The following is a 72,089-nucleotide window of genomic DNA, read 5'->3' as shown; positions in this document are numbered from 1 at the left end:
GAACGAAGGCCTTGATCTGGTGGACCCAAGCCCTTCCCCCGCCCCAGCTCACTGGTGGGGGGGAGGGAGGGCGGGAGAGAAACAGGGCGGGGGAGGGGGTGGAGGCCTGGGACTGCTGAACACCCGGCGCTGGAACACCCCTATCCAGAGTCTTGATGGCAGAAAGTTGGTATACTAAAATGAGAAAATTGAAGAAAGGTGAATGAAGAGAGTATTTGTAAATCTGTGAGCAGAGATAAGGAAAAACACCAAGACTTGGTAAAGCACCCCCCATAAGTGGCAAGAGAAAGGAGCAGTCACCACCCCTAAAATTGAAGAAGCAAGATGAGTTCATGTTATTGGAAACCAGCTGAGAGATGATCACTAGGATCTATCAAACAGGCCGAAGGTAAACTCAGATCCAAGTACTCGCACTGGAATATTTATAGCAACATTATTCGTAACAGTCAAAAAGTAGAAATGAATGAAGGGATGTTCATGGCAGCTTTGTTGATAATATACAGAAGTGTAAACAACCCAAATATCCATTAACTGATAAATGGATGAACAAAAAGTGGTAAATCCATGAAATTGGATATTGTTTAGTCAAAAGAAAGAAGTACTGACACATTCTACAGGGTGGATGAACCCTGAAAACGTTGTGCTAAGATCAGTCACAAAAGCACATGCTACTTAATTCTCTTCATATCAAAGCCAGAATAGGGAGATCTAGAGCCAGAAAGTTCATTGGTGGCTCCTCGCAGCTGGAGCCGGGAGGTAGTGGAGGACTAGGAGAGTGCCAGCTGAAGGTGAAGACGGTTACATCGCTGCAAATACACTGAAATGCTTGCAGTGGTAAACTTTAAACAGGAGAATTGTATGCTATGTAAGTTATGTCTCAATAAAATTGCTAAAAAGTTCAGACGCAAGACAGAAGCCTGTGGGAAGAGAGCACCTTGCTGCCTTCTCTCCTGCCTCTGATGCAAAATCCGAGGCTGTGGTTGAATACTCAGAGGACGTTACCATGAATGAGGAGTTCCAGTTACTACAGAGAAATTTCACAGACAAGCACTGCCAGGGCTTGAAGATACTGAAGAGAACAAAACTCACCTCAATACCATTTTCAGTGACTATATTTCTTTGGTAGGATATTATATTGAAGAAGAGTTGCTTGAGCAACCTCCTGAATTTAATATGGCGGCTTTCACAGTATCAAAGCACCAGGAAGATGAAATGTCTGTATAATATCTGACATGCAGCCCATGTTTATGATGTTCTGGCTTTAAAGAAGTGCCTCTGGACCACAGATTAGAAGAACTTGTCTAGGGACTGGACCTAAGCAGTGGTTTAGTGGTGACTTTCTTGTGTTAATCATCTCCTATGCCAGCTCCCTAGAACTGTGTGGCCCTTGGTCCCAGCTCCAAGCACTGGTATCATTCAGGACATCACTGACCCCACAGACTGGGAGATGCTTTGGCAAATGGTGACAGGAAAGCATCTTTTGGGAAAGACTGACTCTGTTCTGTAACTCATTCATGTTAACTATTGGTGGGTCAAAAATTAAATTACCTGGTGTTCCTGTGACATTTCTCCTGACACATCCTGTTGTTTGCAGTGACCCTCATGCTCTTCCCCAAATAGACACTTGAAAGAGTCAGCTGCCCCTGGACCAAGCCCCTGTCAAGCATTCTACCTGGGGGTTCCCTTTCTCTGCATACATGGTGTACCTGCGCTCTGGAACAGCCTACACCGCTAACCCTCTCTGTCCCAGCAGATGTTACATGAACCCTTTTGTGCACTCACAGCTCTTAACATACATCAAATTCTCAGTCCTTCAGCCTTAATGGAGTTTTGACTGGGAATATTTTTATCTAGGGTGTGACTCAAGCCAGTTACCGGTCTTGAGATTTCTGAAGCTCCTATGATCACAGTTAGTCTGTCAGAATACCTGAGAGAGAGGTCTTTTACCTAAAGGCTATAGGTGAAGATCAATTCCTGGTCTTACATTTACAGCCTTTGTATTACTATGTCTTCACCTGGCCCTGATGTTGTCCCCTGTTTCTAGAAGTCTCTTTCAAGCATTTTAAAACATTTTGAAAAAATTTTTCTATAGCTGAATAGTCAGGCTAACCTAGTAAATACAATCTTGGAATTTCCTTGGTTACCCACTTAAAGACTAAAGGACTAGTGCTGAGTGTTAGTTGTTAGTGCTGTGAAGGCAAAATTGCCCTCCACATCGGCACCAGCAAAGGTTGCTGACACTGGAAGTAGATGAAAAGGTACCCTTTCTGATGGCATGTGATGTGTTCGTGCAGGTCTGCTTAAAATCCTTTCTGTGTAAATCAGATTGTCAGTTTTCTGCTGAGGTAGGGACTCTGCAATTCCTTCTTCCTGTCAAAACCCCTCCTCCAAGCAAGATGGTGTTCTACTGGTCTGCCTCAGCATGAACAGGACACAGCAAACTGCTTTGCTGGACATCTGTCTGCTCTGGTTTAGTACAAGGCTTGATAGAACACACTAAAAGGAAACATGTAAGTCACATCTCCAGAAAGAATAAAAAACATAACAGTTTAATTCCCAATATGCACATTTTATTTTATTTAAGTAAAATTAAGAATGTATACTGACTTTTAAAGGCTATGTGTTTTTCTGTGCCAATGTGTCACTTATTAAATATTTTTGTACTATGAAAAAAAATAGCCACTTCCAGAGCCTGAACTGACAGTTCCCTTAAGAGATAGATGAGGATGTGAAGACCCCTGTGTAGGTTCACCCCCCTATCTAGGGATCTCAGAATTCACTGTTGTTCTTAAAGAGCAGGACAATCTGTTACTCTTCAATGGGCACTTAGATATTTTGAGTGTTTAGATATAGGCCTGGCAGTAAGCAAGAACAGAGAGGAAAACCTAATCTTACAGAGAAGCCTGGGGCCTGTTCAGAAATATCTTTCCAGTCCCTGGATGCCTTGCATATGTATTCACTGTTTTGAGGTCAACCAGTGCAGAGAATAACACTATATTACACTCCTACCACCCCTAACATAAGTGTGTAGGGGAAAGTAGAAGCTCTTTGATTTCTAATTCAAAGTGGATATTTCACAAATTTAGTCTCCACCCATTAAAAGATTTTTCTCCTGCATTTCTGATATGAAACACTCTTTAGATAATAATGTGAAGAAATTATTGACAGTCATTTCCAAGATATTTACTTATTAACAGATGGATGATTGTAGGTGACCTTTGTTGAATATATATAACTAAAACCTTTACCAGAAAATCTACCTCATTTATAACTTCATCACATTTCTAAAACATTAAAATACAAAAATTCAGATGCCAGAATTGTGATTCATTTAATGCTACAGCATTTTTCTAATTTGCAGAAACAAAGAAAATGCCTCTTTTCTAAGCAATAACTCAGAATATGCTGATAAATCCTGCAATCTAGAAAATGTAGCTTTTCAGTAAAAGGTAAAGTTTAAACATTTGTATTGGAGTCTATTACTGATGGTCCCTGACACTAAACAAGCTTCTTCTAGATACTGTTCTTACCAGTAGAAAAATGCGTCCATTCATTATCAAAAAAAAAAAAAAATCTATGGGAAAGAGTGAGATGATGCTGAGGAGGCTTCGTGATTTACTCAATTGCTTAATTTTAATGCCATCATCCTACTGACAATTCTTCTTCAACAAAAGTATTTTATCGCCAATCAGTAAGTTGGGGTCACTGTTAATCCACAGAAGACCAGAGCAGTCATTAGAGGGAAGGCGTCCACAATGAGTCTATGAAAGGGGCAGCTTCTCGTCTTCACTGGGTGCCTTTGCAATAAAATGGAGACTTCTGAAAGTAGTCTAAAGGCAATTCATTAAGGAAGACTTCTCTTGAAACCCACCGGTTTCTTTCTTCTAAAAATGGTGAGCAAGTTTCAGAACAAGCTCATAAATTGTACAGGAAACACATGGGAGATAGTTGGAAGAGTTTGTAACTTTGAGTAGCCACATTATGGTGTACCAGATGAAAAGATGGACAGCAGCTATGGTTTGTCTCTGTTAGCCTAAACCAGTGTTTCCCAGAATGGCTGGGAAGCAGGGAGTATCTTAAAATGTTCTCAAAAAAGTATTAAAACGGAGGGGGCGGAAGATGGCGGCATGAGTAGAGCAGCAGAAATCTCCTCCCAAAACCACATATATCTATGAAAATATAACAAAGACAACCCTTCCTAGAATAAAGACCAGAGGACACAGGACAATATCCAGACCACATCCGCACCTGAGAGAACCCAGCGCCTTGTGAAGGGGGTAAGATAGAAGCCCCGGCCCTGCGGGAGCCGAGCCCCCATCCCCCCAGCTCCCGGCGGGAGAAGAATAGGCAGAGAGGGAGGGAGACGGAGCACAGGACTGCCGAACACCCAGCCCCAGCCATCCGGGCCAGAGTGCAGACACAGTACGTGCCCAGGGGGCCCTGGATGCTAGGGAAACAGGGCAGCAAGAACAGTGAGTGGGCACCGGAGGCTGGGCAGCGGAGGACATAAGAAAAGCACGCGACCATTTTTTTGTTTGTTTGTTTGTTTGTTTTTTGTTTTTTGCTGTTTTGTTTTGGCGAGCACTTTTTGGAAGTCTTAAAGGGATAGGGCCCCCAATACTAGGGAAACAGAGCAGCAAGAACAGTGACCGGGCACCAGTGGCCTGGCGCAGGAGGACACCAGAAAACCGCGCGAACATTTTTTTTTTTTTTTTTTGCTGTTTTGTTTTGGCGAGCCCTTTTTGGAAGTCTTAAAGGGATAGGGCCCCCAATACTAGGGAAACAGGGCAGCAAGACCGGTGAGCAGATGCCTGAGGCTGGCGCCAGAGAATAAAGAAAAACGAGCGGCCACTTTTTTTTTTTTTTAATTTAAATTTTTTTTGTGTGTGTGTGTGTTCGTTGTTTTGTTTTGGCAGGTGCTTTTTGGAAGTCTTAAAGGGGCAGGGTGGGACACTTAATCCAGAGTTAGGGAATCCGGGGATCTCTGAGCACCCTAACCCCTGGGATGCAGGGAGCAGGGAGGCCCCTTACGGAGATAAATAGCCTCCAGGCCGCTCCCCCTCCAATGCGACTCCACCACTTTGGAGCAGAGGCCAGAACCAGGCCACGCCCACAGCAACAGCGGAGATAAACTCCATAGCAGCCCAGCAGGAAGCAGAAGCCCTGTCTGCGCGCAGCTACCGAGCACAAGCCACTAGAGGTCGCTGTTCTCCCAGGCGAGGAGGGCCACAAACCAACAAGAAGGGAAGTTCTTCCAGACGTCACTCGTCCCAGCTCTGCAAACTATTCCTATCACCATGAAAAGGCAAAGCTACAGGCAGACAAAGATCACAGAGACAACACCAGAGAAGGAGACAGACCTAACCAGTCTTCCTGACAAAGAATTCAAAATAAGAATCATAAACATGCTGACAGAGATGCAGAGAAATACGCAAGAGAAATGGGATGAAGTCCGGAGGGAGATCACAGATGCCAGAAAGGAGATCGCAGAAATGAGACAAACTCTGGAAGGGTTTATAAGCAGAATGGATAGGATGCAAGAGGCCATTGATGGAATTGAAACCAGAGAACAGGAACGCATAGAAGCTGACATAGAGAGAGATAAAAGGATCTCCAGGAATGAAACAATGTTAAGAGAACTGTGTGACCAATCCTAAAGGAATAATATCCATATTATAGGGGTTCCAGAAGAAGAAGAGAGAGGAAAAGAGATGGAAAGTATCTTAGAAGAAATAATTGCTGAATACTTCCCCAAACTGGGGGAGGAAATAATCAAACAGACCACGGAAATACACAGAACCCCCAACAGAAAGGATCCAAGAAGGACAACACCAAGACACATAATAATTAAAATGGCAAAGATCAAGGACAAGGAAAGAGTGTTAAAGGCAGATAGAGAGAAAAAGGTCACCTATAAAGGGAAACCCATCAGGCTAACATCAGATTTCTCAACAGAAACCCTACAGGCCAGAAGAGAATGGCATGACATATTTAATACAATGAAACAGAAGGGCCTTGAACCAAGGATACTGTATCCAGCACGACTATCATTCAAATATGATGGTGGGATTAAACAATTCCCAGACAAACAAAAGCTGAGGGAATTTGCTTCCCACAAACCACCTCTACAGAACATCCCACAGGGACTGCTCTAGATGGGAGCACTCCTAGAAAGAGCACAGCACAAAACACCCAACATACGAAGAATCGAGGAGAAGGAATAAGAAGGGAGAGAAGAAAAGAATCTCCAGACAGTGTATATAACAGCTCAATAAGCGAGCTAAGTTAGGCAGTAAAATACTAAAGAAGCTAACCTTGAACCTTTGGTAACCACAAATTTAAAGCCTGCAATGGCAATAAGTACATATCTTTCAATAGTCACCCTAAATGTTAATGGACTGAATGCACCAATCAAAAGACACAGAGTAATAGAATGGATAAAAAAGCAAGATCCATCTATATACTGCTTACAAGAAACTCATCTCAAACCCAAAGACATGTACAGACTAAAAGTCAAGGGATGGAAAAACATATTTCAAGCAAACAACAGCGAGAAGACAGCAGGGGTTGCAGTACTAATATCAGACAAAATAGACTTCAAAACAAAGAAAGTAACAAGAGATAAAGAAGGACACTACATAATGATAAAGGGCACAGTCCAACAAGAGGATATAACCATTCTAATTATATATGCACCCAACACAGGAGCACCAGCATATGTGAAACAAATACTAACAGAACTAAAGGGGGAAATAGACTGTAATGCATTCATTCTAGGAGACTTCAACACACCACTCACCCCAGAGTATAGATCCACTGGGCAGAAAATAAGTAAGGACACGGAAGCACTGAACAACACAGTAGAGCAGATGGACCTAATAGACATCTATAGAACTCTACATCCAAAAGCAACAGGATATACATTCTTCTCAAGTGCACATGGAACATTCTCCAGAATAGATCACATACTAGGCCACAAAAAGAGCCTCAGAAAATTCCAAAAGATTGAAATCCTACCAACCAACTTTTCAGACCATAAAAGGCATAAAACTAGAAATAAACTGTTCAAAGAAAGCAAAGAGGCTCACAAACACATGGAGGCTTAACAACACACTCCTAAATAATCAAGGGATCAATGACCAAATCAAAATGGAGATCCAGCAATATATGGAAACAAATGACAACAACAACACTAAGCCCCAACTTCTGTGGGATACAGCAAAAGCAGTCTTAAGAGGAAAGTATATAGCAATCGAAGCATATTTAAAAAAGGAAGAACAATCCCAAATGAATGGTCCAATGTCACAATTATCGAAATTGGAAAAAGAAGAACAAATGAGGCCTAAGGTCAGCAGAAGGAGGGACATAATAAAGATCAGAGAAGAAATAAATAAAATTGAGAAGAATAAAACAATAGCAAAAATCAATGTAAACAAGAGCTGATTCTTTGAGAAAATAAACAAAATAGATAAGCCTCTAGCCAGACTTATTAAGAAGAAAAGAGAGTCAACACAAATCAACAGTATCAGGAACGAGAAAGGAAAAATCATGAAGGACCCCACAGAAATACAAAGAATTATTAGAGAATACTATGAAAACCTATATGCTAACAAGCTGGGAAACCTAGGAGAAATGGACAACTTCCTAGAAAAATACAACCTTCCAAGATTGACCCAGAAAGAAACAGAAAATCTAAACAGACCAATTACCAGCAACGAAATTGAAGTGGTAATCAAAAAACTACCAAAGAACAAAACCCCCGGGCCAGATGGATTTACCTCGGAATTTTATCAGACATGCAGGGAAGACATAATACCCATTCTCCTTAAAGTTTTCCAAAATAGAGGAGGAGGGGATACTCCCAAACTCATTCTATGAAGCTAACATCACCCTAATACCAAAACCAGGCAAAAACCCCACCAAAAAAGAAAACTGCAGACCAATATCCCTGATGAATATAGATGCAAAAATACTAAACAAAATTTTAGCAAACCGAATTCAAAAATACATCAAAACCATCGTACACCATGACCAAGTGGGATTCATCCCAGGGATGCAAGGATGGCACAACATTCGAAAGTCCATCAATATCATCCACCACATCAACAAAAAGAAAGACAAAAACCACATGATCATCTCCATAGATGCTGAAAAAGCATTTGACAAAGTTCAACATCCATTCATGATAAAAACTCTCAGCAAAATGGGAATAGAGGGCAAGTACCTCAACATAATAAAGGCCATCTATGATAAACCCTCAACCAAAATTATATTGAACAGCGAGAAGCTGAAAGCATTTCCTCTGAGATCAGGAACTAGACAGGGATGCCCACTCTCTCCACTGTTATTTAACGTAGTACTGGAGGTCCTAGCCACAGCAATCAGACAAAACAAAGAAATACAAGGGATCCAGATTGGTAAAGAAGAAGTTAAACTGTCACTATTTGCAGATGACATGATACTGTACATAAAAAACCCTAAAGACTCCAACCCAAAACTACTAGAACTGATATAGGAATACAACAAAGTTGCAGGATACAAAATCAACACACAGAAATCTGTGGCTTTCCTATACACTAACAATGAACCAACAGAAAGAGAAATCAGGAAAACAACTCCATTCACAATTGCATCAAAGAAAATAAAATACCTAGGAATAAACCTAACCAAGGAAGTGAAAGACTTATACTCTGAAAACTACAAGTCACTCTGAAGAGAAATTAAAGGGGACACTAACATATGGAAATTCATCCCATGCTCGTGGCTAGGAAGAATTAATATCATCAAAATGGCCATCCTGCCCAAAGCAATATACAGATTTGATGCAATCCCTATCAAACTACCAGCAACATTCTTCAATGAACTGGAACAAATAGTTCAAAAATTCATATGGAAACACCAAAGACCCCAAATAGCCAAAGCAATCCTGAGAAAGAAGAATAAAGTAGGGGGGATCTCACTCCCCAACTTCAAGCTCTACTATAAAGCCATAGTAATCAGACAATTTGGTACTGGCACAAGAGCAGAGCCACAGACCAATGGAACAGACTAGAGAATCCAGACATTAACCCAGACATATATGGTCAATTAATATTTGATTAAGGAGCCATGGACATACAATGACGAAATGACAGTCTCTTCAACAGATGGTGCTGGCAAAACTGGACAGCTACATGTAGGAGAATGAAACTGGACCATTGTCTAACCCCATATACAAAAGTGAACTCAAAATGAATCAAAGACCTGAATGTAAGTCACGAAACCATTAAACTCTTGGAAGAAAACATAGGCAAAAACCTCTTAGACATAAACATGAGTGACCTCTTCTTGAACATATCTCCCCGGGCAAGGAAAAGAACAGCAAAAATGAATAAGTGGGACTATATGAAGCTGAAAAGCTTCTGTACAGCAAAAGACACCATCAATAGAACAAAAAGGAACCCTACAGTATGGGAGAATATATTTGAAAATGACACATCTGATAAAGGCTTGACATCCAGAATATATAAAGTGTTCACACGCCTCAACAAACAAAAAACAAATAACCCAATTAAAAAATGGGCAGAGGAACTGAACAGACGGTTCTCCATAAAAGAAATACAGATGGCCAACAGACACATGAAAAGATGCTCCACATCGTTAATTATCAGAGAAATGCAAAGTAAAACTACAATGAGGTATCACCTCACACCAGTAAGGATGGCTGCCATCCAAAAGACAGAGAACAACAAATGTTGGCGAGGCTGTGGAGAAAGGGGAACCCTCCTACACTGCTGATGGGAATGTAAGTTAGTTCAACCATTGTGGAAAGCAGTATGGAGGTACATCAAAATGCTCAAAACAGACCTACCATTTGACCCAGGAATTGCACTCCTAGGAATTTACCCTAAGAATGCAGCAATCAAGTATGAGAAAGATCAGTGCACCCCTATGTTTATCGCAGCACTATTTACAATAGCCAAGAATTGGAAGCAACCTAAATGTCCATCGATAGATGAATGGATAAAGAAGAAGTGGTACATATACACAATGGAATACTACTCAGCCAGAAGAAAAGGGCAAATCCAACCATTTGCAGCAACATGGATGGAGCTGGAGGGTATTATGCTCAGTGAAACAAGCCAAGTGGAGAAAGAGAAATACCAAATGATTTCATTTATCTGTGGAATATAAGAACAAAGGAAAAACTGAAGGAACAAAACAGCAGAATCACAGAACTTAAGAATGGACTAACAGGTACCAAAGGGAAAGGGACTGGAGAGGATTGGTGGGTAGGGAGGGATAAGGGTGGGGGAGAAGTAGGGGGGTATTAAGATTAGCATGCATGGGGGTGTAGGAGAAAAGGGAGGGCTGTACAATACAGAGAAGGCAAGTAGGGATTCTACAACATTTTGCTATGCTGATGGACAGTGACTGTAAAGGGGCTTATAGGGGGGACCTGGTATAGGGGAGAGCCTAGTAAACATAATATTCGTCATGTAAGTGTAGATTAGTGATACCAAAAAAAAAAAAAGGGCAGTTCCTGTGTGGTAACCTCCAATGAGTTCTACACAAGAGTATAAAGGGCATATAAAAGTGTAGGCAAAGGGTCTGTTTGTGTTTATACAGAGGATCAAAGCCTAATTGGGCTACCCTGAAAATGAACTAAGATGCGATGTGAAAAAGAACTTCCAGCGTCGGCGGTCTCTGGAGGACTCATGCCGGGGACGATCATCAAAAAACCCCAACAGGGATCCATGCACTGCTGCAGCTGTGGATGCACTTATCCCACTGGTTCCTGGACTTGCCATGGGGGTGAGGAGGGAGATATCTAAGCTGCCCTGTGCATACAGTAAAACAACAAATTTGACTGGATCTATACTGTTGGAACTCAATCAAGAATTAGGAGAAGTGCAAATTGTAGCGCTCCAAAATCTTACAACTACAGACTATTTACTGTTAAAAGAACATAAGGGATGTGAACATTCCCCAGGAATGGGTTGTTTTAATTTGTCTGATTTCTCTCAGACTGTTCAAGTTCAGTTGGACAATATCCACCATATCATAGATAAGTTTTCACAAATGCCCAAGATGCCTAACTGGTTTTCTTGGTTTCACTGGAGATGGCTGGTAATTACAGGTATGCTTTGGTTATGTAACTATACTCCTATTATGTTAATGTGTGTGCGTAATTTAAGTAGTAGCTTAAAACCTATACATGCTGAAGTTACTCTACAAGAAGATATGTCAAAGAAATAATCAATCTTCCTATGTTTTCTTCCGCCTGCTACTTCTATAGCTTTTCTTCTTCCTTCCTAATTACAACCCTTAAATAGAATTCGTGCCTCATATCAAATTTACCGAGTATCATAATTCTTCCAAGTGGTAAAGATACCTCAAGACAAATGCTGGGCATAGAAGCTACAGGGCATAAACATGCAAAGAAATAAAAAGCTAACCGTTTCAAACAATAAGGCTTCTCTCTCACTTACCAACTTTACATTTCCCTGTATGGCCCCGGAAGATGACTGGTTAGCCAGAGACGGGTAAGATTCCTCAAGGGAGGAACAACCTAAGACAGGCACAGTCGCAGGGGGGTCATCAGGTGAGAAAATGGGGATCAACAGAGGTGAGGCTTAGAACCTCACCCCCCCGTTCTGAGAGAAATCTTCTGCATACATGGATGTTTTATTGCCCTTGTCTAGCTTGGATTAACACATAGTCTACAGGCACACACCTGATCATCTACATTTGCTCTCTTACAACACTAAACTATGTTTTCTACCTTTATCTTGTATCTACCTACCACTTCAGCATTTTATTAAAAATAATAATAATAAAGAGAGAAATGTGGTATCCACATATAAATCAAGTATAAAAATCAAATGAGTATTCATATTTGAACTGACTGTTTATAGTTCATAATGCATGAGCAAAACCGAAGGTTTCTGTGATGGCTGCCCTTGTACTGTTCACCATGTAAGAACTTATTCGCTGTGTAAGAATTTGCTCTCCATCTAAGAAGTTGTTTGTTATGCCTCAGAAGATTGGAGACTGACAAAAATTAGGCTTGGGGTGGATTAATGATTGTGCATTGAGCATTGACTCCCCTATACAGAGTTTTATTGTTGTTAACAACCATTTGATCAAGAAATATGAGAGATGCCCTCAAAAAAAAAAAAAAAAACTATTCATTTCCAATAGTAAAATAATAAGTAACCGGGATGTAATGAATATAGTCAAGATATTGTAACAGCTTGCTATGGTGATAGCTGGTACCTAGAATTGTCATGTATATAAATGTTGAATCACTATGTTGTACACCTGAAACTAATGTAATGTAATACCGTGTGTCAACTACCCTTCAATACAAAAATAATTATCAAAAAAAAAAAAAGTATTAAAACATAAAGTTACGTAGTCAAATATGTTTAAGAATGGCCTTCTCACAATCACATTAGCCATACCAAGGCCTCACAGATACCCTTCCTTAAAGGAACCTATTCAGACATCTTTGGACCAATAGTTCCAAACTTACAGAGGCCTGTTGATGTTTTGTTTTTCTCATAATACACATCAATTTGAGGAAAAGTGGCATAAGTCTACACTTTCCTTCTTATTCTCAAGCTTCAACAAATAGACATCTATTGAAATCTGTTAATATTTCTTTTTACTGTACTTACATTTATTATTTATTAATCATTGGACTATATAAGTCTCTAATATAATTAGATTCTACATGGTGTACTTACGGTAGGTGAACGTGTATGTGGTATTCTCCTCTGAGGTTATCTAGAAGCTTCCATCCCTTGGTGTGATAAAGGCCTGCACTTGATCCACTGAGTGATCAGACAGCTGGAGTGGTAGCTGCTCAGGAGCCACGTATCAGAGAACATTCTAGTGAGTGCAGAGGAAAGACTCCGTCCTGTGTATTCAAAGACATTATAGGGATAGAGAGCATGGACTTTGGGAGGATGGTGAATTGCAACTAAATGCTGGTTCCATCTTTCACTCACCAGCTGTTTGATTTCAGGTAAATTATTTACTCTTAAAAGGGCCCTGGTTGCCTCACCTGAGACTGAGAATAATGAAACTACCTCATTTTGCTTTGGGAAGGTTAAAAGGATTAATAAATATGAAGCAACTAATATACGGTAAATTCTTTCCTTCTCATGCATTCTCCCCTCTTGTCCTAAGCATGTAGAACCTTGAGTCCAGTGCACACGCTGGCTTATATCACTTGGGCAATTAGGCCATTGTCCAGTCCAGTAGCAATGGTTATAAAATGTAATGCATGGCTATTCAATAAGATACTGAGCCTTAATTGGGCCTTGTAATATTCAGAGAGGAAAGAATAAAAATCTATTATTGTCTTTGAGTACTGGTTAATCCCTTAGCCTTTAATACAACATTTTATTCAGGTGGTACTTTTAGCTCATTACCCTAAAATCTAATAAAAACTTAATTATTGTTATTATGAAATAAAGCTAATTTATAGCTGAGACAGAGTAGAAGGGAAAATTACTTAAAAAGATCATTTGCTTGAAGAAAAGTACAAAGAAACCATTTCCCAGTGTGGTTAGTAGCAGTTGGGAAAAGAGATTTTATACAATAAATTAGGAAAGCTCTGAAAATTGTTTATATTTGTCAACTTTGGAAATGAGAAATTATATTTTCAGTCATATTATTTTTTAAATTATTAATGTGATCTGTGTTCTGAAGACAGGAAGGCTGTCAGCAGTAAGAAGCAGCCAATCACAGCACTGGTTTCCTTCCAAAGACAGAAAGGACATCAGATTAGCTGTGTGCTTTTTCTCACACTATCTTAAACAATTACAACCATTTATGCTTATATTATTTTCAAACAGGAATAGTTCTAAGAGATAAAAAGGAAACAAGAATGCAGCTGTGTTGTAGGGAAGACACATTTCTGATGGCTTCCCTAACAATTTCTTTATGTAACTTCCACCATTGCTACCTTACAGCAAGTCTCTAAATCAAGCCATAGGATTTTTCTTTTGCTCAACTCTGTCTCTCCATAATGGAGAAACTCAGGCCTCATCGACCAATCTAGAGGCACCTCGAGGATTACCAGACTCCCAACAGAACAGTCCTCTGGCATGAGGCTGTGACAGCCCCAGCTGAAGCCACTGCCACTGGAACTGATAAACCGACTTCTCTCCTGTGGGCTCTTTCAGACTGATGGATTAGAAAATAGAAACACATCATTTTGTGACTCCCTGGAGTGTATAACGAAACTGTTGAAAGTTAGTGATGGGAAGGCCTGCCTGAAATTATAGATGTTTACATGCTTTTTCCCTTTCTCTCCCAAACAATATTAGAAATCCATTTCTAGGTCTGACTGATGCTCAAGTAATGATGGATGATATTGATCTATTTCCCTCTGATGGAAATCTTCTTTTTCTCCAGATATTACCTAAAATTCTTGCCAGTAATTACTATCTCCTCAATAGAAATAATCTTGTCTCCCTCAACAGTTATCAATTTTTTTTGCACTGTACACTATTAATAAGTTTTGGAAATTTTGTCCAGACTTAAATGGAGAGAATCTTTGAATATGTGTTTTGGTTTTGGCTGCTGTCTAAAGACTAGTTATATTTGTACTAACAAGCAATGACATGAGGAATTTAACTCTGGCTCAGGGAATTATCATGCAACACACAATAAAAGGAAGTACATGTTAAAGAATCTAAAATGAATTAGGAGACAGTTATTATGGACTTCCACTATAGCTGCCAAGCCCATGCACTCTTTTATAATAATATCACATATCATTCATTTCTTTATCCTCAGTTTCTAACACAGCATATGATACCTCATGAATTCAATGGCCACTACATTGAATTTAGGTATTAAAACCCCCAGTGCACACACACACACACACACACACACACACACACACACACACACACATATATATATATATATATATATACAAGTGCATATTTATTCAAAATGGTGTTCAATATATAAGTATACCAGTGTTCACAAACTTTAATTAATGTGTGGGCTCCAGGCACACATACACTAAATGAGATGGAAATGGCAAAGTAATTGATCATTCTGTCTTTTATTTTCCACCATTGATAAGAGATATTAATTCAATAAAGATTTCCTTTTTCTCTTAACCCTTACTCTGTTAAAATGCAAAGTAAAAATGAGTAGTAAATGCAAAGTGATGCTTTTAACTCAGTCTCAGGAAAAGCAAAAAGTTCAGTGGGGTCCACAGCACCACATTTAAAGGAAACAGTGATTATTCAACCCAGCCCATCATTCTGCTGTGGAAACCAACACAGTTTTTCAACTTCCCTGAACTTTTGTGTGAGACATGGCTTTAAGATGTTCGTACATGTCAAAACTCTGTGATTCAAGCAAAACAGATCTGCAGACTGAATCCAGCTCACCAAACAAGCACTTTGCTGCCAGGAGAGCCATCTCATGATTGAGTAATGCCAGGGAGCTGAGTAAGTAGGAGTTGAAGGTCTGTGAAAATAGATTACCAGTCCCAACAATGACAGTAGAGATTTATATTCATACAACAATAACAATACACCTTACTTATTTCCACTTGTAGTAGAGATTTATATTCATACAACCAGTCTAAATTAGCAGAAGGAGAAAGAAAATCCTATCCAACCACTCAAGATTTCATTCCCCAGATACAATGGCATGCCATGGGCAGGTGAAGGACAGAGAAAGGGCCACTGAGGCCCTCACTGCCTGCCAAGTCCAACAGCCTCTAATAAGTGAAAGAATCAAGTTGCTGAATTATTTTCTTAAATAAAAGACCATTCTTTCTATAATACCACATTTATTTCTATTTGAACTTCTTTCATAAGTTCAAAATTAAAATAAGTGTGACATTATTATAGATAAATGTAATATAGCATTATTATAGATAAATACAGCAAATGTAAAAAATTTAAAAAGCTATTAGGCACACAGGCTTGGCACATGGTAGGGATCAATATATTATTTGTTGAAAGAATGAATATATTATTTTACCATGCTCAGCAAAACAGTATGCATGTGACTAAGACATCTATAACTAAAATTAACAGAAACATACAATTGGATCTGCTTATATAACTATCTAAAAGCCATGAATTATAGACTTACCACTGCTAGTAAAATTCAATCTAAGTAGTAACATAAACATATCTCAAGTAAAGAAATACTTGGAAATTATAGGTCAAATCGCTTTTAATATTGTTTTGACTAAAGTTAAGTACTTTGCACACAGAATAAATCTTTTATCTCTAGAACTATTTTGCAGAGGCGGCCAGCCCGCCACCGTGGTCCCAGCGCCCCCAGGCAGGCGCGTCGAGGCACCCCAAGGCACCCCGAGGCACCTCCTCCTCCCGCCTTCCCGGGACTCTGGGCTTCCGTCCTCCCTCCCGCATCCCCTGGCCATCCGCACCGCCGCGCCTCCTCCCCACCCTTCCGACCCCTGGCCTCGCCCCCAAAACATGACTTGCGATTTCAAACCTGGAGACCTCATCTTCGCCGAGATGAAAGGTCATCCTCGTTGGCCGGCCTAGTAGATCAAGTTCCCGATGGAGTTGTAAAACCACCCACAAACAAACTACCCATTTTCTTTTTTGGAGCTCATGAAACTGCTTTTATAGGCCCAAAGGATATATTTCCTTACTCAAAAAATAAGTAGAAGTATGGCAAACCAAATAAACGAAAAGGCTTTAATGAAGATTTATGGGAGATAGATAACAATCCAAAAATGAAATTTTCAAGTCAACAGGCATCAACTAAACAATCGAATGCATCATCTGATGCTGAAGTTGAGGAGAAAGAAACAAGTATTTCAAAGGAAGATACCATGAAGAAAAAGTCGGCGATGAGGATGTGAATAAAGCAAGTGACGTAACCACTCCAAAAGGGGCTGGGGTCACTTTACAATCAATAAAGTTTGACTCCAAAAAATAAAAATAAAACTCTTTTGCATTAAGAGTAGAGGTAGAGTGATTATCCTTAATAAAATCTGAAAATCTTTTATATGTTCATTAATTTTGAGTTAATCAGTAATATAAATGATTTCACTGTTAATTTTTATCAAATATTTTCTGAGCATCCATACCTATTAGTTTTTGAACCATTGGTTGAATAGTGGCTAAAATAATTTTCATTTTCATGTTCTTCCTTACTGAGGAGCAGTGCTTAATGTCAGAAACATTTACTAACAGAATGTATTTACACTGAACATGAGCAGAGTAAACAGATCACAATCATCAATTACAATATGCAGAACATGATGTCCTATCCAGATGATTCTCAGTGTGACTAGGAATGATTAATGTCCCTTACTTCTATGAATCAGACAAGACTTACCAAGTGGCCCATTCAATTCACATTCACAGACTTTTCCTAAAATTGAATTGAATGTAGTGTCAATGTTCATAAAGTTATTAGTCCTTAAAATATCAAGAGAATAATTAGAAAAAATAAACAGACCCTGAGTTATACCCTTAGTTTTATAATATTTAGTCTCTAAAAACCTAGGATTCTGTAACACAGTAGTCCCCAAAAAATAGCCTAAATATCTTAGATGACCTCAGGACTGCTCATGGGTGCTGGGAATAAAAGAAACTTTCTTTCATGGTTAAGGAGTAGGCCTTCATGTTCAGTGGAATAAAGCTAGGCAGTTTCTTCTTTGCAATATTGAATTTCTCATAACAGTAACCTGAGAGTATTAGTTCTTCCTGGCCACAAGAGTGATGGAAGAGGAATTTGCTTATCTACATTCCTCTAATTACCTCTTCACTTTAAATAGCAAATATTGAAAATAATTCATGTAAATGAGAAGTAAAACTAAGGCTCACTCAATTATTCATTTTAACTGGATTTTAAGCTCCTCAAATGCATAAAATATTTCTTGTGAGTACTTAGTACAGAGCCCTTTATCTTACAGAATTCAAGAACAGCCTTGGCTAACATCATTCTGTTTTGTTATTAAAATGTGATGTTGAAATCCTGAAACTACATTACAAGAACATTGGAATTGAACATTTAGGTAACTAGATGGAGGATAGCAGAAGCCAAGTTTCTTATGGTTGGAGTAGGAAGTTACAGAAGAGCAAGGGGAGAAGGCTGGAATGATCCACGTGGTACAGGATTAGAGGTGGAGACAACAGTGAACTCATGTTTTAATACATATAATAAGGAGATAGATGATATGATGATAGATGATAGATAAGTAGACAGATAGGTAGATGACAGGTACAGATGGATGGATATAGGATATTTATAGATATGCATATAAAAAGTGGTCAGTATTCACAAATATTTCCAAACCTTTTTATCTGAGAGGAATTAGAAGCAATGATATTCCAGAAACAATGAGCACACCCAGAGACCATACCTTGTTTTCCAATATCATTTTCTATAAAAGGAGCTAGAGTCCTTTGGCAAAAAGGCTTATTCTACAACTTGGGCAGGGAATATAAAATATGAGCTTGGAGCATCTTGTATTGATAGAAGGTAAAAAATGTTAAAACATACACACACACACACACACACACCGATGATAGTACATCAAGCGGAAACAGTAACCAACTATAAATGCTCCTAATTCCAAAGCTGGACCAATAAAGAAGGAGCAAAATAAATAATTTAGTGTGCTATTATAACCCAAAGCATGAAGTATCCATGAGACAATCAGAAGAAAAAAAGAAAGTAAGGAGGGAAGGAAAGGAAGAAGGGGAGAAGGGAGGAAGGGATGAAGGAAGGAAGGAAGGAAGGGACAAAGGAAGGAAACATAAAACTGCTATGCATTAAATTCTCAGTAATGTTTGTAGACATGAACCCCTCAAGGAAGTGGAATGTAACTACACACTCCTTAAATTTGGGCTGCCCATAGTGACTTCCATCCAGAGAGTATAGTATAAAGGAGGAGGGGAGGGAGAGTAACTTCTCAGTGGAGATACATGACAAACGTCACCTGAGTCATGACATCAGCAGTGATAAGACTGATAGAACAGCCCCTTGATGTGATATGATGGGAATGGTATTTTACCTCTGTGGTCTTCCTCCCCAAAACCCACAGCCACAGTCTAATCATGAGAAAAACATCAAACAGACCCAGCTGAGGTACATTCTATAAAATACCTGATCAGTACTCCTTAAAACTGTTGAGGTCATCAAAAAACCAGGAAAGTCAGAGGCACTGTCCCAGTCTAGGAGAATCTAAGGACATACAATGACTCAATGTGATATAGTACACTGGATGGGATTCTGGGGCAGAAGGAGACATTTAGGTGAAAACTGAGGAATCTGAACAAAGGGTGGTTTAGCTAATAATGATGTATCAATATTAGTATAGTGCAACAAAGGTAACATACTACTGTAAGATATTAATGCTAGGGAAACTGAGTATGGGCATATGGGAACTCTTTCTATTATTTATCCATAATTTTCCTGAAATTTAAAAGTATTCTAAAATAAACATTCATTGAATAAGCCATGATGTTGATTTTTATCCTACTAGAATAATGGTAATTGTAGATTTTTGATCTGTATGGTTTTCTTTGATGTTAGAGCTTGCTTCCTCTCCCTGTTCTTAGCCTTTATAATCCCTTACTGACGTCAGTGCTATAAACTGGCTCACACTGCCAGCCATTCCCCAAATCCTTACTGATGATAGTGGAAATATAGAAAGTGAATGTGTATTATATTTTAAATTATACTAGCAATAATAAGAAATATGGTATTTATCAATGTCACAGTTCAGTATTACTACTGCCATCAACCCGTCAAGGCCAAATGTGCTCAGATCTCTCACTGATTCATTTTCAAATTCCTTTAGTAGCAGTTTATGTAATTCATTTGACAGCCCATCCATTATATATCATGTTCCCACATTCTCTGTAAATGGAAGCTTTTGCAATCAATAAAAAGGCATGTGTAAAGCTATTCTCTTAAAAAAGTACATAATTTAAATTTAATGGAGAAAGTTCTCAAAAGGATTCAAGAAAAATGATACTGTAGTTTTGAAAAGTAAAGGCCTTATACCTTTAAGGCAACATACATTACAATAAAAACAGTTTCATACATAAAAAGAGAAATAAATCAATGTTATTAAGTATGATATGTCTTTATTTTCTGTTTGATAGTTTAACTGAGGAAAAAAGCATACTCTTTTATATCAAAGAATTAAGCAAAAATAAATGGAATGAAATGTAATTATAATTTGCTAACAGTAAGAAGCATTGAAACTTACTAAAATTACATTTTTGGTAAGAAAACTAGAAAAGGTATATAAAAGAAAACAGTGTCAGGTATTTAGCTTAAATATTATGAAATGCAAGCATACAATTTTAGCTAACTCACATGTTTTTCTTCACATTACATCCAATTACCTTAATAGGTTTTATTGCACTGGGCTGACTTTAAAAGAAAAAAAGCATTAAATAACTACCCCAAAAATGCTTATTCCAGATATTACATTTGTCTTCAATTCTGTAAGCCAGAGGCCCTCAAGCAGAAAACTAGGATTAATTAGATTTTGAAAATTTATGCTGTGAACCTCCAAGCCATTGCTGCCACCACAGCCATCTTCCTCCCCACAGTTTATTTGGCATCCCCACTGGAATTGGAATTCTTCTCAAAGACTTCATTAACAGTGCTGCACAAATGTCTGGGCAATACCAAGGGCTTTGAGCAAATTAGAAGTTGCTTTCTCAGTAAAAATGGGATGATTCCTACACTGACCAAATACATTAAGGGGTAAGTTGGTCTTAAACATAATTGACTTACAAATTTTACAAAATAATATTACTGGAGGTAATACCTGCTGATTTCTTTTTCCCCAATATTTTATAATGAGAATGTTCAAATATACAGTTAAAGTGAAAGAACTACATAGTGAACATATATAGTCTCATCACCCAGATTCATCTCATGATATTTGCAAATTCACACATCTATTCTTCCTTCCATCCATCACTCTGTTATTGTTTCTGTATCTCAAAAAAAGTTATAGACATATTTCACCCATACACACTTCATTGTAAACAAAAATATTTTTGTTTTCTGATGTAGAATTTACAAAGTGAATATATATAAATCTCAAGTGTAAATCTGCAGAATTTCAGGAAGTCTATATACTTAAAATACTGTGAAGATATCAATATTAAACATTGCACCAGAATATTCCTTTCCAGCCACTACCCACTCCACCCCAACAGAGGTAAATACTATCTTGATTTTTTCAGAGTAAGTCATTTTGGTTTCTAGAATGTCATATAATTACATGCACACAGTCTGTACTCTTTTGTGAAAAGCATATTACACGCACAAATTATTTTATTCATCCATTTTCTAATATATCAGTACTTTTATAACAACTTATTGAGGTATAATTTACTTGTCATAAAATTAATCTACTTTCAGAGTAAAATTCAATGAATTTTTAGTAAATTTATAGAGCTGGCAACAATACTGCAATCCAGTTTTAGAATATTTTCTTCAGTCCAAAAACTTCCCTCATGCCAGTATGTAGTTAATCCCCACTCCAAATCTCCAGCCACAGGTAAATAATGATCTCCTTTCTGTTACTATAGATTTACTTCATATGGAATCATATGACAGGAAGTTGAGTGAGTCTGGCTTTCTTATACTTCATATCATGTTTCCAAGGTTCATATGTTTATATGATATATCAGTAATTTGTTTCTTTTATTATTAAATAGTATTCCATTGTTTATACTACATATTGTTTATTCATTCACTAGTTTATGAAAATTTGGAATATTTACTTTTAAACTATTATGAATATTGTCTCTATGAACATTTACATATAAATCTTTGTGTGGATACCTGTTTTCAGTTCTCTTGGGATCACTGGGTTGTATGTTGTGATTATGTTTAAAGTTTTAAGAAACTGCAAAACTATTTTCCAACATGGCTGCATCATTTTATGTTCCTGCCAGTAATATATGAGGTAGCAGTTTCTGCACACCCTTTCCAGCACTTGTTATTGTGTACCTTTTATAATTACTGTCAGTGTAGTAAGAGTGTATCTCATGGAGGTTTTAATTTGTATTTAGTATATATTTCTCTAGTGACTAGTTATGCAGAGCAGCTTCTCATGTTCTCATTGGCCACTCCTGAATTTTCTTTGGTGAAAGTCTCTTCAGATACTTTGTCTTCCTAAAAATTGGGATGCCTTTTTATTATTGAGGTATGAGGTGTGACAGTTATATGTGTCAATTTGACTGAGTCACAGCATGCCCTTATCTTTATGGGTGTGTCTGTGAAGGCATTTCCAGAAGAGACCAGCACCTGGAATGTGCTCTAAGTAAAGCAGATAGCCCTCCCCAGGGTAGGTGGGCATCATGCAATCCACTGAAAACCTGAATAGAACAAAAAGGCAGGGGAGGGTTGAATTTGCTTTCTGCCTGACTGCATGAGCTGGTTATTAACCTTGCCCTGCCCTCAGCGTTCCTGGGTCTCAGGCCTTCAGATGCAGACTGGGATCCAGGCCGCCAACAGCAGCCATCAGGCCTCTGCGCTGCACCAGCGACTCTCCTTGCTCTCCAGCCAGCAGGAAGCAGAAGGTGGGACTTCCCAGCCTCCATGGTGATACAAGCCAATATCTTATAATAAACAAATGAATAAATAAAATGTGTGTGTGTGTGTTCTCCTGTTGGTTCTGTTTCTCTCTGGAGAACTCTGATTAATAAATAGGGTTCTTTATATATTCTGGATACAAGTCTTTAATCAGATATATGATTTGGAAATATTACCTTTGGTATCTGGCCTGTCTTTTCTTTCCCTTAACAAGGTAATTTTTTAATTGAAATTTGTATGAGACGCCTGTAGATTCAGATGCAGTTATATGAAATAATACACAGAGATCCAGGTAGCATTTTCCCAGTTATCCCAATGATAATATCTTTCAAAACTATAGTATACTACAGTAGTACAATATCCAAACCAGGATATTAACATTGACACAGTCCACTAAATTATTCAATTTCCCCACTTTCACTTGTACTTATTTGTGCATGTGTGTGTTCACATGTGTGGGGTCATGCACAGGCACACCTTGTTGTATTGTACTTCACCTCATCAAATTATCTTACAGATTGGAGGTTTGTGTTAGCCCTGCATCAAACAAGCCTACTGGCACCATTTTCCCAACGGTATTTGCTCACTTCCTGTCTCTGTGTCACATTTTGGTAATTTTCAAATTTTTAAACACTTTTCATTTTTATGGCTGAATAATACCCCATAAAATTTTTTCATTATTTTTATGTTTGTGATGGTGCTCTGTGATCAGTGATCTTTGATGTTACTACTACAACTGATTTTGAGTGCTATGAATCATGCTCATATAAAACAGCAAACTTAATAAATATTGGATATGTTCTGACTGTTCCACTGACCAGCTGTATCCCATCTTGCTCCCTCTCCTTGGGCATCCCCATTCCTGAGACACAGAAATATTGAAATTAGGCCAGTTAATAACCCTACAGTGGCCTCTAAATGTTCAAGTGAAAGGAGAAGTCCCACATCTCTAACTTTATACCAAAAGCTAGAAATGATTGAGCTTAGCAAGAAAGGCATGTCAAAGCCAAGATAAGACAAAATCTAGGCCTCTTGCACCAAACAGTTAGCCAAGTAGTACAAAGGGAAAGTTCTTGAAGGAAATTAAAAGTGCAGCTCCACTGAACACAAAAATGACAAGAAAGCAAAACAGACATATTACAGATTTGGATAGGGTTTTAATGATCTGAATAGAAGATCAAACCAGTCACAACATTCCCTTAAGCCAGAGCCTAAGCCAGAGCAAGACCCTAACTCTCTTTAGTTCTATGGAGGCTGAGAGAAGGGAGGAAGCTGGAGAAGAAAAGTTTGCAGCTAGCTGAGATTAGCTCATGAGGTTTAAGGAAAGAAGCCACCTCACTAACATCAAAGTGCAGGTGAAGCAGAAAATACTGATGGAGAAGCTGAAGCAAGTTATCCTGAAGACCCAGGTAAGACAATTAATGAAGCTGCCTACACAAAACAACAGATTTTCAATGTAGACGAAACAGCCTTCTGTTAGAAGAAGGTACCATCTAGGACTTCCAAAGCTAAAGAGGAGAAATCAATGCCTGGCTTCAGAACTTCAAAGCACAAGTTGACTTTCTTGTTAGGAACTAATGCAGCTGGTGACTTTATGTTGAGACCACTGCTCATTTACCATTCTGAAAATCCTTGTGCTTTTAAGAATTATACTAAATCTACTCCACCTGTGCTGTAGAAATGCAACAACAAAGCCTGGATGACAGCACATCTGTTTACAACATGTTATACTGAATATTTTAATCCCACTGTTGAGACCTACTGCTCAGAAAAAAAGATTCATTTTAAAATCTGACTGCTTACTGATAATGTACCCAGTCAGCCCAGAGCTCTGATGGAGACAGACAATGAGATTGATGTTGTTTTATGCCTGCTAACACTAAATCCATTCTGCAATCCATGGATCAAAGAGTAGTTTTGATCTTCAAGTCTTATTATTTAAGAAATATATTTCACAAAGCTATAGCTGCCATAGACAGTGATTCCTCTGAAGGATCTAGGCAAAGTAAATTGAAAAACTTCAGGAAAGGATTCATCATCCTGGATGCCATTAAGAACGTTTGTGATGCATGGAAAGAGGTCAATATATCAACATTAACAGGAGTTTAGAAGACATTAATCTCAACCCTCTTGGATGACCTTGAAGGTTTCAGGACTTTAGTGGTGGAAATAACTACAGAGGTAGTGGAAACAGCAAGAAAATTACAAATTAGAAGTAATGCCTAAAGATGGGCTGAATTGCTGCATCTCATGATCAAACTTGAACGAATGAGAAATTGCTTCTTATGGGTAAGCAAAGAAAGAGGTGGTATCTACTCTTGGTGAAGATGCTGTGAAGAATGTTGAAATGAAAACAAAAGATTTAGATATTACACAAATATTACATTACTCTCAGAACATTATACACTATCCTATTATAAATGTAATATTATTATTACATTAGTTGCTAAAGTAGTGGCAGTGTTTGAAAAGATTTGCTCCCATTTTGAAACAAGTTCTATTTTAGGTAACATTTTATCAAGCATTATATACTACAGAGAAATCATTCGTGAAAGAAAGAATCAGTTGATGAGGGGAACATCATTGTCATCTTATTTTAAGACATTGCCACAACCACCCCAAATTTCAGCCACACCACTGTGATCAGTCAGCTGCCACCAGCAACAAGGCAGGACCTCCACCCACAAAAGACTACATACAGCTCGCTGAAAGCTCAGAGGATGGCTAGAATTTTTCAGCAATAAAATATCTTTAAGTTAAGGTATACACATTGTTTTTTGGCTGTAATGCTATTGCATACTTTCTAGATTACAGCCTAGTGTAAACATGACCTTCATATGCACTGGGAAACCAACGCGTTCCCTTGGCTCGCTTTGTGGTAACTGCCATGCTGCGGTGGTCAGGAGCCGAGCCCAACATACCCGACACCAACAGAGCTAAGAGGAGAAAAAGCTCCATCACACCAAGGATCCCTCCTACTGCCCTTTATCAATGCCCACCTTTCTCCCCGCACCAACATGCCTCCCCATTCCTACCCCTAGCAACCTAGGGGTTGGAAAACCTCTAATCTATTCTCTATTTCTAAAATTTTGTCATTGCAACATGTCCAGACATTGAGTTATATCATATGTTACTTTAAGGATTGGTTGTGTTCACTTCATAAAATTCCCAGGGATTCCTTTCTGTGGTTGAGTATAATCCTATGGTATTGATATATCACAGTTTGTTGGTGTATTTGTCTATTGAAAAAAATCTGAGATTTTTTTCCCCCATTTTGGGTTATTACAAATGAAAAAACTGTGAAAATTCTTGTACAGGTTTTTGTATGTACTTATATTTTCATTTCTCTGGGATGTATGCCCAAGAGTGAGTGCAAATGTTGGGATACACGGTAATTACATGTTAATAATATAAGAAACTGCCAAACTGTTTTCCAATGTGGCCTAGTATTTAGTGGTACTACCAATGTGTGAAATTTACATTTACAATTGTACCATTTTATGGCAATGTTGGAGGTCCAGTTTCTGCACAACCTTGCAGCATTTTGTGTTGTCACAATATATTTTAGCCATTCTATTGGATGTGTGATGATCTCTCATGTGGCTTTAATTTGCATCACCCTCATGGAAAATGATTTTGAGCATCTATTCACATGCTCATTTGCTGTCTATATATCCTCTTTTTTTTTCTTTCTACATATCCTCTTCAGGGAAATTGTTTTTAATATGTTTTGTCCACTTTCTAATGGAATGGTTTGTGTTTTTACCGTTGAGTTTGAGAGTTCTTAATATGTTCTAGATATTTGTCCTTTGATGTTAGGGTTGCAAATATTTTTTCCTGTCTGTAGATTGGCTTTTCATCCTTTTAACAGAGTCTTTCACACAGAAATTTTTTTTTTTTTAATTTTGAATAGGTCCAATTTACCAACTATTATTTTATGGATCATGCTTTTGGTGTCAAATCTAAGAACTTGGTCAAGTGATATAGCATGAAGATTTTCTCCTATAGTTTTTCAAAAAAAAATAATAGTTTTATGTTTTCAATGTAGGTTTGTGGCCCATTTTTAGTTAATTTGCAATATGTGAGTCTTGGTCAATATTTTTGGTGTTGTTTTTGGGTTTTGCCAATGACTGGCCAGGTGTCCCTGGAACATTTGTTGAAAAACTGTCGTTCCACGACTGAATTGTTTTTGTAACTTCAGCAACAGTCAGTTAAGCGTATCTGTGTGGGTCTATTTCTGGGTTCTCTACTCAGTATCATTGGTCTGTGTCTATACGACATACTTTTTTCCATTCTGCAATCCATGGATCAAAGAGTAGTTTTGATTTTCAAGTCTTATTATTTAAGAAGTATATTTCACAAAGCTATAGCTGCCATAGACAGTGATTCCTCTGAAGGATCTAGGCAAAGTAAATTGAAAAACTTCAGGAAAGGATTCATCATCCTGGATGCCATTAAGAACGTATGCCTCGCCAATACGACATACGTTTTTTTAGCCTGAAAATTGGATATTTTCATTTTTATTTTTCATGTCTTTTTTTAAATTAGTGCTTATAAAATTTCTTTTTTTCAAGTGTTATTGAAAAGGAATTGACATACATCACTGTATAGTTTTAAGGCATACAGCATGATGGTTTGATTTACATATAATGTGACATGATTACAGTTGGTTCAGCTAACATCCATCTTTTCAATATAGATACAAGAAGAGTAAAGAGAAGAAAGAAAAGAAAAAGTTCTCTTTGTGATGAGAACTCTTAAGTGTTAGCTATAGTCATCATTACCACATAATCTTGATTACAGCAACTCTATATTAAGTCTTAATATCAGGTAGAGTAATTCAGCCTGCTTTTGTCTTTGTCAAGATTGTTTTAAATGTTCTATGGCCTTTGTCTTTCCATATAAATTTTAGGAAAAGTTTGTATATACCTATAACAAGCTTTTCTATGATTTTGAAAAGAATTGCATTAATGAGTTTGGGAAGAGTTAACGTATTTACTCTACTGAGTCTTCCAAACTATAAACATGGTACATCTCTCCATTAGGCCTTCTGGATTTTTTTTATCAGTATTTTGTAATTTTTCAGCATGTAAATTCTGTACATGTTAAGTTATACCTAACTATTTCATTTTGTTTGGGATGTCTATAAATGGTAGTTTGCTTAAATTTGTTTCCTCATATATATTATGCACATATGAAATGTAATTGATTTTTTAGTGTTGATTTTGTATCCTGCTACCTTGCTGAACTCATTCGTTAGTTTTCAGAGTGTTTAGGTAGAATTCTTCAGATTTTCTGCTTAGAAAAACATGTTATCTGAAATTAGGTATAGTTTTATTCTTTCTTATACATATACTTTTATTTATTTTCTCACTTTATTGCAAGGGTTAGAACTTCTAGCACTATGTTGAATAATAAGTGGTGTATCATCTTCTCTGATTTCTGCCTTTGCCTTGTCTTTATCTTAGTAGGAAAGTACATAGGTGTGATGTCAGTTGCAAATTTTTTGATAGATGTTCTTTATCAAGTTGCTATTCTTTTTTTAAGTTTCTAAAAGTAGAAAGTTAGTCTATTGATTTGAAATATTTTTCTTTTTAATATAAACACTTACCACTAGAAATTTCCCTCTAAATCACTACAATTGTAGCATCCTATAAGTTTTGGTATGTCATGTTTTTGTTCTACTGTCAAAAGTATATTTTAATTCATCTTGTCATTTCTTCTGTAATTAATTGTGTTTAATTTCCACATATTGTTAATCTCCAAAATTTCCCTTTTGTTATTGATTTCTAATTTCATCTATTGTGTTCACAGAATATAATTTGGATGATTTCAATTTTTTCAATTTATTTGGACTTCTTTAATATCCAGCATGTTATGTATTCTGAAAATTGGTGCATATACTAGAGAAGAATTTATGTTCTGCTGCCAGTAAGACTGTTTCTATGGATATCCATGAGGTCAAGTTGGCATATAGCATTTTCCAGCTTCCTAAATTTCCTTGCGGATCTTCTGTCTAGTTGTTCTACTCATTATTGAAAGCCAAATATTGAAGCCTTCCATTATTATACTTGAATTGTCTATTTCTTTCTTAAATTGTGTCAGTTTTTGATTCATATGCTCTGGGGCTCTATTTAAGTACATGTATATTTTTACTTGTTATATATTCTTGACAGATTGACACTTATCACAACAAAGTGTCTTTTTTGTATCTAGTAAAATTTTTGGTTTCTAAATCTAAGTTATATGAAGTTACTATATACACTCTAGTTCTCTTGGGTTACTATTTACTTGATAATACCCTTTAGCACACTTCTACTTTCAACCTATTTGTGTCTTTGGGTTTCATGTGTGTTTCTTGCAGATCCACCATACAGCTGGATTATGGGTTGTTCTTTTTGTTTTATCCTTTTTTTTCCAACCCCTGCCGTTTAGTCAAGGTAATTACCAATAACATAGAATTTATGTCTGTCACTTTGCTATTTGTTTTCAATAGGCCCCACCCTTGTGATCAAATTTAACCTTAATTATCTCCTGAAAGGCTCTCTCTCCAAGTCACAAGGGCCTAAATCTTCAACATATGAATTTTAGAGGGACACAATTCAGTCCATAACAAAAGGGAATCAAACATGTCACTATAAAAATGCGCTAAACAATGAGAGGACAATAAGAAAGGAAATGAAGGACAAAAGCTGTAAGATATGCAAAAATAAATAGCGAAATAAGTGGACAGTTCTAAAATAATATTTGAAGATTTGAATATCCTACTTTCAATAATTGATAGAATCATACAGAAGATCAGTAAGGAAATTGAGGTATTGAACGATACTGTAAACCAATTGAACCTAACAGAAATATACAAGACACTCCACTCAGCAACAGCAAAAGATATATTTTGCTCAAATAAACATGGAATATTCTCCAGGATAGGACATATGTTAGGCCACATAGCATGTGTCTTAATAAGGTTGAAAATATTTAAATCATATAAAGTATTTTTTGCAATCAGAAAGGGAAGAAACTAGGAACCAAAAATAGAATGAAAACTGGAAAATTCAGAAATATTTAGAAATAAAACAACACCCTATTAAAAATGCAATAGGTCCCAGAATAAAAATCAAAAGATTACATGAGTGAACATGAAAGATAACATGAACTTGTGAGATACAGTGAAAATAGTGTTCAGAGGGAATTTTACAGCTCAAAAAGCCTTCTTTAAAAAGTAAAAAAAAAAACCCTCATATCAATAACCTAGCTGTATCCCTGAAAGAACTAGAAAAAGAACAGGAAAATAAGCCTAAAGAAAGCAAATGAAAAGAAATAATAAAAGTTAGCATAGATATACATAAGATAGAAAGTAGAAAAGAGAAAATCAATGAAACCTAAAGTTGGTTCTTTGAAAACATCAACAAATGTGACAAAATTTAGCTATATTTGTTATGAAAAAAATAAGACTCAAATTACTAAAATCATAAATGAAAATGGAGGCATCTACTACTGAAATACAAGAATAAAATGAAATATAAGAGAAGATCAACATACAAAATCCAGTTGTGAGTCTATATACCAGCAATAAATAATCTGAAAATAAAATTTATAATAGTATCTAAAAGAATAAAATAGGTTAAGTCAATAAAATAATAATAAAATACCTAGAAATAAATTTAACCAAGGTCCAAATGACTTGCACAGTCTAAGTAAATGAGAAGATATCCCATGTTCATGAGCTCGAAGACAATATTATTACCATGTCAATATTACATAAAGTAATCTACAGATGCTATGCAGTATAAAAATTCCAATGGCCTTTTCTTGCAGAACTGGAAAACCAATTTCCAAATTCTAATGGAATTACAAAAGGCTCTGAATAGTCAAAACAATCCCAGAAAAGAACAAAGCTGGAGAACTAATACGTCTCAATTTCAAAATTTACTACAAAGCTACAGTTATCCAAACGCCATGCTACTAGCATAAGAACAGACACATAATTAGTCAATGATTCTGTAACATCTTTCTACATTGATAGATAGTAATAACACTAGAGGAGGTGAGGATTTGATGACGTGGGTAGCTGTTGAACCACTGTGTTATACATTTGAAACCAACAATATTGTATATCAGTGACACTTCGATAAAAATAAAATAGACATATAACAGAAATAGAATAGAATTGAGGGTCAAGAGATAAACTCACACCTATCAACTGATTTTTGAAAAGTTGTATCAAGATCACTCAAAGCAAGAATAATCTCTTCAACAAATGACTCTGAGATAATTGGATAGCCATATATAAAAATCAAATTGCACCCCAACCTCACACTATATAGAAAATTAACTCAAAATTGCTAAAACTATAAATCTTTCAGAAGAAACATAAGTAAATCTTCATGATCTTGAATTTGGTAATGGATTCTTAGATATGACACTAAAATCATGAGCAACAAAGAAAAAGATAAATTAGATTTCATCAAAATTTAAAACTTTTGTGCTTCAAAGGGTATTATCAAGAAAAACATCCTACAGATGGGAAGGGTTATTTGCAAATCATGTATCTAATTAGGTTCTAGTCAGAATACATTTTTTGAAAACCAGCCATCCAATCAAAAAATCAACTAGGGACTTGAAAAGACATATCTCCTAAGAAGATAGACAAATAGACAAAAATCATGAAGAGATGGTCAAAATCATTAGCCATTAAGGAAATGCAAATCAAACCACATGGAAGTACCACTTTATAGACCCATTGCTGTGTCATAAGTAAAAACAAAAAGGTATTGATGAGTTGTGGAGAAATTGAAACCCTTGTCCACACTGACAAGAATATAATATGGTTCAGTTATTGTGTAGAACAGTTTTGTGATATCTCAGAAAGTTCAGCATATAATTACCATACAACCATGTAATTCCAGTCCTAGATATATACCAACAGATTTGAAAACAGAGATTAAAACATATATATGTACACATATGTCCATAGCTGCACAATTCACAATAGCCAAAAGATGGCAATAACCCAAATGTCCATCAAGAGTTGAGTGGAAAAACAAATCAGAGTACGTGCATACAAGTACAGCATACAACAGAGTATTATGTAGCCATAAAAAGGAATGAACTACCAGTACATACTACAGTGTGGATGAACCTCCAAAACATTATGATAGATGAAAGAAGCCAGAACCAAGAGGCCACATTTTATATGATTCCATTTACATGAAATATTCAGAATAGACAAATCCACAGAGACAGACTGGTGGTGTTCAGGGGCTGGGAAGAGTGAGGTAAGTGGAGGAAAACTGCCTAATGGGTAAAAGTTTTACTTTGGAGTGATGGAAAGATTTTGATACTAGATAAAAGCCATGTTGCACAACACTGGGAATATACTAAATATCACTAAATTTTTCACTATAAAGTGGTTAATTTTGTTATGTGAATTTTACCTCAATAAATTACTGTTAAAAAGAGAGACAAGGTCAGTATTTGAATCTGAAAAACTTATGTAAATAAAGTAAAAGTCTTTGGGAGATTACATTAAAATTTATAATCTATCATTCACAATGTTTAGGATATAAAACAAATTACTCAACATATGAAGCAATGGAAAAAATGTGACCAATTCCCAGTAGGAAAGATAATAACAGGAAAGAAATCCTAGATGACCTGGGTGGTACCATTAGCAGACCAGGATACTAACGCATCTATTCTAACTGTACTTGACTACATAAGGAAAACATACCACACTGACTAAAAATATAGGAAATTCAGCTTAAGATAACAATTTTAAAAGAACAGATAGAATTCCAGAACTATAAAATATAAAATGTGAATTTCTAAAAGCACTGAATACGGTAACAGCAGAATGGAGATGCCAAAAAAAATACAAAAGGTCAGTGAACTCAAAGGCATATCAATAAAAATTGTTCAATCTGAAAAACTAAGGGAAAAAAAACTGAATATATAAATAGAAACAAGTACCTGTATACTTCGAGACACAGAGGAGGAGGAAAAGATAATGGGGCAGAAAATAATTTTTAAAGAATGATTTAAAATTTCTTTATACATACACAAAATTTAATTTGATAGATCATAGAACTAAATGTAAAAGTTTAAATTATGAAGCTTTCCAAACAAAATATTAGAGAACTTTTTGACTTGGCATAAGCAAAGACTCAGGACACCGAAAGTAAAGAAAATAATTAGATTTGAATCTTTGGATCCTTATTAATAAAGTATATTAAAAATGTCTATAACTAAATAGTGAAAAGCAACCCATCACAAATAAGAAAAAAATTTGTATATACTTTTACTAAAGAATACATACTATTAACCATCAAGCACATGAAAAATGCTCAGCATCATTAACCATCAAGAAAATGCAAACTGAACATATCTCTGTGTAATGACCAGAATAACCAAAATTAAAAGAAATATAAAAATCATTTTAAAACAGGACTCATAACACCAATGCTAGCAAACATATGAAGCAAAATCTTATACATTGTTGATGGGAATATAACATGGTACCAATGGTACCACTACTTTGGGAAAAGATCTGGCATTTAAAAAAAATCTAAACATATGCTTTTCTATGGCCCAGAAATACCACTTTTAGGTATTTATCCAATACAAGTAAAAATCTTTGCCCACAAAAATACTTCTTCATAGCAGCTTTATATGTAATAGTCAAAAATTGGACACCCCCAAGTGCCTTTCAATAAAAGCATAGAAAACCAACTGTGGTATATTTACACAATAGAAAATGAGAACAAAAATAGAACAAATTACTTATCCATTTAGCAACATGGATGATCTCAAACATAGTGTTCTGAGCAGAAGTATATATTGTATGATTCCATTTACATAAAGTTCTAGAATAGGCAAAATTAACCTATAGTGGAAGAATAACCAGAACATCACTTGCTTTTTAGGGACAACAGTAGGATTGACTCAGAAGGGGTATAAGTGAATTTCTAGTGGCAAAACTAATGTTTTATGTCTTGATCAGGGTTTGGGTTGCTCTGGTTTTTGCATTTACCAAAATTCAGCTAATATACTCTGAAGACTCACACATTTATTGCATGTATTTTAACTTAACAGAAAAAATCATGTGAACAATTATTGAACTCTAGTTATGATATGCTTGCTCAGGGGGAATTGTACTTATTCCATTTACTTTGAAGTGCATCAGATAAATAAGATGAATTATGAATGGATAGAAGATATACAGATATCAAATAAAGAAATGTTAATAATAGAATCTAAATGGTGGTTATGTAAGTATTAACTTTGATACATGTTCCAACATGTATAATTCCTTATGTAACGTCTTGCTTTAAAAATATGAATATTTAGTCATCATATGCCATTTATCACAAGACAAAAGAAAAAAATTTGGCATTTGCTGGGCAATTGCCTTGGAAGCTAATTGATTTGTATTTGAGTGATTAATTCTAGTATTACTGTTAGTGCCAGCAAATGGAGGTCTATTCTAATGTGCTCAGGTCTTTATTCATTTTGAGTCTCAATTTATTCTTCTGTAAAATAATAAGGCAGTTCAGTTCAACTAAGTTTTTGACTAGTAGTATTCCAGAAATAATGCTAAGAGCTGAGTATATAAAGATGAATGGAATGTTATCTTCCCCTTCACAAAGTTCACAAGCTGAAAGAGAAATAGCCATATGATCTGTAGATCAAATGATATGCATTAGTAAGTGCCATGGGTGAGCACCTAGAAGGGGACACATTACTCAGTCTGGGTGTACACAGGGATCATGGAAAGTTCTCTTAGACCCATGTCTGAGCTGAGTCTAAAAGAATGAAAAGGGATTAGCCTAGCACAAGGTGGCCAAAGTAGAGAGGGTGCCACCAAAATGTTGCTGGGGAATGTGGGAGAGAACTGACATTCAGAGGAAGAAGCTGGATGTCTCTTCTATACATATCTCTATGAAAGTGAATTATTAGTCCTTCCAGTCCTCCAGCCCTACCAACAGAGGCACACATTGGATTGAGGTAAAAATTGGGCAAGTAGAAGCTAGACCTTAGTCTCTGACGTGTTTCATAGAATATGAACTCCTGAAGTCCCCTGAGGCTATTAGCAAAACATTTCCTCACCATTAGGTAAGGAAGTGGACAGGGACATTTATCTACCACACTAGTTGTGTAATTAACTGCCATGAGAGTTTGGAACATCAGCAGGTTTCACCAATGAACTAAGGCAGCAGTTAGAGAAGTTGCTGCTGTGGCCCCAACTTACTGTATGTTGAGCATTAGTAGGAAAATGTGTTGCAAATAATGTTTTAAAATATACTGCCTTCATTAACCTTCACATTCCTATGAAGTCAACACTAACCTTGCACATTTTTTTGTTTTCACTTTCACTTTATAGGAAAAAGTTAAAATTCAAAGAAGGCAAAATAATTTGCTGAGGATCCCATAACTAGCAAATATGAGTTTGTCTGTTTTGATGTCAAGACTTTCTCACCCTGAAATGCAGCAGTATTCTCCAACCTGGCTGATCATCACAATCATCAGGGAAAGTCTGAAAATTCTGCTTTCTTATCTACCCACAATGAACAAGTGAAATCTGAAATTAAAACTAAAGTACCGTTTATTTTAGCACCCCCCAAAATAAATAGGTGTAAATCTAACAAAATATTTACAAAGTCTATATGAAGAAAACTACATAACACTAATTAGGGAAATCAGAGAATTAAATAAATGGAGAGATATTCCATGTTCATGGATATGACAGGAAGACTGAATATTGTCAAGACGTCTATTCTTCCCAACTTGATCTAGAAATTTAATAAAATTCGAATTAAAAATCCTAGAAGTTATTTTTGTGAATATTGACAAATTGACTCTAAAGTTTATACAGAAAGGCAAAAGACCCAGAAGAGCCAACACAATACTGAGAGAGAGGGACAAAGGTGGAGGACTCAACTTCAAGTGTACTATAATAAAGTTACAGTAATCAAGACAGTGTGGTATTAGTGTAAGAACAGAGAAGTAGACCAATGGAAAAGAACTGGAGAGCCCAGAAATTAATCCACACAATTACAGTGAACTGATACTTGACAAAGAAATTGTGTGTTTGATCTTGTAACTCACGTCCACACAAAATCCTGCACCCAGATGTTTATACCAGCTTTATTCACAATTGTCCAAATGTGGAAGCAACCAACATATTCTTTAGTAGGTGAATGGATAATTAAACTGTGGTACATCCAAAGAATGGAATATTATCCAGCTATAAAAAGAAATGAGCTGTTAAGTCATGAAAAGATATGGAGGAAACTTATATGCATATTACTACGTTAAAGCCAATCTGAAAAGGCTACATAGTATTTAATTCCAACTATATGACATTCTGGAAAAGGCAAAACTATGGAGACAGTAAAAAGATCAGTGGTTGTCACAGGTTAATGAGGAAGACAGAGTGAACCAGTGGAGCACAGATGTTTTTTAGAGTGATGTAACTACTCTGTATGACTCTATGATGATTTATACATGTTGTTATACATTTGTCCAAACCCACAGAAAGAACACCAAGAGTGAACCCTAATGTAAGCTATGGACTCTGGGTGATGACAACATGTCAACACAGGTTCTGCCATCATAACAACTGTACCACTCATGTGGCAGTTAGGTTTGTGTGGGGACGGGGAGTATTTGGGAAATACTTTCCCCTCAATTTTACTGTGGACCTAAAACTTCTCTTGAAAAACTAAAGTCTATTTTTAAAAAAGATTTCTGACATCTTTCCCAAGATTTACTGAATCAGAATTCTTCTGTGGGGGCTTAGGTAGGAGCTGTGATCAACCACCTATCACAATTCCTGGCACACAGTAGATGCTCCCCATGTGTTTCTTGAATGAATAAATCTCCCCTTCCTCCAGGAAGAACACCCCAGTCCAATTAAGGTCTTTTGTTTGTGTTTTCCCAAATCTGTAGGATACAATACATCTGTCCCAGCACTTATACGAGAATACTGAAGTAAAGCTTTTCCTTGTTTGTTCTTTCTTTCCTCTCATTGGTAAGAGCTTGCTTAAAGGCATTGGCTATATAATTTTCTACATGCTTTCTCAGTACTTCCAGTGCTTGGAATATAAAAGGCACTGAGGAAATGTCTGTTAAATAAATAAATGATCTGGAAAGGTAAACTCTGCTTTCTATCTTACAAAGCTGCAGTTGATCTCCCACTGGCACTGTGCTCTAACTCTGAGCATGATCATGCATTCTCAGGAAGGTGGGAGAGGAGGTGCATGCTGAAGGCAAAGAGCATGGGTGTCTGGGAGGTCGGCCCAGAGCAGATATGCACAAGCAGCAGCATCCTTAGATGAGACTCAGGAGCTCACAGGTCTTAGAAAATGAGGAAATGTCTCCACAGAAGCAGACTCAATACATCAGCACTTGTTATTTTCAACTGATGCTTTTTGTCATGAAGGTCCACTGCTCTGCCAGGCCAGAATTATTTTGACCACCTTCAAGGTCACTGTCCCTTCCCTGATTTGGCTCTGAATCTAGCATCTGGCAAGTCTGGCTTCCTAAAGTGGATTAAGTGGGCCCCACTAAGAGCCTCGTGTCCTGGCTGGACTCCTGAACTTATACATAAAGCCCTGGTGATACTTCCCAGAGGACAGTCAAATCTTCACGCTGTCTGGATTTGAGTCTAGCTACCTAACCTGGTCTCGAGCACTGTTTCATACACTGTCATTGCCATGCCTGCCGTGCTGCAGCCAAATGCTTTCTGTCCTCATCACCTTAAGTATATTCTTGTAGGAAAGACATAAATTACCTTGTGGCCAATGTCCAGAATAAGAAGCTGACTTATAACTGTCAAAAACAAGATGAATGAATAGATGAATGAATGAATGAATGAATTTTCACTTAAAAACACTTGAGTAATTATATGGAATTCATCTGTTTTCCCTCTGTTAGTTCCTCAAAATTGCTTAAATACATAACATGGAGTTACCTGTAAATGGAGTTATATTGAAAGGCTATCTAAGACTTTTGCAGGAAAGCAGTAAGCTAGTCATAGAATCCAGATGAATAACTGTCTTAACTTCTGTTCAACTACATAGGCTTTCGCATCTCTCACAAGGCAGTTGGATGCAGTTATTGCTCATACAAAAAGAAAAGAAGTAATGATATTAGCTTGATGATTCATTTCCAAATCCAGTATTAAAAAATGGGGGATGGTTTTAAATTTTGCCTAAAGAGAGATGAACAGTAGTTAGGAGACACTCTTACTCATTCTGTTAGTTACTAGATTTCCTGTTTCACTGTCTAATACACTGGCGTGGTGGAATGTGGAAGAAAGAGAGAACATGGCCAGCGGGTCTTGCGGCTTGTCTCGTAGCTTGCGGTGCTCCGCCTGACCCTCTCCACACACCCATGCAGAGGTATACAAGCACACACTAACTATGCCTGCCTACCTATTGATATAGATATGTCCATATGCAAATAGAGCTACAGATATGTAACTATATCCATGGATTTATAATCTAGGTATTAAATATAGATATCTAGGTGTAGACAGATACTTAAAACTTATACAGTAAATGTGTTTTAACACTAAAATAGGGCATTTTGGTGGGCAAGCAAACAGCTCTACAAGGAAAACTATCTTGTCTTGTTTATTTAGTAACTTCATTATTGTCTTGGAAATTCCTAGAATATTTTTAGATCCTATATTTTAAGTGGAAGGGGTATGAATTTAGACTTTCGAGACCCTCCTGCACCATCTCCCTCAGGTTACCAGGGAAGCCAGATCTGCCTCCACCAGAGGCCCTCGTGAGGGCGCAGGAGCAGCCCCTCGGCTCTGGCGAGAGACGCCTCAGGAAACCGTTGGTTCAAAGCCTGGGAACACAAGCGCCCTCGACCTTCCTCTCCGTTGGCCTTACAGCTGCTCCCTCTGGAAACATAATTCTCAGAGACCCCCGCAGTCTCCCCATTGCCTGCTTCCAGCCGGTCTGGGAGAGCTGAAACTGGAAGCGACCCCAGGGGACCCCGCCCTCCTTCCTGCGGAGGGAAGCGGTGGGGCGGCTGCGAGCCGTCTGGGCAGGAGGATCGCGGCGAAGCCCGCCCAAGCCTGCAGCTCCTGGGCGCCCCGCGCGCTGCGGGCTCGAGGGCTCGGTCCCCGCACCCGCCCAGCACCACGGCCCTCTGACGTCCGCCTCCCCGCTCTGACGATCGCCCCCGCCGGCCGCCCTTATAAAGGGGACTTTTGCCAAGGGGACTGACCGCCGCCGCCCGCGCCACGCGCCCTCCGCCGGCACCCACACCTGTAGACTCCGCGCGCAGCCAGGCTGGGGAGGCGCGGCCCGAGGGGCGGCCCAGGTCCCCAGCCGGCCGCCGACCAGCCCCCCGCACCCTTCGCCCCTCGCCACGCTTCCCCGGCGCGGTCCGAGAGGAGCCGGACTCGACCGGCAGGACGCCTCCCCGCGCGGCGACCACGCAGGTAGGGACAGAGCTCGCGCCGGGAGCCGCTCCCTCGGGGCGGTCCGCAGCCGGGCCCGGCCGTCAGGACGGGATGCGTGGGCGCCCGCCGAGCGGCACTCGGGGTGCCCGGATGCGCGCGGTGGGAAGCCCGGCGCAGGATGGGGACAGAGGAAACCCGCAGGGACTCGCGCTCGGCCGGAGGTGGAACTTCCCGGCTAGCTGCTCACAAAGGCAGAGCCCATCCCGCCCGCCAGCGCTTCTCTTGCTTACCCCAAATCCAGGGAGCCTCGTCCTTTCGCCCGAGGTCTCGTTGCCCACCTGCATGCGCGAAATCTAGGTTTCCCCCAGAAACACGTTTGTGCTAACTGGGGTGGACGAAACAACTGTGGTCACCAGGGGAGAAGAAATAAGAACATGAATTCCAGAGAGCTAAGGCGTTAGAACTTGACAACTGTCTTCTAAGTCTTGTTTTTCATATCTTCGACATTCTGTTATATTTTTAGGCAATGCTATATTTATAAATCATTTACTTGTACATACCATTAAGGGGGGGATGATGAAAAGAACGAAGGGCAACGGGTGGGGAAGAATCTGACCATGAGCGCAGACCCTTTAAATAGCAACATCTTCAGCTGCTGCACTAAGTTAAATTACAGGCACTTGTTGAAAATTGGAGTTGATGCGTTTTTTAATGGATTTTCCTAAATTTTTCCTAGGTATTTGCATGGCACAATACTTTTGGAAACATTCTCTGAAATTGTTTGAAAGGAGGGATAGAAGCGTTTTTTAATGGATTTTCCTAAATTTTTCCTAGGTATTTGCATGGCACATTACTTTTGGAAACATTCTCTGAAATTGTTTGAAAGGAGGGATAGAAGAATGAACGAATGAATGAATGAAAGAATATGTTAGAATTCTGAGTAGTCTTTTATGACTCAAAATACTGCGTTGTGATAGAACAGTGGGTTAGCTCCAAAAAGCAAATAGATGCTCTTTGTAAGAGATGTCTTGGTGAGTTACTAAGTTAAGGTATAAGACCAGGGTAATTTTAAGTTGAAATAATTTATCAAACACAAAATACTTATGATCACGTTTGTTAAACAGCATTTTGTTGTTGTTGTTTCCTGAAAGCTTAAAATAATGTTAAATTGTTAAATAGAAATAGAATAGCATAAAGGACACTTGTTGGTAATTGTTAGCTAATGTGCAATTTCAGCGTACTTCTTCTTTAAGTGGCACAGGATCTCGTGAGCCAGCTGGTTCTTTCCTGGCTGCCTATGTATGCTTGGCTGGTTTGTAATGCATTACTGTATTTTCCTCAGACATCTTAATGAAGTAGCTAGCTGCGGAAGAATCTGGACCCTTAGAAAAAAATGGCTTTCCATGTGGAAGGACTGATAGCTATCATCGTGTTCTACCTGCTCATACTGCTGGTTGGAATATGGGCTGCCTGGAGAACAAAACACAGCGGCAGCTCAGAAGAGCCCAGTGAGGCCATCATAGTTGGTGGCCGAGACATTGGCCTGTTGGTGGGTGGATTCACCATGACAGGTAGGTCAGACGCCCCTCCTTGCTTCTCTGAGGGACCAAGCAAATGCTACGTTTTCCTTTGGGGAGTCTTTATGTTCACTGCTTACATATTTCTTTTAATAATTTTACATTTATTTAAAACAAAAATGAAATGGTTTCAACTTGGTAGTGTTTGAACAAAATTATTTTATAGTAAATCACTGGACAAATATCAGTGAAACAAATCTGGGTTATCTGGGCTGTTCAGTGGGTTGAAAAAGGAAAAACAAAGAGGTGGAGAAAAATGCAAAAGTGTCTCAATGTTACAAGTTACGTGTCTGTTAATGCAGTAGTCAGTCTCTTATGTTTGTTAGCACAGGCGTGAAGTTAGGACTTTGTCTTAAATGATTGCAATGATGACTGTAGGTGAACACTAACTAGTGATGGTTCTAAACGGAATAAATCAGTTTGGGGACAACACGATTCCAAATTGATTGATGTCCTGTTTTGAAACTTGATTCTCCTAATTCTCCCATTTAATAATTTCCTCACAGGAAGACAACCACATGTCAGGAATCCACAGCCCTGAAAAAACATTTCCAGGAACCTCAATATAAAAGGAAAAAAGCTAGGGTGTGCCCTAGCCGAAATCCTGCCACCATCCCCGGCTCTAGCATTCATCCTTCCTCTGTGCTTGGGGGGCCCATGTGCTCTCCTCCTGTCCCAGACGTGCTTCTGTTTATGTGGTGACTGGTTTCTCTTTCATATTCTTCTTGGTCTTGAAAATATTTCTGAATATATTCAGTAACAATGCACATTACACTTTAGAGTCTTATTAGGCTTCTTGAAACATGAGCAACATAATCCATACTGACAGACTCCAAGTACCCACTGGAAAATATCCCATTGGAAGTCATACCCAAATGGTGCCAATTCCAGTCCTGAAATGCTGCTTAAAAATTATTCGCTCTTTATATAAACTAGTAAACCTAACCAGTCTTTGAGGGCAGCACCCCCATTTAGCCTGACCTGAAGCATACAACGCTCTAGAATAATTTAGGAACTGCACGATCTATCCTTGAGATATCCACATTTTATGTTTGGTTAACTCTTTGCCAACTTTGATCCTTATGAAGATCCTCATTTCATATTTGAGGACTATGAAAGGTCCTTGGGGTTAAGTGAAGACAAAGACTTACTGGTTAACAAAGACCAGAGTCAGGGCAGGTCTGGCAGCCTGCCCAGGGCCCTCCCCAATGTGGCATTTGCAGCCCTCTAGGTAGTCTCACTTTATTTCTTTATGAAAGTACAGTCTGTAAAGAGGTCTTCTTTTGCCCTCTTATTTTTTTCTATGTACACATACATATATAACAAATTGTATTGTGCAAAATATTTTTTATGGTGCCTGACAGGGAGAATTAGGTAAATGTAAACACATAAAGAAAAGCATCCGAAAACTTACCACCTGCAGATAAACTTAGGAAATGTTGATGTAAATTTCTGTTTTTTCTCTTATTACCACCTATTGTTGAACAATATGCACAACTTTATTATCTTCATTCTCACTTTTCCTTATAGCACAAACATTTCTCCTTTCCCCTAAAGACCCAGATATGCTGCTGGTATCTGAAATGGATTTAAAAATTGTGATATTTATCCTTTTACAAAGAAAATAAGAAGAAAACAGTAAAAGTTGGTGATTTCACTCAAAAGACTCTTGAATAAGTGAGCTATTGGATATCAAACTGTTTTGTTCATTATAAATAACTATAATGTTATTACTCTAGTTTAATGTTGTATTTATTATGCCTATAGATATTTCAAAATTTGTTCTTTTATCATTTAGAATGATTTTTCAATCTAATAGGCTATTAAAGTGTATAGAAAAATTTTGAATTATGACACTTCTTATAAAGTGTCATGGTCTAGCTGTTTTTAAAATTTTTTTTTTTTAGTATAGAACTGAAAATAACCTTGGTCCATATCATGGTTCATTTACAATCTCAACCATATTATTAAACCTCATCAGATTCATTGATTGCCTATATTGGTAGAGAATAAAGATTGAAAATAAAAATATATATACTTTTATAGAGTTCTTGTTCTCAATCATGAGTCTGACACACCATGTACAAATATGCAGGGTAATTCCAGTAGCAGGGACTGGACTGATGAAAATGAGGGAATGTGATCATAGCATCTGAGACTTCCCTTCTCTGTTATAATATTTGCAATCATTCAGGCACCAATTTTCTTTTGAATGTGGGAGAGAGACCTACATGGACAAGAATGCTCACCAGTAAGCTTTGTGCTTGTAAGGCCATCAGACCATTTCCTTTATGCAGTGAGACACTCCTGGTGTGTTCGCAGCTGCAGTTGCCTGGCAGACAGGTAAAGTCCCAGATGCTGTGCTGAGAGAATTCATTTCTTCAGGTCTTATTACATACTCAGTGGAAGAAAATTTTTAAAAAACTTCAGAGCAGGGCTTCGAAGGACAAAAACCAGTGACGGCATTTATTACTCCGTAACACCCATGTGAAGGCTGCTGTAAAGACGGCAACCTTGTGCTTGTCCACTTTGGGATTTCGTACATAAACTTGCCATTTAAATGTGCTTAGAATTCCTGTGCATGAAGGTCTTTTCTTGCTAGCCTTTTAAAAATAGTATTAACCCCAAGGCATTCTCTGCTTTGCTTTGTATTTGGATTAAAGACCAGATAAATTTTGGCATGAACCCAACAGAAACACTTATCTCTGATGGTTTCATATACATATTGTTTATTTTGCTTGCATTCTAGCTGTAAGATTCTAGAGAATTTTTCAGAGTCAAATTTTATCCCCAAGTGAATGATGCAGTCTAGAATTCAGTCTCACATCTGAGAAGCTTCTTGTAAGACTGTGTTACTCATAATTTTACACAGATTCTACATAGGGATTATTTTAAATATTTTGACTATACTCTTAAAAGGATATAAACTGCAAAGATTTAAAGTGTTCCCTTAATTTTAGTTTTTCAGCAAGAATCAAATATTATATTGTCTTCTCAGGAGTTTATAGACCATTCCTGGCCCAAACTTATTAAACCAAAATGTGTTTCCTTTGGTTCCTTGACCTCCTTCCTTCAGCTTTATTGTGCTACAGAAATCTTATTAGATAACATCTGAAGGATGTTCCTTATTATTATATAATACATATATAATAATAATAATAATATTCCTATTATTTTCTATGAAGTATCAAGTATCTAAAAGACCCAGATTAGAACAAAAAATTACAAGTGAGTATACAGACAACATTTTAAATTCTTCTGAATTCTAGTCTAGGCTCTAAGTGTATATAGGGTACTTGGGAATAGAGAGGAAAAGATACTTTAAGTATTTTTTTTTAATATCTTAAAAAATACTTTAAGCTCACTTTCAGACACCTTGGAGTAAAAGTGTCATCTCTCTCCTTCCTTCACCCTTAAAATTTAAGGCAGTAAGTACAACTTAGTTATGATGAAAAGCAGACTTGCCAAAATCCTCTATACAGGGTGTTTAGCAAGTGACTCAATAGCTCTTAGTAGTTTCTACCAGAAATTGATGACACTAATGCTTAGATTTTTTTTATCTCTTTAATCTCTTGATTATGGACTATGTAAAAAAAAGAAAAACAGCCTTTGATCTTATATATATAATTAAAATTGAATCAACTTGAATTGCACCTGAATTTCTTTTTGTGAACCAAAGTAATAAAAGGCCAATGTTGTTGACTAAATGGATTTAGAAAACATCTGAGGCAACATGTCTCATTTATTATATAGATGTATTATATAATGAGCCACAAATGTGATGCTAAAGTGTCTACAAACCACTTTTAAAAACAAAAAATAGGTGAATTGATGTAAATAATAGTATGCAATTAACTTAATATGTGGAAAATGTTTTTATTTCATCACTAATTAAGACAAAAAAATTGTGGAGTCATCTTACATGTACTTTTCTATACTGTCTTCAAAACCCGATGTGTATGTTAGACTCCTAGAACACTTCAGTTCAGATCAGGCAGGTTTCAGGTGCTCAATCCCCACCTGAAGCTAATGGCCACATGTAAGCTTGAGCAGGTCTAGGGAGTGATAGGCACAACAGTGTCTCTCTCACCTTTCCTTCTCTTTCAGCCACCTGGGTTGGAGGAGGCTACATCAACGGGACAGCCGAAGCAGTGTACGTACCGGGCTACGGCCTAGCGTGGGCTCAGGCACCCATTGGATATTCTCTTAGCCTCATTCTAGGTAAGGGGAAGTCCAATCCTCAGAGACTAACCCAGTAAAGTGCAGAGCACAGTCCCATAAATAGCAAATCAGACTGGAGAAATGATACCAGAAATCCCTGAAAAGCTGTTACCAGAAATTGATGGCGCTTATGCCTACGTTGTTGGGCTCTTGAATATGGAATATGTAAAAACAAAAGCCTTTGATTTCATGGCTATCAGAATAAGAATAATGACTTTTTTTTTTTTTTGTAGATAATTATTTTTTTATTGAAGGGTAGTTGACACACAGTATTACATTACATTAGTTTCAGGTGTACAACATAGTGATTCAACATTTATATACATGACAATTCTAGGTACCAGCTATCACCATACCAAGCTGTTACAATATCTTGACTATATTCATTACATCCTGGTTACTTATTATTTTACCATTGGAAGTGTATACTTTTTTTTTTTTTTTGTGAGGGCACCTCTCATATTTATTGATCAAATGGTTGTTAACAACAATAAAATTCTGTATAGGGGAGTCAATGTTCAATGCACAATCATTAATCCACCCCAAGCCTAATTTTCGTCAGAATAATGACTTTCTTAACATACAATGTTTTCTTCTTTTAGGAACAATGTGTATATCATTAAAAATGACTCAACTTGAGTTGTACCTGAATTTCTTTTTGTAAATCAAACTAATAAAAGGTCAAAAATGTTATGTGAAAGAGAGTTCCTAATTTTTTTTTTGCACTTAAATGCTATGTTGAGTTATACAAATGCATGGAGGTATTTTGCTGTCGGCCCATGGTTTTCAATCCACATGCCTCAGACAGACCATTCAGTTGCCCTTTGGATACAGTGAACATTGGCATGCAATAAAATTGTATTATGAAGTTTACATTTGTCTGCTAAATATTTCTAGGTGCTGTACTCACAGGATATTTCAGACCAGTTTGTCCACTCCTATAAGTGTTCTAAAAAATGTTATTTCCTTTGAGAAATTATAGCATAGTAGAAGTTTGGTAAAAACTATTATGAATTTTTTATTTTCTCACAAACCTTTGTTTAACTTCTTTCAGGTGGTCTGTTCTTTGCAAAGCCTATGCGTTCCAAGGGCTATGTGACCATGTTAGACCCATTTCAGCAGATCTATGGAAAACGCATGGGTGGGCTCCTGTTTATTCCTGCGCTAATGGGAGAAATGTTCTGGGCTGCAGCCATCTTCTCTGCCTTAGGTAAGGACCCATGAAATGTTCTAGCTGCGTCTCTCTGGTTGACACAGCATCAGATCCACAGCTGCACCTTCTTTGGCCCTGGGCCAGGCCACTCTAGCCCCTCACCTGGATTAATGCCTCCATCCCAGTTTACAGTTCTCCCCATCTTCTGCAGCTGCCACATGGTAGTCAGATCCATCCTGCTAAACATGCAAATCTGAGCACGTCCCTTTCATGCCTAAAACCAAACTGTGTGATGGGGCTCACCAGGGTTATATGACTTGGGCACTCTCCTCTCCCCAACCCCCTGCACCTCTGTTCCTGCAGAAGCGGAGCCCTCCTCTCTCGCCTCTGACCTTGCAAGCCCAGGTGCTTCTGCTTGGACCTCTCACTCTTTTCTCCGTCACGTCTGCCTGGCTAGCCAGGAAGTGTCCTTCAGATCTTCCCATCAATGTTGCTTCCTTAGAGCAGTCATCCTGAGCTGTTGGATGCCTTTCCTATAGGCTTCCTTAGGCACCTGGAATTTTGTTTTCATTGGGTTTACCACTTTGTATGACTATCTATTTCATGCCCCAATTTCCAAGCTCACAAAAGAGATTATAAATCTCTTGCAGGCAGGACATGTGTCTTGTTAACTGTTGTAAACCTATCCTGAATGAATCATCTATAGCTATGCTTTCTTCAAAAGAGAAAAAAACAATGTTACTTCCTTTCTCAGTGTGATCCCATTACATCCTACAGTACTGGGTTGTGGACATCATTAGGCATCTAGAAAGTGAATTTAGACACTTTGGGGTCTAATTTACTACCAAGATCAATAAATGGTAAGGACAACCTGATCTTGGCCCCTGGGTTCTCAGCCCACTTTGTGAGATTCAGAAAACAGGAGACTTCAGGGGGATGGTGAGAGGCCTTCAGCCAGGCTCAATACTCTCCCTTTTGATCAATGTGAAGTTGAAACTGTCCTACTGGTTGTTCTGTCCTTCTTGAAGACCAGCAGAGCTGGAAGCTCCATGACCTTCCTTAGCAGCCATGTCAGTTTGATATCTGGGCATTCATGTAGTTCGTCTCAGATGGAAATAAAGGGTTTAACGCTACAGCCAGACTTTAGATGGTCAAAAAAAAGTAAGACAGGATGAACTGCCTTCCGTGTTATATATTCTCAAACACAAACTTCTGTCTGGTTTCCTTATTACCATCAGATCTGGCCAGTATCAGATATTAGTTTAAAGTACCTTTCACTCCCTTCCCTGTTAGACTCTTGTATTTCTTATTTGGTTGGTCTCCAGCTGTAAAATGTCGGAATGGCTTGTAAGAAAGAAGGGAATTCGATAGTTATAAAGTGCCATAATAACTCAGTAAAATATGTTGCACATTCCTGATGCTAGTTAATACTCCACAACTACCCCTTCACTTACATCCTAATGAAAGTATAGGTGAGTGTACACCTCCCTTCCCACTGGGCTCTCATTAGCTAAGACACAATGGAGTTTATTTGTCATTGGCTTCAACACCAGGAAATTTTGGTTTTAACAAAAAACTGCCTGCTGAGATGTCAAGAAGGAGTGAGCTGAATATCTAGCAGAGTACAAAATGTTCCCTCTCATTGAACAAAGATTAATTTATGTAACAGAGCAAATACAGTTCATAACTAATATTGCTAAAGTATTTTGGAAATATAAAGCATGATAGACAGCTAAGCTCTGAATTTTGCAGCCATTAGTTATTTTTGCTTATATACGTGTGTCTACGCCTGTGTAGGTCAATGTATATGTAAGATATGTTCATTCTCTTTCTCTACACACACACAACATATCAAACAACACTTATGAAAACATTATTGCTATTGCTTGAAATATATGCTCTGGTAAAGAGGACGTGTGTATTTTTAAATTAATAACAATTAAAAAAAGATAATTCCAAGTTGGTGTTTATTAGAAATAGATTGGGCTACTTAAGAACAGAGGACACAAGCTCTATTGCCACCCCACTGTGAATGCACATAGTTCACAACTGAAACTGAGAAGAATCTTAAACTAACTTCATGGTATATAAGTGGACAACACCCTTACAACTTTTTTTTAATGCATATTTACAATACTAACAGCTCAAGTTCAGTGAATTTTTTATAACTATTTATAGCATAGTTTTTATGGCTGTGTGAGTAAACTAATACTTCACAGCAGATCTGGAGGTATAACTGATCTTACCCACTACAAATAATGGAATTATTTTTTTTAATGTTGGAAAAAAGTTCATCCCAATCTTAATAACAATAAAAATAGGTGACTTCTTTAAAACCACTGAATTACAACCAGAAGGCGGTGTTTACTAGGCTCTCAGACCTTTAAGGTGCTAGTCTGGGAATCTTCCTTCTATAACACCCAAATTCCTACCTTTTAGGGGTATAGGATTAATAGAAATTTCACTAATGTTTGGAAAATTAAACAAATTCAAAAGAGGTAGAGTAATAATTGGACTTTTCATAATTCATAGATAGAGAACTAATCAGAAAAATGGCAAAGAATTGCAACTGAAGATTCAACATGAAGTAACTAATCTAAGGAAAAAAATAGTTTGTTAAATATCTACATGACAATAACAGCCAACTATCCAAAGTCACTTGAAATAATGGACCTCTTTCCCTTATCTTCATACTCCAATTACTTACCAGGCTTTTCTCTTTTTAAATTGTTTTTTACTTGAGATAGTAATTTAATTTTATTACCAAAGCATGAAGAAAAAATTTCTTGAAAAATATTTTGTAATATCTTCAATCAGAATATCTTATACTGCTCTTTGACATAATGGGTCTTCATCTCTGGAGGGTTGCTTGCCTGCACTATTAGCATGCAATTGAGTGTTGGTATTAGAATGTAATGTTATAATTAATGATAAAAAAAACTCACAGATCTGTTCCATGTATGTTAGCATTTCTGTCATTGCTGCACATAATATTTTGAAATATAAGCACAGCTTTTGAGAATACTGGGAAAGGGTTTGTAAACAAGGGAATTCTGAACTGGCAGTCCAAGGACCACAGTAGTCCAGCTGTCTACACCTGGTATCCTCATTGGAATTTCAGACACCAAGAAACACAGTAAACAAAATCATCAAGTAAGAAACACATACATTTGATTTCCAAGGCAGGTTTTAAATTTTGATGATAAAAATATGATGTTGAAATCTAGAGCTGGTCAATACACTGGCATCCTAGAAGCAGAAGTGGAGTGCCCCACCAATTAAATAAAATTAAAGTGATCTTTCACAAAATTGAGAGAGAAAAAGTTCATGGATGCAGTTTACTTATTTTATTATTCTCTGTGACAAATTTGTCTCAAACCTTGGTACTTTATATCATCTGTTATTTAATAAAGGTATCAGGGGTCAGAGTTAATGCAAAATAACAAATGAATATTAATTGCAAAATGTGGAAATGGATGATTATGCTTATCATAAAGTCTTGCTTTTCTCATGAATGTGACTAAATATGTTACATATGTTTAGTTAAGTCAGAGTTTCAGGTAGTTGGTAGAATTATTGCAAATTCTTGTAGCAGAAATAAATTTAGTATATTTCATAGATTTCTATAATCATATCATGAATTTCAGGTGTCTCCACCTAAATAAGTTAGCAAAATACTAATTCCAGAAAGAATATATATACATATGTGTATACACAAAATCAATATGCTGATATTTAAATATTTCAATATGAAAATTCACTTTAGCTGTTATCATCCAATACATTTCAGATGGCACAGAGGACAGTGTTAGCTGTCATTGGACATTCACTATACCCTTGCATGGGAACCGAGTCCATTTGAGTACACTGACCACAGTGTCCTGTTCACTTTCTTCCAGGAGCCACCATCAGCGTGATCATTAACGTCAACGTGCAAGCCTCGGTCATTGTCTCTGCACTCATCGCCACCCTGTACACACTGGCAGGCGGCCTCTACTCTGTGGCCTACACAGATGTTGTTCAGCTTTTTTGCATTTTCATAGGACTGGTAAGTGGGGCCATTCACAGATTTTCTTTATCTCTCTTTTTAACTCCCTTCCTCCCTTCCTCCCTTCCTCTCTTCATCTCTTTCTCTCTTTCTTTCTTTCCTTCCTTTTCTTCTTTTCTAAAAGATAATGTATTTTATACTAAGCAGAAATTAATATGTTATTTTTCATCACTAGTAATGCATAGTAAGTTCTATACTATTAGACATTTGAAATTTCTCTATGAATTAACTGGATAAAAACTCTAGTCACTTGTTAGGTCACAGCAGAAAAGCACACCCTCAGTTTAGATCTTAGGAAAGTCTAGCTCTTCCTTTGCTTCAAGCCCACATAGTCTCTTATCCTTCCCTTGTATTAGTTTTGATTAATCCGTAAGACTACTCATAGAGCATAAGAATTATCCCTTTGGAAAAGCCTTGGGTTTTAATATTACTCATCATTATTTGAGATCTAAAAACAAAGAAAATTCTTATTGCATAAGGCACTATAAAGATTTATTATGTATTCCTTGTAATTCCTAGATTAAATTAAGTAATACATGTGTGTTTTGTTAAGTAAAAAGCACTGTATAGAAATGAGACATGAGTATTGCCATATTACATTAAAAGCACTTTTGTATGCCATGAATACACTTTAATCAATGTTGAGCCTTTGCAAACTCACGTCTTAAAATGTGAAGATTTTAATTATACATGTAATAATATCCAACACCTAAGACATATCAAAGGACATAAAAGGAAAATGGTGTGCCCACTCTGTGCTAGGGGCTGTCGTGGGTTTGTGCCCAGGCACATCATCTCACGCGTGTATCCTGTAGGGGCTCTGCCTTGTCAAAGGCCATGGACATGGCGAGCTAAGACTGCAGATCATGACTCATTTCCCAGTAGATGATTCAGCACCTTGATTCACCTTGTTTTTCTTCCTCTTTCTCCTAATGAAAAGCTTTTCACTCTATTTTCCGTGTTTATACTACATACTCAGAAGTGAAAAAAGACTAGATCTCAAACCTGTTTTTTATTTGTTTGTTTTTATTTTTACCATCTTTAATAACATACAGGAGAAAAACTTAAAAGGACTGACTGCAATTTATAATTTAGCCATAAATTTACATATGCTACTAGGGATTATAATACTTCCTTTCCTCTTGATGTTTTATTTGCATTTCATGGAATTTCGTTCATCCATAATTTAGTTGAATTCCAGAATATTTAATTTGTGCAAGGATTCCCACTTTTTATTTTGAAATTGCCAACAGCAAGGGGACAGTGCTGAAATTCTGAATTTTCCTTAGCATTATCATAAACTTCCAGAAATAAACATTCAGAGCATTGGAGGCAACTTCAATTTGGCAATGACAGCTCTCATAGCTGATGCACTAGGTGCTTAAGAAGCACAACCCCAGGGGCAGAATCTATTTATTAATGAAATATAATTTCTCACTGCTTTGCGTGAAGACTAGAACTTAAAATACATAGATGCATAAATCAAGGGCTCTGTTATAAAGATGATAGGGAAAATATTTAGGGATAAATGTTAGAGTTATTTTCTGCTACAAACTATAACTAAGTAGATAAGGAATCCAATCCTGTTGATTACTAATTAAGGCCCCATTGAGATGACCGAATAAAAGGCCAATATAGTTTGTTTTCAAAGTTTCAAAGTGCTATACATGTGTACATAATTAATCAACGTACACCTTAAACTATATCCTCTTCTCAAATTCTCCAGTTCTGTTCATTTTGTCATCAGCCTTGGAGCTCTATGACAGTAAACCTGAGGTTCACCTCTAAGTTTTCTCTGTTTGACCTCTTTCTTCCTACTGAAATCACACCTGCTGAATCTTTTCCATAATCCTTTTTAGTACAAGTCTATTTCCATTTCCAATATCACTGCTTGACTTCAGGCCTGTATCTGGGTTATATCTGTGCTACCTTACTGCTCCTCCTGACCTCTCCCTTTTTCTAAACTTAACTCTTCACATCTATGATATTAAATTTTGGAAGAATTTCTGCTAAAATCTTTTTTTTCAATTAAAGTATCATTGACATACAATCTTATGAAGGTTTCACATGAGCAACATTGCAGTTACTACATCCCCCCCATCACCAAGTCCCCACCACACACTCCATTACAGTAACTGTCCATCAGCATAGTAAGATGCTATAAAGTCACTATAAAGTCACTACTTGTCTTCTCTGTGTTATACTGCCTTCCCTGTAACCCCCCTACATGATGTGAACTTATCATAATGCCCCTTAATTCCCCTCCCTCTCCCTTCTCACTAACTCTCCTTCACCCCTTTCCCATTGGTAACTGCTAGTCCCTTTTGGAGACTGTGAGTCTGCTGCTATTTTGTTCCTTCAGTTTTCGCTTTGTTTTTATACTCCACAAATGAGTGAAATCACTTGGTACTTGTCTTATTTCAAGTATGCCTGGCTTATTTCACTAAGCATAATACCCTCTAGCTCCATCCATGTTGTTGCAAATGGTAGGACTTTTTTCTTCTTATGGCTGAATAATATTCAATTGTGTATATGTACCACCTTTTCTTTATCCATTCATCTGCTGATAGACACTAGGTTTCTTCCATGCCATGATTATTGTAAAGTAGTGCTTCAATAAACATACAGGTACATATGTCTTTTTGAATCTCCATACTGCTTTCCACAATGGTTCAACTATTTTACATTCCCATCAGCAGTGTAGGAGGGTTTCCCTTTCTCCACATCCTCGCCAACATTTGTTGTTGTTTGTCTTTTGGATGTTGGCCATCCTAACTGGTGTGAGGTGATATCTCATTGTGGTTTTAATTTGCATTTCCCCGATGATTAACGATGTGGAGTATCTTTTTATGTGCCTGTTGACCATCTGAATTTCTTCTTTGAAAAAGTGTCTGTTCAGATCCTCTGGCCATTTTTTAATCTGGTTATTTGCTTTTTGGTTGTTGAGGCATGTGAGCTCTTTATATATTTTGGATGTTAACCCTTTAGCGGATATGTCATTTCTGAATATATTCTCCTATACTGTAGGATGCCTTTTTGTTCTACTGATGGTGTCCTTTGCTGTACAGAAGCTTCTTAGCATGATGTAGTCCCATTTGTTCATTTTTACTTTTGTTTCACTTGCCCAAGGAGATATATTCATGAAAAGTTGCTTGTTTATATTCAAGAGAGTTTTGCCTATGTTTTCTTCTTAGAGTTTTATAGTTTCATGACTTACATTCAGGTCTTTGATCCATTTCTAGTTTACTTTTGTGTATGGAGTTAGACAGTAATCTAGTTTCATTCTCTTACATGTAGCTGTCCAGTTTTGCCAACACCAGTGGTTGAAGAGGCTGTCATTTCCTCATTGTATATCCATGGCTCCTTTATCATATATTAAATAGCCATATATGTGTGGGTTTACATCTGGACTGTCTAATCTTTTCCACTGATCTATGGGTCTGTTCTTGTGCCAGTACCAAATTGACTTGATTACTGTGGCTTTGTAGTAGAGCTTATAGTTGAGGAGTATAAATCCCCCTACTATATTCTTCCTTCTAAGGATTGTTTCAACTATTCAGTGTCTTTTGTGGTTCCATGTGAATTTTAAAGCTATTTGTTCTAGTTCATTGAAGAATGCCATTGGTATTTTGATAGAGATTGCTTTGAATCTGTAAATTGCTTTAGGCAGGATGGCCATTTTGACAATATTAATTCTTCCTACCCATGAGTACAGGATGTATTTCCATTTACTGGTGTCTTCTTTAATTTCTCCTAACAGTGTCTTGCAGTTTTCAGGGTATAGGTCATCCACTTCCTTGGTTAGGATTATTCCTAGGTATTTTATTATTTTTGATGCAGTTGTGAATGGAACTGTTTTCCTGATTCCTCTTTCTGCTAGTTCATTGTTGATATATATCCTATATATACTAACAATAACAAGCAACAGATTTTGGTGTATTAATTCTGTATCCTGCAACTTTGCTGAATTCAGATCTTAGTTCTAGTAGTTTTGAAGTGGATTCTTTAGGGATTTTTGTGTACAATATCATGTCATCTGCAAACAGTGACAGTTTAACTTGTTCCTTGCTGATCTGGATGCCTTTTATTTCTTTGTGATTGCCATGGCTAGGACCTCCAGTACTATTTTGAATAATAGTGGGGAGAGTGGACATCCTTGTCTTGTTCCTGATTTTAGAGGAAAAGCTTTCAGCTTTTCGCTGTTAAATATGATGTTGGCTGTGTGTTTGTCATACATGGCCTTCATTATCTGTAGGTACTTGCCCTCTATACCCATTTTGTTGAAATTTTTATCATGAATGGATGTTGAGTTTTGCTGAATGCTTTTTCAGCATCTAGGAAGGTGATCATGTGATTTTTGTCCTTTTTGTTGATGTGTATGATGTTGATGGATTGTCTAATATTGTATCATCCTTGCATCCCTGGAATAAATCCCACCTGATCATGATGTATGATCTTTTAATGTATTTTTGAATGTAACTTACTAATATTTTTTTGAGTATTTTTGCATCTATGTTTATCAGGGATATTGGTCTATAATTTTCTTTTTTGTGGTGTCTTTGCCTGGTTTTTGTATTAGAGTGATGCATGCCACATAGAATGAGTTTGAAAGTATTCTCTCCTCTTCTACTTTTTGGAAAACTTTAAGGAGGATGGGTATTAGGTCTTCTCTAAATGTTTGATAAAATTCAGTGGCGAAGCCATCTGGACAGAGGTTTTGTTCTTGGTTAGTTTTCTGATTAGCAATTCAATTTCATTGCTAGTAATTTGTTGTTCAAATTTTCTGTTTCTTTCTGGGTCAGTCTTGGAAGGTTGTATTTTTCTAGAAAGTTGTCCATTTCTTCAAAATTATCCAGTTTGTTAGCATATAATTTTTCATAGTATTCTGTAATAATTCTTTGTATTTCAGTTGTGTCCTTAATGAGTTTTCCTTTTCCATTTCTGATTCTGTCTATGTGTGTAGACTCCCTTTTTTCCTTGATAAGTCTGGCTAGGGATTTATTTTGTTTATTTTCTCAAAAAACCAACTCTTGGTTTCATTAATTCTTTCTATTGTTTTATTCTTCTCATGTTATGTATTTCTGCTCTAATATTTATTATGTTCCTCATTCTACTGACTTTGGGCCTCATTTGTTCTTTTTCCAGTTTCATTGAATTTAGACTGTTCATTTTAGATTGTTCTTTCTTGAGATAGGCTTGAATTGCTATATACTTTCCTCTTAGAAATGTCTTTGCTGCATCCCACAGAAGTTGGGTCACTGAGCTGTTGTTTCCATTTGTTTCCATATATTGCTTGATCTCTTTTAATTTGGTCATTGATCCATTGAATGTTTAGGAGCATGTTGTTAAACCTCCATGTGTCTGTGGGCCTTTTTGTTTTCTTTGCACAATTTATTTCTAGTTTCATACCTTTGTTATCTGAGAAGTTGGTTGGTACAATTTCAATCTTTTGAATTTATTGAGGCTCTTTTTGTGGCCTAGTATGTGATCTATTCTGGAAAATGTTCCATGCACACTTGAGAAGAATGTGTATCCTGGTGCTTTTGTGTGGACTGTGCTGTAGATGTCTGTTAGGTCCATCTGTTCTAATGTGCTGTTCTGTGCCTCTGTCTCCTTACTTATTTTCTGACTGGTTAATCTTTTCTTTGGAGTGAGTGCCATGTTGAAGTCTCCTAAAAAAATGCATTGCATTCCTTTTCCCCCTTTAATTCTGTTAGTATTTGTTGTACATATTTGGGCACTCCTATTGTGGGTACATAGATATTTATAATGGTTATATCCTCTTGTTGCACTGTCCCCTTTATCATTGTATAATATCCTTCCTTGTCTCTTGCTACTTTCTTTGTTTTGAAGTCTATTTTATCTAACACAGTATTGCAGCTCCTACTTTTTTCTCCCTGTTATTTGCATGAAACAGCTTTTTCCATACCTCCACTTTTAGTCTGTATATATCTTTGGATTTGAAGTGCATCTCTTGTAGGGAGCATATAGATGGGTCTTGCTTTTTTATCTGCTTTGTAACTGTATGTCTTTTGCTTGGTGCATTCAGTCCATTTACATTCAGGGTGATTATTGATAGACATGTACTTATTTCCATTGCAGGCTTTGGATTCATGGTTACCAAAGGTTCAAGGACATCTTTACTATCTATCAGTCTAACTTAACTTGCTTATTACACTAATATAAACACAATCTAAAGTTTTTTCTCCCTACTTTTTCTTCCTCCTCCACTCTTTATATGTTAGGAGTCATATTCTATACTCTTTGTGTATCCCTTGACTGACTGTGTGTAGCTGATTTAATTTTGCTTTTAGTTAGTAATTAATTGGTTTACTTCCTTTACTGTCACTTTATTTTCTCTGGTGATAGCTATTTAGCCTTAAGAGTACTTCCATCTAGAGAAGTCCCTAAAATACACCTTAGAGATGGTTTGTGGGAGGTAAATTCCCTCAACTATTGCTTATCAGGAAACTGTTTAATCCCTCCTTCAAATTTAAATGATAATCTTGCCAGGTAGAGTATTCTGGGTTCGAGGCCCTTCTGTTTCATTGCACTGAATATATCATGCCACTCCTTTCTGACCTGTAAGGTTTCTGCTGAGAAGTCTGATGATAGCCTGATGGGTTTTCCTTTGTATGTGATCTTTTTTCTCTCTTTGGCTGCTTTTAATACTCTGTCCTTATCCTTGATCTTTGCATCTGTCTCTCCCCATCTCCCACCTGACTTTGCTTTCCAACCCCTCTAATCTCCAAAGCACCATGCAATGTGGGTTTGTGCTCCCGGAGCAGATCTCCAAGGCTGGGTGTTTAGCAGTCCTGGGCTTCTACTCTGTCCCCACTCTGTTTCTGTTCCTTCCACCAGTGAGTTGGGGAGTGGGGAGGGCTCAGATCCTGCCAGGTCATGGCTTTGTTACTTTACCATTTTCTGTGAGATGTTCTCTTTTCCCAGATATAGGCTGGCTGTTGCAGTCTTATTTCTGTTCACTCTTTCAGGATTAGTTGCATTTGCTGTATTTTCATATTATATGTTGTTTTGGGAGGAGATTTCTGCCTTACTTCTCATGCTGCCATATTTTTTCCTCCTCTACTAAAATCTGTTTAAAACATCAGAAGAAATTCCTTTATCTTCCAGTTGTGTGCTAAATACAGATCACTTAGCTTGAAATTCAAAGTTCTTTCCACATTATCTGTCTTTATATCTCCCATTTCCCTAAGCCACCACCATCCAGACTCCTTGTCACCCAGCAGATGTGTGCACACACACAGACATGCACGTATATTCTTCTGCTCTCAGTCTTGCTCCACCTAGACTGTCTCCTTTCATTTCCTTTTTCTATTAGAACTGAGTTCACCCTTGAAGGTCTGTTTTCACCCACCAAATTCTCAGTCAAACCTTTCCTAGTCACTCTAATGAATGGATACTGTTCTCTAATTCAAAGAAAACAAAACCGTATATATATAAATATATATAGTGTTCTCATATTTAATGTTTTCTTCCCAAAAGTTTCTCATGACTGCTCTAACAGTTGGTAAGATAAGGTATAATTAAGCACAGAAATAGACAATATGTAACTTCAACTTTTCTAAATCAGTATTTGATCGTGTCCCACAGAGGACATAATTTCAGGTTCTTCTGTCTGAACAAGAGAAACTACTAAGCTAAACAGTTGCTATGATAAAAAAAAATTGGTGGCTAAATCTTGCATATATTGGATAGTTAAAAGTCAGAGCCTAAATGCTCTTGTGTCACCCTTTGGTTCCAGTGGATCAGCGTCCCTTTTGCCCTGTCAAACCCTGCAGTTACCGACATCAGGTTCACTGCTGTGCACACCAAATACCAAAAGCCTTGGCTGGGCACCATTGAATCATTTGAAGTCTACACTTGGCTTGATAGTTTTCTGTTGTTGGTAAGTAATGCTCTTACCTGAGGAATGCAGTCTAATTTGTCCTAAAATCAAATGCATCTTTAAGACTTTTGTAGGTAAATTTCACCTACAGTTCCATGTCCATTTCTGAATTGACTTCTTCCTGTTGGAAGGACTAAGCTTCTGACTGACTGTGCTGGATGACTAGTGTTAAAGTGGAGAGCAAAGGAGGTCTTAAAGGGAGAATGTCCATGGGGTTTTATGAAGTGGTGCACATTTCTGTTGTGACACTATGAACACCATGCTCAGCCTCCCAATACCTCCCCCAGTCAGAGAGCCAAGCCATCTCAAAGTTTTAATTTGTCTTTTAGATTAAGGCATTGAAAGCCACATAAGTAACTCCTTCAGTCTCTAATTACCTGGTATGTGAATTAGTGGTGCCTTTAGTGCTTGAGATAAGTTGGAAAGGGAGGTGTCCCTCCAGAAAGATGCCAGGAAAGCACCCTGGGAGGTGAGAGGCAGCTTAGGAGCATGCAGAACTTTGGGTGAAGGTGTTGGCCATGAGGCTGCAGAAGAAATGAAGGCAGATCACAGGTTGAGGGAAGAGGGGAAACCCCGAAGAGCCTACCAGATTTTGTGGTTTGTTAATGGAGGGGTTATGTATAAAAGTACTTAATAGATGCTGTTTGCCTCCAACTCACTCTGAGCCCCTGTGGTCCCTGTGCAGATGCTGGGTGGAATCCCATGGCAAGCCTACTTCCAGAGGGTCCTCTCCTCGTCCTCAGCCACCTATGCTCAAGTGCTGTCCTTCCTGGCAGCTTTTGGGTGCCTGGTGATGGCCCTCCCAGCCATCCTCATCGGGGCCATCGGAGCATCCACAGGTACGCATGCAGCTTTATGGACTGACCCACACAGTCTTCCCCGGAGTTAACGATTCCCACCCAGCTGCCTTCCTCCCCCACTTGCCCTCTCACACCCAAACAGTGAATTGTTTCTCATATTTCTATACATATCTTTGTTAGCATTCAACAAGTTTTATGGTATCTCAGTGGCCTCCAAACATTCTGTGATTGCTCCCCCACCAATAACACATTTGTGAGCGCACTGCTGCCCTTGGCAGTGTACTGATCAAGTGTGTATATGCAATCCTCCCAACAGTGGTTCTCAGCCAATGGGCACTTGACATCTGATCTGGGGAAGCAGAGGGACTTTTCAATAATACCTATTTCTAGCCTACCCAACAGGAATTTTATTTTAATAATCTGAGATAGAGCCAGAAACCAGTGTTTTCCAAAGTGCCTGTGATGAGTCAAATGATGGAAACGTAAGCCACTAGCTTAGAAGCTTACCTGCCATTGTCATGACCACCTAAAAGCCACTTTTTAAATGAAGCATATTTGATATACAATATTACATTGATTTTAAGTGTGCAATGTAAGATTCCTGCTTCATATTTTCAATAGGTTGTTGATTAAAAGTATTCTTTCTTGGAAAAGTCAGTCAACAGGTGTGTGGGTAAAGATAATCTAAGACACTAAGTCTCTTAGAGAATAAGTTACTCAAAACTGGTACAGACTGCACATTATGAAATGCTTTTTTCTCCTGGTTAGCCTCTACCTAGAACATTTTTAAAATCTCAGCCTTACACCTGATCTTTTTGTTCCCATGCTGTATAGCTTTCAAGAATATTTCATGAAAATACACTACATTAAGCTAAATTCAAAGGAGTCCTGTAGGTAGAGGTATTCAACACGGACTAAAGTCTCACTTTCACCCTGTTGGGTTCTGTAAGGACCATCCAACATGGCTACTTTGACTCTCAGTTAGTAAAGCCATTTATGGGATTATCTGATTTTTAAAAGAGCAGTCATAGTCCACAGTGTACATTCTATTCCAGTCATTCATTCATGACATACGTAGACATTTGAAAAAATGGCTGACAAAGTGATTTTGTATCTTTTAGTAAAAGGTAACATTAAAGTCACAATCTGAAAACAGATCTGGGCATTAGTGTGTGCAGGAGGAGGTAGGACAACACACTGAAAATAAAAAACAATGTAAAGCCTGTTTTCTAGGATTAGGTATCCATTCTTGGTTGTTATACCTGGTGCCATAACATCTCAGTTAATCCTCTAAAACTGGCTTCATCAAAGCATGGTTTTGAACAATTGTAATGGAAAACGGAGGAAGAAGAAATGGTAGGATCTAAGGGAAATTGCTCTTATTTGGTCCTGTAATTATGACACTAAGGTTCAACTAATAAAAAAGGAGTTATACTAATGCACATTTTAAGGTCCCTTCGCATTTTCAGCACATTAGTATAACTGAACAGTAAATAAGCTACATATTCAAAGATAAACTTATGTTTCAAGTCCTTTTACCACAATCCAGAAACCTCATGAAAATTTTCAACCTCATACCTACACAACATTCAACAGAAAGGGATTGCCCTTTATCTATCACTGCCTTTTATCTATCACCACCTCCTATTTCCAGTAAGTGGAGTTCAACGCAAGAAGGAATTTCGTTGGGAGAAAAATAATGTTAGTAAGCTCCAAAACCATGTTTACATACAGGAAGATGAGTGAGAATAGTCCCACTATTGTCTCTGTTTATGCATGTATGACAGGGGACTGAGGAGTGAAGTGATAAGTGTCCTCTCAGATTTTCAAATGTTTCGAGAAATACTCTGTGCTTCAGTTTTATAACATTTGTTTTCTCAGTTCTGCACAGTGTAATGGCCACCACTGCAGAAGAGACAGAGAAATGTATAGAGAGAGAAATAAATTCTATGCAGGTCTTATGAATAAGACTAAGTGTAACCAAACCTATTATAAACCAGGACATATAAGACACCTTCACTTGACCACTGCGTGGACTTCCCACATCATTAGGCCTCCTACCTAATTAGATGAATTCATATACTGCGGATCTTTTTCAAAAGCAACCTAGTAAACAGGGTTACCCCAGATGATGAAGAACACATGCTTTTTAGTTGTTATGTTTGTTGTTTCTGCTCAATAGCCTGGAACCAGACAACCTATGGCACTGAGGATCCCAAGGCTAAAGAGGAAGCGGACATGATTTTGCCAATAGTCCTAAAGTACCTCTGCCCCGTGTACATTTCTCTCTTCGGTCTTGGTGCGGTTTCTGCTGCTGTTATGTCATCAGCAGATTCTTCTATCTTGTCAGCAAGTTCGATGTTTGCTCGGAACATCTATCAGCTTTCATTCAGACAAAATGTGAGAACAAGTTTTTTACAATATAGCATTATGTTGCCCTCATTGTGTTTATTGTTTAGGTAGTATCAGATACTTATTACTACTCTATATCAAAATCTGACCCTACTTTGGGCACACAAGGTTAAATAATGATGAATTTCATTTATGCTGAATATGAATATTGCTCTAATTTGTTTCTTGTCTTTCTAATGAAAGAGTAATGAAACAAAATATCTTAGAAAACATTTGAGCTTAATTAAATGTGGCAAAACCTTGGGAACTCTAGTGGAAGCAGAACGGGAGAGTTCAGTATTTCAGGGACATTTGCGTCACACCTGTCCTGCTCTTCGCTTGGACTTCCTGGCCCATGTTTGCCAGAACAGCCTCTCAGTTTGGTTCTCCTTGTTGAATCGAGTGGCTGCAGAGCAGCATATGGCTGTGGTCACTGAGGGACCAATATTCCTGCTTCACCTTCCTGCTTGGCTAAGCCTTTGCCTTTCTCTAGGCTTTCTAGGTCATGGTTAACAACATGGTCCCACTTGTTAAGGTTGTTAGCCTTAGAGAGGGTGGGGCCCTACAGAGAGGAAGCAATGATGGGTCAGGCCTCCTCACTGCCACGTAAGAACTATTCCATAGTATATAAAGAAAGTGAAACCTCTCTTGCATTCTTACTCCTGTATGACAGCACATTAGCCCATCTCACCTCTCTCCCTGCACATTCAGGGGAAGGTTCAGGTGGTCTGTGTTTCCTGCGTATGGACACAGAAACTACCCCCCACCCACTGAGGGAGGCCACCTAGATTGCTTGCTTCCTATGCTGTGAGTGAAGCTGGTTTTGCTTATAGGTTGAGCCATTCAAACCAGGGCAATTCCTTAGGCCAGCCTTGAAGTGCAGAAACATATCTCGTTCTTCACCAAAATGAGCCAGCACGTGTGAAAAGCTGACACTGGCAATTTCTTGCAGGCCTCAGACAAGGAAATCCTTTGGGTCATGCGAATCATGATATTTGTGTTTGGAGCTTCTGCGACAGCCATGGCCTTGCTAACGAAGACGGTGTACGGGCTCTGGTACCTCAGCTCCGACCTCGTCTACATCATCATCTTCCCACAGCTGCTCTGCGTGCTCTTCGTCAAGGGGACCAACACATATGGGGCTGTGGCTGGCTATGCTTCTGGCCTCTTCCTGAGAATAACTGGCGGGGAGCCATACCTGCACCTGCAGCCCCTGATCTTTTACCCTGGGTATTACTCAGATAGGAACGGCATATATAATCAGAGGTTCCCATTCAAGACCCTGGCCATGGTCACCTCATTCTTATCCAACATCTGCATCTCCTATCTAGCCAAGTACCTGTTTGAAAGAGGAACCTTGACACCAAAACTAGATGTATTTGATGCTGTCGTTGCAAAGCACAGCGAAGAAAACATGGATAAGACGATTCTGGTCAGAAATGAAAACATCAAATTAGATGAACTGGCACCTGTGAAGCCTCGACAGAGCATAACGCTCAGCACCACTTTCACCAACAGAGAGGCCTTCCTAGACATCGATTCCAGTCCAGAAGGGTCTGGGACTGAAGACAGTCTGTAATGACCCTCTTTAGATAAAACTCTGCTTGCACAGCAGAGGACTACAGCAGGCTAGTCCTGGAATGATGGTTTGAAGCATATGAAAATATATGTAAAAAATAAACATGCTTAAGAGGACAAAAATCCATATAAAGGTGCAATTGCACAACGCAAGCCAAGCGGGAGGGAAGCCCCTGTGAGGGCCGCAGCTTTCTCCTCGGTGTGCCTCATCCTCCCCTGATTTTGTCTTCAGATAATTTTGTCAAGTACTCAAAAATGAATAAAGGGCCAAACAAGATATGTATCTTTCTTATGAAAAGGAAAGTAGATACAAAAAAAGGCCAAGGAGACTGGAGAGTCTTAGCCCTTCTGTGCAGGTGCACTGGTGAGGTTCATTTAATTATTGCCCTGAAGTTAGGAAATAACTTGCCATCTCTCCAGTAAACGGAGCAGCGAGTGGGCCTGCTGATCTTCTTGATGTGATGATTAACCCCTTCTTTCATGCTCTTAAGTATAGCATTTGCTGAATATGCAATTTGTTTTTCTTTTCGTAGTAGCATAGATTATTCTCAACACTGGCAAAGCAAACAAAAAAACATTGTGTAGTGGCACTTCTTCATGGGCAAGGTGATAGGAAAATAGAACCCATCCTTGTAGGGGAGCACTGGGCTCCTTTGAGTGTGTCTGCAGATACTGTGTGCATTGAGAGGAGTTCTGAGCACAGAAGGCATAATTAGCAGGCAACCTTAAAGCAATAAATCAAGAAGGCCATTAAGCAGAAAGTGACAGGAACAATAGTACATTTTTACCTGCCTCTGAAGTTTATAAACTGTTTCTTCATGATAAAAGAAGTAACATTTTAGCTTCCTGTCTGAGTTAGCATTGGAAGTAAAATTGAGCCATATACAAGGTGAGGTAGCTACAAGGCAGCAGTTAAGGTTAATGAGGGGAAACTGCACTTCCTGATATTGGCCAACTGGAAAAGCAAAACCCACTCAATTTCAGATACCCATCAATGAGGATGCTTCAGTGCCAAGAGAACTCTGTGGCACATTTTCACATAAACAAGTCCTAGGTACTGGACAAGTCATTACAAAACATATATAGTGAATTTTAAAGTGCAGAAGAAAGCAAAAGGAAAAATAAGTCCTAAAGGGAAGAAGCCACCAATTTTACCATTTGGTGTCCACGTAACTTTTGTGAGGTTGGCCATTAAATATTATTTTGCTCCTTTTCTGGAGTTAAAAAATATGTATCATATATATTACATGTATGTAATATATATATGTAATATATATAGTCATATAATATATATAATCTCACATACATGTATTTAATGGTTTGTATCCATTTTAGAATTTCAGATGCTTTTCCACCAATCACATTATAGAAATAATTGGAACAGTGTCTACAACAGCAGAGTGAACTGATGAGCTGAACACTTACCCGAACACTTACCTGAGCATTCAGTCCAATAAAAAAGGCAGCCTGGATTATTCAAACTGAAAGAGTTTTTTCCAAAAGTATTTCTTTTTTGTGATTCATAGAGTGAAGTTAATTCAGTGTTCAAATTAAATATAAAAGTTGTTTTAGGGAAGCTAGAATTCTTTTTTAAATTAATTATAATTATCTAAAAGTATCTAATAATGTATTTCATTGTTATTAAGCATGAATTAAATTTACAGGGTCATTTTTAAAATATGAAAAATAATTTTACATGTTGTAATGTCCCACATTTTCAATGCTTTATCAAAACTTGATAAATATGACATTGCATTCATAATCCTTACAGTCCATTGTCTACATCTAAATGAAAAGATTCTTTTTATCCATCTATTTACTCAGAATCTATCTGTGGAGTACTTGGGAGGAGCACATTTTTGGAAACAGTAAGTGTGGGTCATCCAAGATTTTTAGACATGGACTGAGAAATTTTTTTGGTGGAAAAAGAAAGCCAGGGGCAGGAAACACATTAAAGAAAAACCACAGCAATGGAAACATTTGACATGTAAATGCAATTAATTGAAGGAAACCACAGTTCCTGGCAAACATGATACTTCAGCATGCTACCCATGTACCTACTTTTAACCACTCATGAGTCTGTGTTACAACCCATTTAAGTACACACTTCATTCAGTAGAAGCTCATTACCCATATCAGAATACAGCTGGGAAACATAGTCTCTTTAAAGGTATTTTACAGTTTGGGGAGGACAAAAATTGTCTAAACAAGTAACCACATTTAAATCCAGTGAAAAAGAGTAAATGTTAATAGTGAAAATTTCTTCCATTCCATTCATTTTGTAGTAAAAGAAAGATAAAAGGGGGGAAAAGTTCAACTTTTCCAAAATACTAAAAACTAGATAACTTAAATAATTTAAGCTAATCATGTTCTATTTTTATTTAATCTGTTATTCCATACCTACTCTCAAATTAGGTATGTAAAAAACTAGTATAAAATTTACTAATAAATGTTTAAATATTAGCAAGATTATATTTTAAAAGGATAAAAGGAATGAACCAGTGATTGCCAGCTGTTTATTTAAGCACATTTCACCCTCAAATTTCTCCCCAATTTCTAAAGAAAGAAAAAAGGTATGAAATGTCCAAGGAAGTTGTTTAGGATCATCGCTTGCTCTGTTCTGACATTATGGGCAATGGAGACGGCTTCGCGTTCTTCCAGCTGCACTCAGTGAAATTTTAAAAAGCTATTCTTAATGAAAATAAAACAATAGAAACATTTTAGCTGTATTAACCTTTGGAGGGAATACTTGTGGATAAAGCATCAGAATAAAACACTTTATTTTCCTACTTTTACAATAACATAACATGTCTTTTGGGTAATTTTAATGTTTTTTTTTTCACCCATATTTTTCAAAACATCAAGTTTGTAACTATACTGAAATGTCAATGACAAGCTTTCACTAAGCACTAAAATCCCAATTTCATTGCTATACTTCTAAGTAGTGAATTTTATGTGAATATTACATGAATGTAGCTTGTAATGGCAGTTAGCTTTTTTTTGTAGAAACAATGAATTAACATTGTATTTAAACATAAATTGTGACTTTTTAGTCTTCAAGAAAATGTACTCTGGTATAATGTAAAATTAATTGTAAGTTTGTTACTAAACAGACAGATATGTATAATGGTCCTAAACATATATTTTTGCCTGTCCAAATATTCTATAAATTATGCTCAAAATAAGTAGATTTGCAATTATACATGTCAATGCTTCAAGTGTAGTGGTGTTGTATTAAATGATGCTGGTGCAATTCAGGATATCATTGTCTAGGGTTGGCTTTTTGGGGCCCTCTAGTAAAACAAATATAAATGGTGCTTAAGATGATTATGCAATGGAATTGAAATAAACAATTGCATTACTGGAACGTACAAAAGTGCCAAATGGAAATGTTGCACCTTGCATTAACCTTGGGGCAATACGTGATAAATATGTATTATTTGTCTTGAATAAGAACATCAACCACTAAGGATAAGAAATTAGAGAAGAGCAATACAAAGAAGCTGAGGCACAGAGAAGAAAAAAGATCTCTAAGAATGAAAGAATATTGAGCGAACAGTTTGACCAATCCAAACGGAACAATATTCTCATTATAGGGCTACCAGAAGAAGAGAGAGAAAAAGGGACAGAAACTGTCTTTGAGGAGGTAATTGCTGAAAACTTCCCCCATCTGGGGAAGGAGATAGTCTCTCAGACCATGGAGGTACACAGATTTCCCAACAGAAGTGACCTAAGGAAGACACCACCAAGACATATAATAATTAAAATGGCAAAGATCAAGGATAAGGACAGACTTTTAAAAGTAGTTAGAGAAAAAAGATCACATACAAAGGAAAACCCATCAGGCTATCATCAGACTTCTCAGCAGAAACCTTACAGGCCAGAAAGGAATGGCATGATACATTCAATGCAATGAAACAGAAGGGCATTGAACCAAGAATACTCTACCTAGCAAGATTATCATTTAAATTTGGAGGAGGGATTAAACAATTTCCAGATAAGCAAAAGCTAAGAGAATTTACCTCCCACAAACCATCTCTACAGTGTATTTTGGAGGGACTGCTATAGATGGAAGTGTTCCTAAGGCTAAATAGCTGTCATCAGGGGTAATAAAACCACAGTAAAGAAAGTAGAACAATTAGTGACTAAGCAGATGAAAAATCAAATCAGCTACCTCCAAAGTCAATCAAGGGACAGACAAAGAGTACCGAATATGTTACCTAATATATCAAGAATGGAGGAAGAAGAAAAAGGAGGGGAAAAAAAGAACCTTTAGGTTATGTTTGTAATAGCATAGTAAGTGAGTTAAATTAGACTGTGATATAGTAAGAGAATTACCCTTGAACATTTGGTAACCATGAATCTAAAGCCTGCAATGGCAATAAGTACATACCTATTGATAATCACCTTAAATATAAATGGTCTGAATGCACCAATCAAAAGACATAGAGTCAATGAATGGATAAAAACACAAGACCCATCTATATGCTGCCTACAAAAGCCTCACCTCAAACCCAAAGACATGCACAGACTAAAAGTAAAGGGATGGAAAAAGATATTTCATGCAAATAATAGGGAGAAAAAAGCAGGAGTTGCAGTACTTGTATAAGACAAAATAGACTTCAAAACAAAGAAAGTAACAAGAGATAAAGGACATTTCATAATGATGAAGGAGTCAGTCCAACAAGAGGATATAACTATTATAAATATCTATGCACCCAAGACAGAATCACCTACATATGTGAAACAAATACTAACAGAATTCAAGGGGAAATAGAATGCTCTGCATTCATTTTAGGAAACGTCAACACACCATTCACTCCAAAGGACAGATCAACTAGACAGAAAATAAGTAAGGAGTTAGAGGTACTGAACAACGTATTAGAAAAGATGGGCGTAATGGACATCTACAGAACACCCCATCCAAAAGCAACAGAATACACATTGGTCTCAAGTGCACATGGAACATTTTCCAGAATAGATCATACACTAGGCCATAAAAGGAGCCTCAGTAAATTCAAAAAGATTGAAATTGTACAAACCAGCTTCTCAGATCACAAAGGTATAAAACTAGAAATAAATTACACAAAGAAAACGAGAAAGGCCACAAATACATTGAGGCTTAATAACATGCTCCTAAATAATCAATGGATAAATGAACAAACAAAAACAGAAAAAGCAATATATGGAGACAAATGACAGTAATAATTCAACACTGCAAAAATCTGTGGGATGCAGCAAAGGACATGCTATGAGGGAAGTATATTGCAATGCAGGCCTACCTCAGGAAAGAAGAAAAATCCCAAATGAACAGTCTAAATTCACAACTAATGAAACTAGAAAAAGAAAAACAAATGAGGCCCTAAGTCAGTAGAAGAAGGGACATACGATTAGAGCAGAAAAAAATTAAATCAAGAAGAATAAAAAAATAGAATCAATGAAAGTGGTCTTTGAGAAAATAAACAAAATAGATAAACCCCTAGCCAGATTTATCAAGAAAAAAAGAGAGTCTACACACATAAACAGACTCAGAAATGAGACAGGAAAAATCACTATAGACACCACAGAAATACAAAGAATTATGAGAGAATACTATGAAAAACTATATGCTAACAAACTAGATAACCTTGAAGATATGGACAACTTTCTAGAAAAATACAACCTTCCAAGGCTGACCTCAGAAAAAATAGAAAATCTGAATAGACCAATTACCAGCAAGGAAATTGAATTAGTAATCAAAAAACTACTCAAGAACCAAAACCCCTGGATCAGATGGTTTCACTGCTGAATTTTATTAAACATTTAGTGAAGACCTAATACCCATCTGCCTTAAAGGTTTCCAAAGAGTAGAAGAGGAGAGAGTACTCTCAAACTCATTCTATGAGGCCAGCATCACTCTAATACCAAAATGAGGCAAAGATACCACAAAAAAAGAAAATTACAGACCAATATCCCTGATGAACATAGATGCAAAAATACTCAACAGAATATTAGCAAACAAAATTAAAAATACATCAAAAAAGATCATCCATTATGGTCAAGTAGGATTTATTCTACTTGCAAGGGATGCAAGGATGGTACAGCTTTCAGAAATCCATCGACATCATCCACCACATCAACAAAAAGAAGGACAAAAAACACATGATTATCTCCATAGATGCTGAAAAAGCATTCAACAAAATTCAACCTCCATTCATGATAAAAACTCGCAACAAAATGGGCATAGAGGGCAAGTACCTCAACATGATAAAGGCCATATATGACAAACTCACAGCCAACATTATACTTAACAGCAAAAAGCTGAAAGCCTTTTCCTTTAAGATTGGGAACAAGACAGAGATACCCACTCTCCCCACTTTTATTCAACACAGTTCTGGAGGTTCTAGTCATGGGAATCAGACAACACAAAGAAATAAAAGGCATCCAGATTGGCAAGGAAGAAGTTAAACTGTCCCTATTTGGAGATGACATGATATTGTACATAAACAACCCTAAAGAATCTACTCCAAAAGTACTGGATCTAATATCTGAATTCAGCAAAGCTGAGGGATACAAAATTAATACACAGAAATCTGAGGCATTCCTATACACTAACAATGAACTAGCAGAGAGAGAAATCAGGAAAATAATTCCATTCACAAATGCATCAAAAGGAATAAAATACCTAGGAACAAACCTAACCAAGGAAGTGAAAGACCTATACTCTGATAATTACAAGACACTCATGAGAGAAATTAAAGAAGACACCAATAAATGGAAACACATCCCGTGCTCATGAATAGGAAGCATTAATATTGTCAAAATGGCCAAACTGCCTAAAGCAATCTACAGATTCAGTGCAATCCCTACCAAAGTACCAACAGCATTCTTCAGCAAACTAGAGCAAGTAGTTCTAAATTCATGTGGAACCACAGAGGACCCCGAATAGCCAAAGAAATCCTGGGAAGGAAGAGTAAAGTGGGGGGTATTATGCTCCCTGTCTTCAAGCTCTACTACAAAGCCACAGTTCAAGACTATTTGGTACTGGGACAAGAACAGACCCACAAACCAATGGAACAGACTAGAGAGCCCAGATATAAAGCAAGCATATACAGTCAATTAATATATGATAAAGGAGCCATGGATATACAATGCAGAAATGACAGCCTCTTCAACAACTGGTGTTGACAAAACTGGACAGCTACATGCATTATTGCCTAACCCCGTACACAAAAGAAAACTTGCAATGGATCAAAGACCTGATTGTAAGTCATGAAACCATAAAACTCTTAGAAGAAAATGTAAGCAAATTCTCTTGAATATAAACATGAGCAACTTTTTCCTGAACGCATCTCCTCAGGCAAGGGAAACAAAATAAAAAATGAACAAATGAGACTACATCAAGCTAAAAGCCTTCTGTGTAGCAAAGGACACCATTAGCAGAACAATAAGGCATCCCAAAGTATGGGAGAATGTATTTGTAAATGGCATATCCAACAAGGGGTTAACATTCAAAATATATAATGAACTCACATGCCTCAACAACCAAAAAGCAAATAACCCCATTAAGAAATAGGTGGAGGATATAAACAGACACTTCTCCAAAGAAGAATTTCAGATGACCAACAGGCACATGGAAAGATGCTCCACATTGCTAATCATCAGAGAAATGCAAATTAAAACCACAGTGAGATATCACCTCATACCAGTTAGGATGGCCAACATCCAAAAGACAAGAAACAATAAATGCTGGAAAGGATGCAGAGAAAAGGGAACCCTCTTACACTGCTGGTGGGAATGTTCAACCATTGTGTAAAGCAGTATAGAGGTTCCTCAAAAAACAAAAAATAGAAATACCACTTAACCCAGCAATTCCACTCCTAGGAATTTACCCTAAGAATGCAGCAGCCCAGTTTGAAAAAGACATATGCACCCCTATGTTTATTGCAGCCCTATTTACAATAGCCAAGAAATGGAAGCAACCTAAGTGTCCATCAGTAGATGAATGGATAAAGAAGAGGCAGTACATATACACAATGGAATATTATTCAGCCATAAGAAGAAAACAAATCCTACCATTTGCAACAGTGTGAATGGAGCTAGAGGCTTTTATGCTCAGTGATATAAGCCAGGCAGAGAAAGACAAGTACCAAATGATTTCACTCATCTGTGGAGCATAAGAACAAAGCAAAAACTGAAGGAACAAAACAGCAGCAGACTGACACAATCCAAGAATGGACTAACAGTTATCAAAGGGAAAGTGACTGGGGAGGGTGGATGGGAAGGGAAGGAGAATGGTAATAAGGGGAATTACAATAAGTACACAAACATAGGGTGGGCATGGGGAAGGCATTATAGCACAGAGAAGACAAGTAGTGATTCTACAGCACCTTACTATGCCAATGGACAGTGACTGTAATGGGGTATGTGGTGGGGACTTGATAATGGGGGGAATCTAGTAACCACAGTGTTGCTCATGTGATTGTATATTAATGATACCAAAATAAAAAAAAAGAACTTCTACCACTGTACACAGGACTTTCTTTGAATCAAAGAAATCAAGATGTAACATCTATTCCAGTAATATCAAAGTGATCTGCCTCTTAAAGATCAAATAGCTATCTGATAGCTGTTGATTTAGGATGTATAAGCAATTACTAAGCCACAAGCTGGTTGTCATTATGCCCTAAAAATGTACTTCATATCTTATATTGAACTCTTTCAAGGTGTCTTTAAAAGTGTAACTGGATATACACCCAGAATAATTTGGCCTCTTAACACCTTCATCATAAGTATTTGTGCCTTTGGATGTATACGAGGGAGGGAGGCTAGAATGAGGTCACAGAAGAAGGAAGGAAAGAGTAAGTAGCTACAGCAGGAAGTACCACACCAGCTTGTCTATTATGGACATGCTTCAGGAGAGCATGCATTTTGCTCCCCCACAAGTCTATGCTAGGGGGGAAAGGATCAGGAGCTAGAAGAGAGTATGTATAGAATATGACATCGGAGGCTGTGTCTTCCTTTTAACCACTGTGTTTGGAGACTTTAACCTCATCACTAGTATTCTCCTAAAACAGATATTCTGAGAGATCCAAGGGGCTATGGGATGATGATAAGTGACTATGTCTTCATTTTTTATTTAATCACCTAAAGAACCTCAACACTGAAAACATCCATCTCAAATGATTTAAATTCTCTAAAATCAGACTACATGGTAGTTCTGTTTTGACTTTTAGTTGGAAAACCGTAGTTACCTATTTAGAATAAGTACTGCATCATGCATTTTGAATCCAAAATGTTGTTGGTTTATTAATTTTTTATCTAGAAGCAGTTAGAAATTTTAACCAGATAGGATTAAAGGCTTAGAGAGAGACTTGGTGTAGTGGGTATCAATTAGAAGAGTAATTGAAAATAACTCCCAATAGTGCTGCA

The 72,089-nt window shown here is 37.5% G+C and overlaps 1 protein-coding gene across 1 annotated transcript; it reads left to right on the top strand.

Moving 5' to 3' along the window:
* The first annotated feature begins 40,357 nt into the window (after positions 1-40,357).
* Positions 40,358-66,040, top strand: SLC5A7 (solute carrier family 5 member 7). The gene is made up of 8 exons (XM_036920871.2): positions 40,358-40,575; positions 44,689-44,802; positions 45,857-46,012; positions 49,855-50,003; positions 57,766-57,909; positions 58,595-58,748; positions 60,892-61,109; positions 62,053-66,040. Exons 1-8 carry the CDS (start codon positions 40,398-40,400, stop codon positions 62,677-62,679), a joined length of 1,740 nt encoding a protein of 579 aa, XP_036776766.1. The 5' UTR covers positions 40,358-40,397; the 3' UTR covers positions 62,680-66,040.
* The last annotated feature ends 6,049 nt before the right edge of the window (positions 66,041-72,089 follow it).

This window comes from Manis pentadactyla, chromosome 2, assembly GCF_030020395.1.
Source record: "Manis pentadactyla isolate mManPen7 chromosome 2, mManPen7.hap1, whole genome shotgun sequence".
Classification (NCBI taxonomy): domain Eukaryota; kingdom Metazoa; phylum Chordata; class Mammalia; order Pholidota; family Manidae; genus Manis; species Manis pentadactyla.
The sequence above is the reverse complement of the archived record's forward strand: the minus strand, read 5'-3'. Positions and strand labels throughout refer to the sequence as shown.

Bases quoted from the DNA above. Each gene is read 5' to 3' on its own strand.
- SLC5A7 (XM_036920871.2), top strand. From the start codon at position 40,398: ATGGCTTTCCATGTGGAAGGACTGATAGCTATCATCGTGTTCTACCTG. The intron at 40,576-44,688 runs GTAGGTCAGACG...CTTCTCTTTCAG, and splicing joins GGGTGGATTCACCATGACAG to CCACCTGGGTTGGAGGAGGC. The intron at 61,110-62,052 runs GTGAGAACAAGT...AATTTCTTGCAG, and splicing joins AGCTTTCATTCAGACAAAAT to GCCTCAGACAAGGAAATCCT.